The 71,406-nt window shown below is 45.2% G+C and overlaps 2 protein-coding genes across 2 annotated transcripts in view; both read left to right on the top strand.

Moving 5' to 3' along the window:
- The first annotated feature begins 20,322 nt into the window (after nucleotides 1–20,322).
- On the top strand, nucleotides 20,323–36,472 carry DDX18 (DEAD-box helicase 18). Its single transcript, XM_041739747.1, has 14 exons — nucleotides 20,323–20,484; nucleotides 22,091–22,375; nucleotides 24,625–24,765; nucleotides 26,160–26,295; nucleotides 26,648–26,748; nucleotides 26,865–27,064; nucleotides 27,156–27,270; nucleotides 28,933–29,072; nucleotides 30,115–30,276; nucleotides 30,586–30,738; nucleotides 31,419–31,532; nucleotides 32,972–33,028; nucleotides 33,392–33,569; nucleotides 34,665–36,472. Exons 1-14 carry the CDS (start codon nucleotides 20,400–20,402, stop codon nucleotides 34,805–34,807), a joined length of 2,010 nt encoding a protein of 669 aa, XP_041595681.1. The 5' UTR covers nucleotides 20,323–20,399; the 3' UTR covers nucleotides 34,808–36,472.
- Nucleotides 36,473–60,681: 24,209 nt separating this feature from the next.
- The window catches only part of LOC121482030 (5-hydroxytryptamine receptor 5B-like), a 15,756-nt gene continuing 5,031 nt past the window's right edge, over nucleotides 60,682–71,406 (top strand). Inside the window, 3 exon segments of the mRNA XM_041739778.1 lie at nucleotides 60,682–61,013; nucleotides 61,016–61,370; nucleotides 61,373–61,730. Of these exon segments, the coding sequence (XP_041595712.1) occupies nucleotides 60,933–61,013; nucleotides 61,016–61,370; nucleotides 61,373–61,730 (794 nt within the window). The 5' untranslated portion in view covers nucleotides 60,682–60,932.

Genomic DNA, 71,406 nt, shown 5'->3' with positions numbered 1-71,406 from the left:
TCCCAGTTGTGGTTGGCTGGAGATAGGCCCAAGGAGCCTGGTGGGCAGGGAGGTGGGAGGTGGCCATCATGGTCAGTTTCCCTCTCTGCCCCAGGGACCTCAGATCCCAATTCTACCACCTGTTTTTTGTAAATAAAGCTTTATTGAAACACAGGACACATAAGTTTACATATTGTCTGTGTCTGTTTTTACAGTAACAATGGTAATTGTGACAGAGACCATATGGCCCACAAAACCTAATACATTTACCATCTGGCCTCTTACACAAAAAGTTTGCCAACCCCTGTAATAAATCACTGAGCTGCACATTTCCATTGTATATATATATATATAATATATAATATTATATGCATATATAAATATGTTATATATATACAAACATACTATATTTTATCATCTTAACTATATATGTCATATATATATATAAGATTCTATGTTTAGCTCTGCCTCATTTTTGGCAAAGACCTTCAATGCACAAAATAGCAATTAAATTAAATACCTTTAAAAAATAAGCACACTTTTCTTTAATTAAATATATTAATTATAGATGATGGGTATTAAAGAGGGCACTTTAACTGATATAAGCACTGGATGTGGTATGTAAGAGATGAATCACTAAATTCTACTCCAAAAACCAATATTTCTCTGTGTGTTAACTAACAAAATTGAAAAAAATTAATTATATAGACCAAATACTTGCCTCCAGAGCTGATTTTAGTCTCAATGTCTACATTTGTAAAAGAATAGATCATCAACTTTTGCTCCAACTACTTTGATGATATATTTCTTAAAGATGTTTCAAAGATTGCATGATGATACTTGAAGGCACTTTCGACAAGTGCCTTGCCAAATGTTGTCACTTCTGTATTTGAGTTGTTCTTACAAGACTGAACCCAGGTATCTATAAACACAACAAAATTCAACAAAGGAGTCACATTTAGTAATGCTTTATTTACTCAGTGATGTGAGGGAAGGCAAGTATTCTGATGCACCGAGTTTCTCTTTGCATTCTGTAATTCATCCATTCAGCATATAGTTATTTAGAGCCTATCATGACAAAACGTTTATTTTCACCATTTTAATACTAATATTTCTGACATATTTTGTACCTTTCCCTGTCTTTTACACAAAGAATGCAAGAATAATTTAAACTTTTCTTTATGATTCAGCCTTATTATGGAACCCAACTGTACTCAAAAATGTTGGTTTTCAAATATACATTTTAGCTGATAAGCCCTTTTATAAAATGCTAACAAATAACATAGATAAAAAGAAGAGTTGAAATGAGAGATGGAGATACAGCCGAGTCCCACCCACTCAGCATCCCTGGGACACAAAAAACCCTAACAACAGAGTCATCATTAGAAAATATCAGTGCCATACAGAAACACTTTCAAAGGCTAGTAAGAGATAAAAGATAGCTCCATCTCAATAATCCTGAATTATGTTCCAAAATTACTGCTTTTTTTTTCATTTGAATGAGTTGTATGTGTCCTTCTCAACATCAGCAGTCACCTCTTGTGGCTGATCACTTTGGCCCCCAGAATCTTCTCTCTCCTCCACCCATCCACCCCCAACATCTCTGGTTTCTGTAGATTGAAAAATCAAATTCACCAGCCTTCACAGGAATGTGGCTAAATCAAGAGTCCAGAAACAAGCAGGACATGAGTAGCACTTTCTTGAATAAAGGACATAGGCTTTACGTTCTGCATCTCAAGTGCATCTATTTTGAAAACCAAACACATTTTTCTAATTTCCTGGTTGCCAAATGTATATTAGAAGCTAAGCAACCCCTAGATAGGTAAAGAAAGTCTCTCAGTCTAAAAACCATATCTACTAGTAACTTTCAAATGCAAACATTTGGATTGACTCCTATGTGTTTCAACTTAAACTTATATAAAATATGTATCCATAAGTGCTGGTGAAAAAAATATAAATCTAAGGCATATGCATAGACGAAGCACAGATAAACCATGGAGGTGCCTGGACTCATTTACACCCAAGGACCAGTTACAGAAACAAAGTCAGTTAAATAATTTAATTCTGACTTAATTCCTCCAGGGGCCTTAAGCATCCTTCAAATTAAACTTCAAGTTTATTTCACATCACAAAAACATTCTGTCTGTAAAGAAACCATGGAGTCTGGGGAAACCAAAGGTTTTACAGAACTGAATGTAGTATGTGATTTCACATATATATAAAATCTGGATTGTGGGCAGTACCCTAAAAGGTATATCTACTCACCAGGTTTATGATGCTTAAATCTCTCCTGCTAATTCCTGCCAAGTGCTCCTGTGCTTATCACTGAATACAGGGTCAGAGAACTTTCTGAGTCAGTCCTATATGTATTCAATCTTTCTAGGATATATTCATGTATTATTAAAAATTTGCATTTGGTACAACTTCAATTTTGAATTCAGTGTAGGTTTCAATAAAACTATAAAAGTCTAATACCTCGGATAATCATACTTCAGATAAATAATGTTAAACCCAGAGAAAGCAATTTAAAATGTAAGCAGAATAAGCTGATGATCTTCCACTTCTTCAAAATAACAGTCTTACTACCTGTATCTCATTTTAAGTAGTATGAATCCCTAAAAGAGATAATTTAAATAAAAACAATAACAATTTGAAATTGATTCATAATCTGTTAGTATCCATCTGAATATGAGAAATACTTCTTCAAAAATTTAAATGAATTGCCCGGATTAATTAAAATATCTTACGGCTACAAATATTCCCTTGAGCAATAGTTGCCTTGTAGGTGCCACAATTAACTATTCATTTGAAAATAATTCAGGGTTTGAAATAGAAGATCTAAAGGAAAATTCAGGACAGATCTGGTACAAAGAATGGGATGTTAAGAAAACCCACCACACGCTCAGCATGGACCTTGCAAATACCTAGTTTTTCTAGCTCAGTAAAAAGGTAGAGAAAATAAAGTTAACTTTCTTGCCTTTAATTTAAAAAGAAATGTACCTTTTTTTTTTCCTTACCACAACGAATATCAAATTTACACAAAACCTTAGCTTATCAAAAAGAAGTCAAGGCATAAAAGATTATTCAACATTACAATAAAATTTTTATAAAATTCAGACTATATCAAAGCCATTCTGCAGCTGCTGCTCCATTCTGGATGAAAATGTCCATGGGAGAAAGCCAAACTTTAAATAAGGACCAAGGCACCCCTCCAATTTGCACTGGGGGTATTTTATCAGCTGTGTTCACTGAAAGACACTTCCGTCCTTGAAATCAGAAAAAAAATGCTTTAGGGGCCCCCTGGTGGTGATTTTTAGATCTTGACCATCAGATAAAAATGACAGTGAATCAAAGGAGCAGCCAGGACTCAAGACCAGGTTCTCTAAACCGATAACTCCTCTGCATGATTCTTAGCATTTTCAGTGTGTACAGTTTGTCCATTCAATTTCTCTCTACATATTCTCCTTAAAAAAAAAAGTTTTCTTGGGACGCCTGGGTGGCTCAGCAGTTGAGCATTCTGCCTTTGACTCAGGGTGTGATCCCGGAGTCCCAGGATCAAGTCCTGTGTTGAGCTCCCTGCATGGAGCCTGCTTCTCTCTCTGCCTGGATCTCTGCCTCTTTCTCTCTCTCTCTCTCTATCTCTCATGAATAAATAAATAAAATCCTTTTTTTTTTTTTAAGTTTTCTTACCTCTCAATTCCCTGCAACTTAAAAAAAATGAACATTTAATGCCTTGACACAAAAAAATTTCCCTGTCTCCCGCTTGAGATAATTTCATTCAAAAGCATATTGTACAACACTGTGGTTAGTGCCAAACAGTACAAACTCATAAGTCTGCATGAAATCTATTTATTTACTTATTCTCAGCGCTGGCAAATGCATTACAGTTGGCTTAAATATTTTAATTGCCAATATGTTGCTAAAAGTGGTGGATTTAACAAAATAGAAAAGCATACATAACTGAGTTTTACTAGGAACTACCACCCAAAACAGGAGCTTCTTGGTGGCCTATTAAACTTGGAATATTCTGCCTAGACACATGAGATAGATCTAATAAACCATTCTTCTAAATCTACCTGAAAGGTGGACAGCCCAATTAGTAGAACCTGAATTCACCAAAGAACCTGCTCAAAGATGCTTAACTTGACTGAACATTATAATCAACTAGGGAGTGTTTTTAAATGTGGAACCCACTCTTCCAGGGATTCTGATTTACTTGGCCTGGAGTAAGACCCAGACATCAGTATTCTGTAAAAAAAAAAAACTTCCCATGAAAGGCTTAAGGATAGCCAAAGCTGAGAAACATCACACTATTTCCAGGGACTCTGGCCACTGCAGTCAGGCTGCTCCTGTGCCTGCTTGTGGCTGAGGCCAGACTCTAAAGGGTGACTTTCTACACCCACGTTTCCCTCTTCTGTTATTTCTCCCTCTTGTAATTACATGCAAGATTGTAACATAGCCAATAAACTTACCCACTACTTAATATGTTGGGTTACAGCCAATTATAAATTTTTAAATCTCATGCTCACAGAAATTATATAAGCTAAACTGCACAGAGTAACTTTGGAGTTCTAAAATTAGTGAGATCATTCATTCATTCATTCATTCATTCATCTTTTTAAAGGTTTCATTTATTTTTTTGACAGAGAAAGCACAAGCAGGAGCAGCAGCAGAGAGAGGAAGAAGTAAAGTTCCCTGCTGAGCTGGGAGCTTGCTGGGATCACGACCTGAGCCCAAGGCAGTAGTTTAACCAACTGAGCCACCCAGGCACACCTCATTCATTTATTTTAAATAACACGTTCCCAAGCAATGCTGTGACTATTGATCTGAGGACCATACTGTAAGAATTACCCTCCTATACTACATGTTGAAAGTTCCTCAAGGCTCTATCCCGGACACTTTCTCATTTTACATTACATTCCCATTGTATACAATTACAGCCAAAACTCCCCCCTAGACTGCACAAATGACCCCAACTTTCTAGCTCTGGCCAGACTTTTCCGTCAGCTTCTTCTAACCTCCAATTGGCTACTCAACATCTCCACCTCGTGGTCTCAATGGCATCACCATTTCCACATTCCAAGTCCAGGCTTGTGATCTTGACCCTACTCAAACCAGGTCCTCTTCCTCTTCCAAGGTTCCATAGCTCAGTGAATGGTGTCACCTCCCACTTGCCCAGGCCAAGGTCCTGTGATTCATCATGGACACAATCCTCTAATGTGGTGCCTTTAACAAACAAACAGTTCATTCCAAAGTTTATCCACTTTATCTCCTAAATATCTCATAGCTGCCACCTACACCCCAACCCAGAATATAGTCATCCTTCACCTGGACCATCACTCCCTCACATTCATCCTGCATCCCACCCCATCTAATTTTTTTCTCCACACCACAGTTTTTTAGGTTTTTTCTGTTTTAGTGAAAATATGATATTATTCTCTGCCCTTCAATGGCTTTTGATTGACTTTAGAATTAAAACCAAAAATCTAACTTAACTTGGTTTATAAGGCTTAGAAAGCACCAGATTCCACTCACCTTACCATCCTCACCTCATGCTACCCTGTCTCACTCTGAGCACCAGCCACATGAATTTCTTTCGAATGTTGAATTGTCCTGCCTCCATTCTCCAAGGATACCTTACCATGATGCCCGACACAATGTCTCCCCTCACCTTTTGCCTAGTTAAACTGGACTCATCATTCAGCCTTCAGGTGAGGTGTTACCTGTCCTGAAAAGTTGTCATATACTTGTACTTCTCGACCTCATGAGACCCAAAGCTTTTTTACAACAAATATTTTGTAATGTCTCCTTTAGTGTCTTAAAATTAAATTTACAAGTCATATGACTGCCATATAAGTATAATTTCTAGAACAATCAGTGTAGTATCCAAAGCATAATGTAAAGCAGAAATTAAAGGAAAGTAATTTAAAATAAAAAGTAATCTCTATTTCAATGTATAAATGATTAGTCATGGCCACATAAAAAGATCCAATAAAGTAATCACATGTTTGCCTATGATTCCATATATAGAATGAAAGAGCTCCAAATGCAGACCAACACAGATTTGTTGTGTTGATGACTCAAATACCATCTGCAGCTCTGCCACCAGCAAAGTGATTTTCCAAAATAATAAGCAACTCTTATTAAAGTTGCAAACAAAATAAAGTACAATCTTCTCTCCACTTACACCAAAGTTACATTCTTAGAAAATTCTTTGAACATTGAAGTCATGCAAAAATACTTAATATTACTATGTAAAGTGGACTTCAATTCCAAACTCAGATAATTAAATATGTAAGGATCCAGAAAGACATTTGAAGGTCATGTTAAACTAAGATAATAGTTGGTAGAGAGAAGTGTCCTGTGAGCTGTAGTATGTCCAACACTCTGTTCCTCTCTCATTAAATGCCTCCAATCATTTATAGGGGCAAACAGAAGTGCTCCTACAGATTTCCAAAGTTCCTCCTGGGTGGCAGTACTGCCCCCAGGGGAGGCAGATTATAGCTGCCTCTACCTTTAGCTCTGACACATACCATATGCCCTGGCAGAGCCCTGCTTTTCCTTTGTAATGATACATCCACGTGTAAACACTCAGTTAATGTCTGGCCCCTTCATAGACTAAGGGCACCAGGAGAACAGTGACAGAATCTGCATTTTTTTTCCATCATTGTGTCCCTAGTGCCAGCACTGCATGCTGGCACTGGGCACTCAATCAGTTCTGCTGAGTGAATGAATTAACACGATTCCTCTGGTGCTGTGTGCTAGAAAAGCAGACAGCTTCATGCATGGCTCCACGCTAGTGACAAAAGAAGCAGAACAGGAGTCTGGACGTAACACAGAACATTACCTTGATTAGAGAGGTCATATGGATCTTTCCTGCTGTCTTAGTCAGTTCCAGCCACTATAACAAAATTACCAGAGACTGGATAGCTATAAATACCAGAAATTTCTCACAGTTCTGCAAGCTGGAAGTCCAGTATCAGGTACTAGCATGGTGAAGACCCTATTCCTATTGCAGATGGCAGACTTCTGGTTGTATCCTCACATGATGGGGAGAAAGAGGACATGCAAGTTCAGATAGCTATAAGGGCACTGACTCTATTCATAGGGGCTCCACCCTATTGACCTCACCTAATCCCTCCTACCTCCCAAAGGCTACTTCCTAATACCATCACATTGTGGGGGAGAGTTTCAACATATGAATTTGCGGGGGTGGAAGGGGCACAAATATTCAGTCCATAACATCTGTTGAATTTAATACATTTCCTTTTTCTTTAAGAACTACCAAGTTTAGGGGCACCTGGGTGGCTCAGTTGGTTAAGCATCTGCCTTTGGCTCAGGTCATGATCTCAGGGTCCTAGGATCACCCAGTGTCCAGCTCCTTGCTCAGTGGGCAGTCTGCTTCTCCTTCTCCCTCTGCCCCCACCTCCAGCTTATTCTCTCTCTCTCTCTCCTCTCTCTCTCTCTCTCATAAATAAAATATTTCTTTAGAAAAAAGAACTACCAAGTTCAGCGTACACTCACATTTAGAAAGTAAGATCCAAATCACACAGTTTGTAATAAGCCCTCCAGTAATGGTGAAAGGAACAGAATACAAGTTTGTCATAAAAAATAATCGGAAAGAGGCAACAAAAGAGTCAATTTACTGCCTTCAGGTTATTCACAAAATAAGGTGAGTGGCCAGGACAATTAGACTCCTGGAAATGTTTCAGATCACTGTTGCTTTGTTTTACATGTGGTTATCAGGACCAGAAATGATGACTAGGCTGTTTCAAGTTACCAAATCCATTTTATAGCTAAAAACCCTGCTGGATTCAAGAGGAGCAAAGTGAGGGCTTGCTGTAGCACAAGTTGCACATGAGAAAAAAGATAACTACTTTTTAGTATCATATCCTAAGAGTGTTCTCATTATAAGTGATATATGTGTCTTTCCTCCCAATATATCTTACAATTTAGAAGCAAATATTCATCAAGCTGTGTAAATCTGCCCCAATTTATTGAAAACTTTGACACCAGGTAACAGGTCCAAAAAAACAAACAAACAAGATTGAAGCAGTAGAATAGAGACTTCTCGAAAACATGGCTCTGTGGGGAAAAAAAAAAAAAAAAAGACAATTCTATGGTTCAGGAAATGTTCATATTATGACATCTTTTTAAAACTTAATATAGGTGGAAAATAAATCCAGTGAAAAATAAATAAATAAATAAATAATTCAGTGAAAAACAAGACAATTAAATCACTGAGAAAGATTTTTTTAAAAGCCACATGCTTCTGTCATTATAATATTTGCATGTGTATAATGAAGTAAACATGAGTTAATAATTAAGAATGGTAATCAGTATCAAGAAGGAATAAGGGGAGACCCTCTTCAACAGAAAAGGTCTCCTATACCTTTTTTTTAAGTAGGCTCCATACTCGGTGTGGAGCCCAACCCGGCGTTTGAACTCACAGCACTGAGATCAAGACCTGAGCTGAGATCGAGTCTGATACCTAATAGACTGAGCCACCCAGGCTCCCCAAGAGGCTCCTATATTTATGTAAAGTCAAAAAAGCCTAAAATCCTAAAGTTAAGATATAGCAATCTCCCAATTACTTAGAATAATGATATCTACATGAAGAAGGAGCTTAGAAAGTTAAAAGAGGTTACCACTGGGATTAAAACTGAAATCAGAGACGTTTTTCATCATAAATGTCACAATACTTTATTATTTTTATTATATACACATGGTCCCCAACTTACAATGGCTTAACTTAATGGCTTTTTTACTTTACGACGGTGTGAAAGTGATATTCATTCAACAGAAACCATACTTTGAGTTTTGAATTTGGATGTTTTCCCAGGCTAGGTACACGCTGGGGACGATGCTCTCTTGTGATGCTGGGCAGGGAAGTCAGGCAATCGCAAAAGCAAATAACCAATACATTGACAACCACCTTGTTTCTTACTTTCAATACAGTAGGTAAGTTGCATGAGATGTTAAACCCTATTTTATTTTTTTTAAAGATTTTATTTATTTATTCATTCATGATAGTCACACAGAGAGAGAGAGAGAGGCAGAGACACAGGCAGAGGGAGAAGCAGGCTCCATGCACCGGGAGCCCGACGTGGGACTTGATCCCGGGTCTGCAGGATCGCGCCCTGAGCCAAAGGCAGGCGCTAAACCGCTGAGCCACCCAGGGATCCCTAAACCTATTTTATACAATAGGCTTTGTGTTAGATGATATTGCCCAGCTGTAGGCTACTGCCAATGTTATGAGCGTGTGTAGAGACAGATGAGGCTGAGCCACAATGTGTGGTAGGTGAGGTTGTAAATTCACATTCAACTTAGATATTTTCAACTCAAGACAAGTTTATTAGGCTCTAACTCCATCGAAAGTCAAGGAAGACCTGAATAACTATTATCTCCATAACTTTTTAGTACTTAGCTTCTGAGAAGGTCCATAACCAGGCTGTGAGCCACATGAACTTTTAAAGGATATAGGGATCCCTGGGTGGCACAGCGGTTTGGCGCCTGCCTTTGACCCAGGGCGCGATCCTGGAGACCCGGGATCGAATCCCACATCGGGCTCCCGGTGCATGGAGCCTGCTTCTCCCTCTGCCTGTGTCTCTGCCTCTCTCTCTCTCTCTCTCTGTGACTATCATAAATAAATTTAAAAAAAAATTAAAAAAAAATAAAAAATAAAGGATATATTTATCCCATTCCATGTTAAAAATAGTATTGCTTAATATATTGTTTCAGTTACAAAAATCCAAAATCTCAGGACCTCAATGCGGAACCTGAACAACCATGCTATATTTGTTCAGACATTGGTGGAGGTCCAGACTGTGAACTACAAACTTTAAACCCACAACCATAATGACTTAATAGCAAGTTGCACCTTTGCATGACTCCTTGGCCATAAGTTATTTCCTGAACTGAAGACAGTGAGCTAGGTCTATAGGCTTAACTCATTCTTTTCTTTGTGCGTGTGTATGTGTATGAATCAGTCTTTCATCGGGACTCCTTTAAACATTTTTTAGCTGAATTGTTAGCATTGAAGTGCATTCTATTGATGGGAAAGAGATCGTATTCCTTTCATTGAGAAATTTCATGTTTTTTAGAAAACAAAAAAGAATAGCTTATTATAGAAGAGCCCTGCTCCCTTGGGAAAATTATGATTTTTAAGGATTATGAACCTGTCAGTCTGTAAGTTATGAGCTAGAGGCAGCATCTGAAGTTTTGATTAATCTACTCATTATGCAGTTGACCCTACTTGCTAGCCTTGACAGCAAAGAGAAAAATCTGCAGTGCTAATATTACTTCAAGTAGAAAAACATGGAAGGAGGTTCTTAACAAGACTCTTCGAAGGTTTCAAAGTACCGGGCAAAGTCTGGAGAGGTGATCTTGGAAGAACAGGTCCTTGGTACTTGATGGCTTAAATCTGCACCTCTGAGAGTGCTCCTTCTTTCCCCCACCTTCTGGACAATTTCAAGCCAAGGGACTTACAAGTATGTACCAAAGAGGATGTGAGAGGAACTAAGGACTGAGAACAGATTCACTCATTCAGTCATTTCCTACTGAGTACTGACTATGTGCCAGGCACGTATGCCAGGAACCATGCTGCATGTTGGAAGACAAATATAATAAGATCTGTTCTTTTGGCACTGAGAACCCAGCACCCAATAAGCACATTTTTATGAGCTCTCTGGCTGCTTTCATTTTGCACAAGGCTTTCTTTTCAGACACAAAATAGCAAACTAGAGGACACCGACTGACATTAGCCGATATGCAGGGTTTTTTCTACATGACAAGACTATTCTAAGCACTTGACATGTATTTATTCATTTTATTCTCTCAACAATGCAATTTGATAGTGACTAACATCATCCTCACTTTATACATAAGGAAACAAAGCATAAAAATTTATGTGACCCTCCCCAAGTTGATATAGTCTGACTCCAAGACTTGTAGGTATTGGGGATACCAGTCGATCATTCCTCTTACACAGACACAAGGCAAACCGAATGAAAAGGCAGAGGAGATTAAACAGACATTCTTGTTTCATAGCTGTAGAAGTGAATTCCTCAAGATAAAGGGGAGAAACATTACCAATACAGCTACCTGGATATACCCTGAGCTAGCCTACCACGTTCATAGTTTAGGCCTTCCTTTGTCTACACCTGTACTCTTGCTCAAGGATGTCTTACACTTCCAAATTAATAGATAGCTATTTGCAAAACTAAACCCATGAAAATGAAGCACTTAGTATAACACTTGGTAATATTAGGTTGAGAAGAGTTTTAAAGAGGCAAAAGAAATTAACCATTGATTTTATTTGTAACTTTAGCTCCATTGCAATGCTTTCTCTGAGAAACTTGGAGGAAAATAAACCATTGCAGGTGCTAAAAGGCCCACAAACATAGATGACATAGATGCTGTAGACTTGCTGGAGATGTTGATGGAACAATAAGGCACAGGTATGACATGAAGATACACCAAGGCTGCCATCCAGAGGTCAATTAGAAGGTACTGGTTAATCAGAGGACCACCAATGCCTATGGGAACTTCTTAAAATTGAGTTCCTTTTCTGTGGAATCTGCTGGGGCTTCCACCTGTCCAGATCTTCAGATAAGGAGCTAGATGGGGAGTGGTGACTAGAAAAATAGGGAGAGTAACCTTCCACCATCCATAGGTGGCTCTCTGCCTAAGAAGAAATCTTATCCAACCAACAAAGAAAAAGAGAACCAACTCACCTTGGAAAATCAAGAAAATGAGTCACTCTCTACATTTTTTTCCTCTCCCTTACCCTCACTGCAGAACCAATGGAAGAGGACAGAAGACGGACGTGGGCAGACAAATGCCTCAAGCGTCTCCTTGAAGTCTTTGGAGAGGAATGCCTAGCTTGCTGTAGAGCAGAGGGCAGAGATTTTAATTCAATGAGAGATTGACATGTTCAATAGGCTAAATTTTTTTAATGAGTAAAGATGACAGAAAAGCTATAAAATCAAACTGAAATATTGTTTAGGGACTCCACCACACAGCTGGTAGAGAAATCTGACACCACATGATAAGAGTTAAAAAAGTCAAACTCTACAATGTTTATACCCCAAAGAACCTGAGATCCCTCAATCAAGCCAGTTACAGGCTGATTTGGTGTCTGAGGAAAAAAGAAATAATCAATTAATATAGAAATAATTTCAAGATGTATCTTAAAACTACCCCAACTCCACAATGTGAAAAACATTTTTAAAATCCTAGGCTGGATCACTCAAATTTGAAGCTTAAACTTAATGGCTAATTATGAATATCCTCATCTCATTAATGAATACTTGATATAAAACATACAATCTATTAACACCATTAATAAATTCCTGGTGTAAAATATATCTCATCTGTACTGGACAGAGAGGAGCAATTAATGCCTCTGCGACAGATGAGATCAGCAATAAAAATTATAATTTCAAAGGAAAAAGTTGTATCTATTTGGATTTGTGCCTGAATCCTGGGCCAGACTTGCCACTGAGCCATCATCGGTATTTCTGTTGGTGTATCCTAGTTCATATTTGGATCATGGATCGTGATTAAAAAATAACTTGTAAAGGTTAAAGGCGTTGTTGCTTTAAATTATCTAAAGGAAATGTACTTTGTTGTTTCTTTCTGTCTTAAAAATATTTTACCCTGAAGGCGCAGGCTCATATCAGGCTCAGGCGACACAGAACAACACATGGGATCCCACCATTGCTGGACTTCATTCTCCCTTCATAAAACTGAAGGCACTGGGCCTCTTTGTTTTAGTGGAAATATTTCCTTGTCTAAAAAAAAAAAAATATTTCCTTGTCTAAAACTAGGTAAGTGATACCTGTTTTAGTGTGTGTAGAACACACACAAACATACCAGAGTTCTCTGCAGTCATAACTCTGATACTTGTGTCAGAGGGTCCCCCCCTGCATCTTCTCCATGCCCCATCCCCACAAGAAAGACCTTTGTGATTCCCTTCCGGGCCTCTTCCCTGCGAGATTGATACCCCAAGATTCTTTCCAGCCCTAACACTCCATTGATCCTTCCAGACACAGTATCTCTGCCTTTCCTGTTCCAGATCAGGTCTCCACATCCCTTACTTGAGAATACAAATCAGACATCCTGGCAAATAGGATGAGTTAGTCCTTGCACATCTTTACATAAGCCCCAAAGAAACCCCTGGAAGTTTGCAGCAGGCTGCTGTCTGTCACAGGCTGGAAATCCAAACCAGCTGCTCATAACTTTCATATTTTCAGAATAATAGTCAATTAAGGCATATGAAGACACTCCTTTTGGCTTTGATAACCATTTCCTTTCTGTCTTCTAAAAATGGATAGACAGCATAGGGCTTCAAGAAATCTCAAGAATCACAACCCTAGACCCAAGGCTAACACATTCTCTTTCCTTTGATGCAGAAGGTTGATCCTGGCTTATATATATTCCTTCCAATTAGTTACAGGAATGTGGTTAGTATTTCAACTCAAATTTCCTGTATAAAATATAGAAATCCTGTCATGAGATGCTTCCATGATATAGGTGCAAGTTTAATTAAGCTTACTCAGAAGTGATTGCATGAATGTATGAGAGATGCATTTCTCGTGTACCTCATTTTCTTGCCTTGGTAGAAATTCTAGTGCTCAGCTCAAGGGCTTCCCCACAGTCCGAGGTTTTAATTGGCTCTCCCTATTCCTAGCTAACTGTGCGTTCATTCTGCCACAAGTGGATGAATAGTAATGACAGTTGTCACTTACTAAAAGCTAAGTATCAAGCTAAATGTGCTTAGCATATAAAAATCTCATTGACCCCTCACACAACTCCATAGGATAATTGTTATTACTACATGTCTTCTACAGATAAAGAAACTAAGGCTCTAAAAGGATAAATATTTGCCCAAATTAGGATAAGCAGTAAATGGAAGAGCTGAGATTCAAGCTTATATCTGTCTTATTCCAAAACTGAACCCTTAACCGCTAAATTTAATGTTTCCCTTGGAATCAAAACATTTAGCATTCTATGGTTTCCAAAGTAAATGTGTGTGGGGGAAGGTATATATAATTTACATATGATGTATTATTGCATATTATATTTATGTATACCAAATTACATATAGTATATGTTAAGTATATTTACATATTATATATTGTTACAGTTATATATTCGTATATATATATACATATATATATAAAACGCTGTTCCAGACCAAATCTGCCATTCCCAAACACCCCACCATCCCCACTGTACCCTCAACAAATACAGGAATTCTATGATGACAGCTCATCTTCCTTTAATTAATCAGTAAGTCTTACCAGTTTTGTTTTGTTTTGTTTTGTTTTTTAAGATTGTATTTATTTATTCATGAGAGACACAGAGAGAGGCAGAGACACAGGCAGAGGAAGAAGCAGGCTCCATGCAGGAGCCTGACATGGAGCTCGATCCTGGGTCTCCAGGATCAGGCCCTGGGCTGAAGGCAGCATTAAACCGCTAAGCCACCCGGGCTGCCCAAGGCTTACCAGTTTTATCCTCCAAATATTCCCTTGATCTTTCTGTCATGAATCTACTGAACAGAATTGAAATTAATGTACTGACTACCTACTATGTGCTGGACAGAATTCTGGAAACCAAAGACGTGTCTGTCTGTAAGTATCTCATAGTGTACGAAAAAAAGAAAGACATTTAAGAGAACACATCACCATTTAGTGAAAAAGGAGCATCAGTAGACGTTGCCCACAACACACAGGCAGCCCCGGAGGGGAAGTGAGCAGCCTTGGCCCAGGAGTTTGGAGGAGCTCCCCAGAGGGGACTGCACTGAAGCTGAGTCTTGGGGGGAGGGATGATGAGAAGGGGGCTGGCAGCTGGGCAAGACTGAGTGAAGGCAGGGAAGGGGGGAGGGTGACTCAAGCCAGAGACCACGTGGAGGCAGGAAACAAGCATGGTGAGGTCCCATCCCTTTGTCCCCAGTATACTGTGAACAAACAGCCACCAGCTGTTTACCCACGTCTGCCTGAACACCCCAGATAAATAAGTTCTCCAAAAGCATAACTTGAATCACCCGCCACCACTGCACCCTTCTCAAGAAGCTATATTGTCATAAATTATCAAATTACTCCCTAACTGCTGCCTTTTATTTTAGGGCCTTATGTTCCTTATGTTTTAGGGCCACATTTCCTTATCTTCACTACTCCTTACGCAATCTCCTCCAAAACCTCAAATGAATCTATTCCCTTGCTGACTATAGGATCAACCGTACCCTACACCTGTTATACCATCCCCACCAAATTAGATGCATGCTCAGGACCCATTTCCTATGCCACTGAGTCTTGGTCTGCCCTTACCTACTCCAGCTGCCAAAACTGCCAGGCAACTGGCATCACAGACTCAGAATGGTATATATTATCCTCCCTTTGGTCCATCTTTTCATCTGCCCACAATTACTCAGGTAGTGATCCATTCCCACGTTCTTCACTCATTCAAGGGGTACTTGTGGATCATCTATTTTATGTAATTCTTCTCAAAGGAAATATTCCGTACTAACTTCATTTTCTCTTTCACCTTGATCCTCCCCACCACCATCCTCCAAAATGGTTTTCTTCTTCTTGTATTTTATACGACACATCCCAAGCTGAAGATTTCAGAAGCATCCCCCGTTCCTTCCTCTCTCTTCACACCCACATCCAATTTGGCCACCCAGTTATGTCAGTTCTCTCAGAAAACATATCTCTTTTTTTAAAGATTTTATTTATTCATTCATGAGAGACACAGAAGGAGAGAGGCCAAGACTTAGGCAAAGGGAGAAGCAGGCTTCATGCAGGGAGCCTGATGTAGGACTCGATCCCAGAACTCCAGGATCATGCACTGAGCTGAAGGCAGTCACTCAACCACTGAGCCACCCAGACGTCCCTCAGAAAATGGACCTAAACGTATTCTGTTCTCACCCCATGATCTTCATAATGTCCCTACCGAACCATTACAATGGCCACCTGATTCATCATCTCACCACTATTCTCTCCATTTCTGTCACAGGTCTTCTCCAAACAGGTGTCAAACATTTAATGGGGACCTATCTAACTCCAAGTACTCTGCTGGGCATTGGAAGTCTAACTTGGAAATCTTCAACTTCCACTGAAAGTGTGACTATTTTAAGGGTGGGAGCTTTGGCTAATTTGATTTTATATTGCTAGCTCCCAGCCAATTACTGGCCGATCATCATTGATTAACAGATATTTGTTTAAAAGAATGAGTGAATGAATGGAAAGTTCTCTGTCTGGGTGGTCCCAGATGAAATCATTCCAGGTGAATGATGTAACGGTCCTGTTTTCAAGAAGGCAAGATTAGCTGAGAAAAGACAAAAGGTGGAATATGGGCAGATAATTTGATAAATTGTATAAAATCAGTCGGTGAAAAAAATCAGTCAGTGAAGAGTCCGATATTTTGCAGTTTTCACTGTAGTAAAATAGGTAGATAGAAGGGTGGGGGCGTGGCAGCTGCTTTCCTAAATTTACTCTCCAAAAGTAATCACTTTCCAAAAATGTTTATAGAAATAAGTTAACTTGGTGGCTGTTAACATTACTACAAAGGGACTGTTATGTGAATCCCAACACTACTCTGGGAAATGGAGCGAATTAACATGGAGAGAGGGGATATCTTAAACTGTACATGTATTATTTTATAATCAGGAAGCAGTAAAAAATGGCCTGTTGAAAACTACGATGTGGACTTTCCAGCTTCTTCATATGGATTGTTCTTCATTTGAAGAACCTTCATATGGATTGTTCAGGAAACAGTCAAAATTTTAGATTGTTCAGGAAACAGTCAAAATTTTATTTCAGAAAATTCTCTGCGTGCAATATAGTATCTTAATCAGGATCCTAGAACATAAAAAGGACATTAGTGGAGAAACTGGTATTATCTGAATAAAGTTTAGCTCATAGAAACTAGTTTAGCGTTAATAGTAATTTATCAGAGTCAACGTCTTAATTTTGACCACTGTCTCATCGCTACCTGAGCTGTTGACATTAGGACAAACTGGGTGGAGGATAGTATTTTTTGCAATGTTTTTGTAAATCTACAATAAAATAAAATAAAAATGTATTAAAAACTAATCTCAGGGCACCTGGTGGCTCAGTGGTTGAGCATCTGCCTTGGGATCCTGGGGTCCTGGGATCGAGTTCCACATCAGGCTCCCTGTGGAAAGCCTGCTTCTCCCTCTACCTATGTCTCTGCCTCTCCCTGTGTGTCTCTCATGAATAAATAAAATAAAATCTTTTTTAAAATCCCAATTCCGAAGCCTTATCTCCACAACATACGGAGAAGCCAGGGTCAGTCTATGATTCAATCGCTAGTGGTCAGACTGGAGGACCCTGCAGAGAGAGGACTCCCCACCCCCACCCCACCACACTTTTTCTGTGGTCCTGTGTTGTTACTTAATAACATGTAAATCTGTCTTTTCCAGACTTTTCTCTGACCCCAGGTCTTTGCTAAGCTGTTTCCACAAAAATACCTCTAACACTGAGCAGCTTGCTGCCCGACCCCTATCCATCTCTCTCTATTATACTACATCATCTTGTTTTAACGTCTTCCCAGCTTTTAGCCCCATGTAAGTTACCTTGTTGACTCACTTGTTTATCTGATTCATATTAATCTCCCTCTCTAGGCAGTAAGCTCCCTGAAAACAAAAAGCTTGCCCATCTTTTTCACTGCCTGACCCTGGGAGCCCAAAGTAGCACCTGGCACAGCATTAGGGGTTTTTTTTAAGTCATAAATGAATATATTTCTTGTGAGAAAGGTTTCTATAATGTACTTCTGTACCCCCTCCACCTTCTAGAAGCTCTGCACCATTAATGCCGTAGAGAATTGTGGCAGCGATCCCTGAAATCATCCCTCCGTTTCACAACCATCAGTTCATTGAAGACATTTCTTAAGCACCTGCCATTGCTTAGTAAAATCCAGAGAACCAGAGTCAAGCCACATGAGGGGAGCAGCACCCCACTTATTTATATAATATAGCACTTTTTAAGTTCCTATACACTAGAGTGGTTGGCTTGTAGCAACTAGCGTTTGAAAGGTCCCAGAAAAATCGCTTCAAGACTCTTCATGCAGTGGTTAGAGAGAGTGAGTCAGTCACTTCTTTCTCAAATTCTAAGGAGTTTGTGAAATAGACTTTTCTTTTCCCAGTGAAGTGTGTCTTTTGTTGTTGTTTTAGAGAAGGAGGAAGAGAGAGAAAGAGGGAGTGGGAGCAAAGGAAGAGGGAGAGAATCTCAAGCAGGCTCCACACCCATAGCAAAGCCTGAGCTGGGACTTGATCCCACAACCCCAAGATCATGACCTAAGCTGAAATCAAGAGTCTGGCTGAGCCGTCCAGGTTCCCTGGAATGAGGCTTTTTAAAATTATTTAAATGAAAAAAAAATCATACATGAATCTGCTGTTTATTATATAAACTCTTGTCTAGGGCTTAAAACCTGAAATTGTTACTGAACCAAAGTGGGTCCGCTCCTTGGTGAGCTATAGGCAGAAATCACCAGGTGATTGCCTCACAAGGTCACTTTATTTCTCCCATAATTTCCAAAGCATGACTCCCTGAACAAGGGAAAGGAGGCTCCTTTCTTTAGGGCTCGGGATGATGTTCGGAGGGGAATTTCACATCATACTGAAGCTGAGATTAGCCGTTGGTCACTTCAGATTAACTTCTGATTCATCTGTGCTGGCCTCATCCTCGGATGTTCCTTTTTCCGTGTCAGCAGTTCATTAGTGAGTTTCCAAAAAGTGAAGCACAAGCTTCTAGGAGGGTCTTGGGTTCAGGAGGTCAGCCCTGAAATCAGAGGGCCAAGGCGTCTCACAAGTGACAAAGCAAAACTGAAAGAACAGGATGGGTGAGGCATGATCCATATTAGATTTAAGTATTCGAGTAATATTTAAATAAAGGCAGCATCTTCAATTCCCCGCTCTGCCTGCTGCTAGCACAGTGCCTATGCACAGAGGGTATGGAATGAAAGACCGAGTCCCTATCCCCATCCCCACATGACAGCGGCCGAGCTGCCATGGGCTTCACTCATCACTGCCACAGCTCAATTTTCTCTCCTCTCCACATGCCAACTCTGCAAATTCCACGAAGGTGAACTGTGTGCATCTTACCCACCGGTCCATGCCCAGAAACGAGCACACACCTATCACATTCTCCCAGCATAAGAATTGCTAAATGAGTGAACAACTGATGAATGACTCTGCTCTGGGAAAGGAGACGTCTGGGATGGGGAATCGCAGGCAAGAGATTTCAAGGAGTTCAACATGCGCCGCGTAGGTGCTAAGACAGGCCCTAGAGTCCCAGACAAGAGGCCTGTCCGAGGCGCGTGGTCAATTTCCACCTCCCCAAACTCTCGCAGATGTTTTCTGAGATCTGACCTCATGATATCCATTTGTCTGTGAGACCTGGTCTTAGAAATCCACTGTTAAAAGTGCTGGACTCTGAGCTGCCAGGAGGGAGCACGGGTTTATAAACCCAAAGGCCACAAGGTCACGCCACTTGTTTCCAAAGCATTGCCATTACCTGGCAGAGCGAAACTGGCCAACTGGCCATCTAACAGACCCATTATCCGTGTAGCTAGCAGAGGTTACATTACATTAGCTCGATTTCAGCCCAAAGTGGAAGACTGTGCTGAAAGACTGTGTTTCAGCCCAAAGTGGAAGACTGGGCAACTGACCAGCTGCAACTAGGTCAAGAGCTGGTGGTGTTCCAGGAATTGGAACAGGACGCTGCAGAGACCCCGCTTCCCAAGGTCCTCCCAACCCTATTTCAAAGGACTCTTAGCATCACTTAGCTTCAGAATCTGCTTTCCCAACAAATAGACGAAATTTAGGGTTTTTTTTTTTTTTAAGATTTTTATTTATTTATTCACGAGAGACACAGAGAGAGAGAGAGAGGCAGAGCCACAGACAGAGGGAGAAGCAGGCCCCCTGCGGGGAGCCCGACGTGGGACTCGATCCCGGGGCTCCGGGGTCACGGCCCGGGCTGCAGGCGGCGCTCCACCGCTGCCCCGACATTTAGATTGTTTTCAAGTTTCCAGCAGTCCAGGATACAAAGGGGGCAAGCACACGAGCCCGGAGACTCCCGGAGGCCGCCTGCTCGTCCTGGTTTCCTCGGCCTCCTCGGGGGACGCTCCCAGCCCCAGGACCTGCAGGGGTGCAGCCCCCGGGACACAGCGCCAACCTCGGCCGGGCCTCCGCTCCTCCAGAGGGCGCTCTCCAGACTGCGAGCGCCAGGGGCCCCGGACGCATTTCCGCCCAGACGCATCCTTTCCTCGCGGCAACCTCCTAGGGGGTCCCCGTGACGCATTTCCGGTTGCCGACGCACGTGCGCCTCGAGCGGAAGTGGCGTCAACCCGGTAGCCGAGTGGTGGCGCCGCGCTGAGGGCGCCTTGCCGCCACCATGTCCCATCTACCCATGAAACTCCTGCGCAAGAAGATAGAGAAACGGAATCTCAAGTTGCGCCAGCGAAACCTGAAGCTCCAGGGTGAGTGCGCCGCGAGGACCCGGGGGCCTGGGGACGGGGCCGGGGGGCCGGTGGCTGCGCGGAGCCCGCCCCTGGGCCGCGTGTGCCTGGCCCGTCTCCTGGGCCCCCCCGCGCGGGGCCGCTCTCCCGAGCCTCAGTTGCTCCGCACAGAGTCGGAGCAGGAGCGGGACGCCCGGGGCTTCTAACCGGGCCTCCAGCCGGGCCCCCAGCTCCAGCAGCTTTTCCCGCGTCTGCCTCCTCCTGGCTTCCTCGCGTCGCCTCGTCTCCCCTCCCCCCCCGCCCCACCCCCTAGGCCCGTTTCCAGTCAGACACGTGGAACTTGCTCATCTGCACGCACCTTCTTTCAGATCATCTGGTTAATGTCTGCGTTGCTTCAAAGGAAGCTCCTTGGCTGTCTTGGTGGGATTGGCTTCCCCTCCCCTCGTCCATCCTCTCTCGGTCCGGTTTGCAGCTCTGCCAGTGCCTCCTGCACGTGTCCAGCGCGAGCCCTCCATTCCCTCGCACCCAACTCTAGGTCATGAATTCCTCAGCCGCCTCCAGGTGTTTGCATCCTTCATAAAGACTCACTTACCTGTCGGTCACCTTGCTTACCTGCCTCGTTTGCAGCCCTCCGTTCCTAACAGGGAGCCAGAGGTCTTGAAGTTAACCGCTTTTGGATCCCGTGTAACCTCAGCCCCCGAGGGCAGTGTTGGGAGGCATCATTCCGTACCCTCCTTGGACTTCAGCAGAGATGAGTTGCTTGAAAGGAAACCTGAAGAGGGCAGGTTGTGGGTTTTAGAAATGGGGTGTGTGTGTGTGTGTTTCTGATGCCTATGGATAGTGCAGCACTGCTAACAATTGAGATTTTAAGAAGTGTTGTTACTTTTTATCCTATATAAACGGAAACTTTTTAAAAGACATCCTCAGGCATATATATATATATATATATGGTAAATACGGGGACCAATAAGTGAATTTTCAATTCACTGCTGCAGAGGAAAATTAATGTTGAGTGTTTCGAAATTATAGAAGCAGCAGTTGTGTGAATAGGTGACAGTCTTTTCTGATCTATCCATGAGCCGTGTATATATATCAAATACCTGATATTAACGTGTATTTGTAGCTACCGTTGTCTGGCCCCATCCATTCAGATGTTTAACTTCACTGAAATTTTGCTGTCTCAGATTTTTTTTTTTTTTTAAGATTTTACAGAGAGAGAGAGAGGCAGAGACACAGGCAGAGGGAGAAGCAGGCTCCATGCAGGGAGCCCGATGTGGGACTGGATCCAGGGTCTCCAGGATTACGCCCTGGGCTGCAGGTGGCACTAAACCGCTGAGCCACCCGGGCTGCCCAGCTGTCTCAGATTGTTAACTCCATAAGGACAGAGACACGGTTTTTTGAAGTTGAATCGATGTAGCATTTCCTTTTCCAGCATTTTTCGTTAAAGGAAACTTCCCTTAATTTTGTAGAAGAATGCCATAAACTTAAGTGGTTTTAACAATGTACATGAAAGGGAATTAAAAGCTAAATCATTTCAGTCACAGACACCATGAAGTTTCTAACCTGAGATTCCAGCGTTTTAAGCAAACCTTCCCTTTGTCACGATGTGTTTTCCGTTTTTAAACAGGGGCCTCGGATGTGAGCTTACCAGAAACACAAAATGGAGATGTGTCTGAAGAAACAGTGGGAGGTGGGAAGGTTAAAAAATCTCTCAAACAGTCTGTGAACGTGGGCTCGTCAGAAGCCCAGAATGGAGAAGTAGCTAAAAAAACAGTGGTAACTGTACAAATTAGAAAGAAAAAAAAGAAATCTACCATAATAGTCAATGGAGAAGCAGCAACACAGCCTCCCAATTCAGAATCAAAAAAAAAGAAGAAGAAAAAGAGAAAAATGGTGGATGATGCTGGGCCTGGTAAGTACTTCAGTTTCTTTGAACTTCAGGCATTGAAACAGTTTTCACAGTGTCACCATCCTTTTGTTATAATTTATTCATAACAACATGCAAGAATCCTTATACTCACTGGGATACCAGAAAATAACTTAGCAGCAAAAAGAAGTAGGGTGAGAGCTGGGATGTAACATTTATATAAGACACTGAGAAATGTGTCCTTTTGTATTTCCTAATGACTGAAGGAAACCTCATGCTTCAATAAAAGCCTCCTTTGAATTCTAGAAATTTGCTCTTTTTTGACAATTGGCTAGGTTTTTAAACAGACCAAATTATGGCACAGTATTTTAGGTTTATTACCTATTTTCAAACAAATGTGGCATTACACTAAAGACATCTGGGCTGGTACATTTCTTTTTTTTTCTTTTTTTTTTTTTTTTAAATGATAGTCGCACAGAGAGAGAGAGAGAGAGGCAGAGACACAAACAGAGGGAGAAGCAGGCTCCATGCACCGGGAGCCTGACGTGGGATTTGATCCCAGGTCTCCAGGACCGCGCCCTGGGCCAAAGGCAGGCGCTAAACCACTGTGCCACCCAGGGATCCCTGGGCTGGTACATTTCTATCTTCTTGGGCCTTTATTTCAGAGGACTTTGCATTAATGATTATTTTTACTTACCCCCCCCCCTTTTCTTTTTTACTCCCAGTTTTTTTTTTCCTACCATAAATTCTCCTCTTGAAAGGAGACTTAGTAATAATTTGGATATGCAGCTGCAGCGTGTATGTAAAAAGAGCGGGTAACTTCTGTATAAATGGAATGTTAACTTCTTTTTTTTTTTTTTATATATATATTTTTTTTTTTTTTTAATTTTATTTATTTATGATAGTCATACAGAGAGAAAGAGAGAGAGGCAGAGACACAGGCAGAGGGAGAAGCAGGCTCCATGCGCCGGGAGCCTGATGTGGGATTCGATCCCGGGTCTCCAGGATCGCACCCTGGGCCAAAGGCAGGCGCCAAACCGCTGCGCCACCCAGGGATCCCGGAATGTTAACTTCTAAGTGAGTAGGATAGCCAGGATAGGAGGAAGCCAGCTTCTTTTGGAAGATAGTTAGATTTGGATAAGCTTATATGAAGGACAGGCCTTTTAATTGAGATGTGAACAAGCAGAGATTTCAAGGGGGACTATAACAGGTGTCAAACTATTCAGTCCACTGCCTACTTTTGGGAATAAAGCTTTATTAGAACACCACAGTGCCTCTTTGTTTACTTGGTCTTTATTAGGGCAAGCTATATGGCCTACAAAACCTATAATGTTTACTCTGGACTTTTATAGAAAAAGTTTGTCAATGCCTGGGTTAGAACTTCGTATTCATCTAACTTAACTGAAATTAAGATTCCGTTTAGAAAGGAGCTTTGGATTTTTCCAAACATGCCTAGCCATCCTCATGCTGCCTGTAGATTGACCATTTCCCAGAAGGAGAGTAGTCAGATGCAAGGAAGAGGCCAGTCCTGAGCCACAGAGTCCTGAGTTCTGGTCCAGGTCAGTTCTGTTCTAACTAGTATAACTAGCTACCATGAATTTATAAAAAGCCCTGCATGATAGTTAACGCATTTGATCCCGAGTGGAACATTTAAGAGTTGATGGGAGGTAAGGCTGGAGGAGTAGTTTAGGGCCCTGCTAGGAAAGCTGTGTGTAGAAGTGAAATGTCAGGAGGCCTTCCCCCTGCCTCCTCTCCCCACTTAGTTTCCGGGAGCTGCCAGTCACCCAGCTAAGGGAATTGTTGCACTTGCACTGAGGTCTCTAGTAACGTGAAGAGCCTTTGGGATTTCTGCTCATCTTTATACCACAGCTAGCTTTCATGAAAGATTTATATTTAATGGAATAGTAGGACAAATTAGTGCTTTTTAAGAGTTTGAAAAACCATTAATTATAGCCCTTTTTTCCCTTCTGTGAAATACATAGAATCTGATGTAGTTAGTATATTTAAATTGTTTCAACTTTCCAAAAATGTCTTGGTCACTTAAGATGCTACAATAGGCCTAAAAAATACAGTTTGTTGGTCAATCTCCATGTCCCCCCTGTAGATTACATGTACATTAATTACATGTAATTAAATCCTTAGTCATGAAAAAGACATTCTTCACATCTTGAAACCAGAAATGTGTTAAGCTTTTGAAAACATGCCTCTTTGCATTACAGATCTTTTTATTTTGTGATCCATTTGGTGTTATATTTTAACAAAAAAATGGGGGGGGGTGTCCTTTAAAACCAAAGATACCAAAAAATCAAAAACTGAAGACAAAGGGAACTCTGAAGAAGGGACCCAGGCTCCTGAAGAGACAGAAAACAATGGGGAGAAGCCAGATGATGAGGAAGAGGACAGTGAAGTGCCCAGCCTACCCTTGGGACTGACAGGTAACTTGAGAAAGTTTTCCACAGAAACCTTAAACATGTCATGCCTTCTGGATTCTAGGATTTGAAGTTTCAGTTGTGATTTTTAATTTACCTAGAACAACTATATGCAAAATTTTTTTATCTAGCTGCTGCTTTATCTACTTAGTGTGCCTTAGTTCTTGTTATTTTTTTTTTTTCCTTTTATGCATTCCTAGCACTAAATATTTTGATAAGCACACCAACAGCTTCTCGGGTCCTCTAGTCCTTTGGTTTATTGTCTTCTAAAGATCATTCCATTTTGTAGTAGGAAGATCGTTGGCCCTCAAGTCTAGAGATCAGAGGTTTAAGTAATGCTGGCCCAGTTACTAGTAAGGAAGGATGAAATTCACATTATTAAGGGATTTTGGCCAGGGTAACTTCCTTTGGCCTCTGTTTCTTTATAAGGTCAAAAGTTTGGGCAAAATCACTTGATCCAAACCAGAAATGTATAAGAATTCCTTGGGTTTTTCAGTTTGGGTTTTTTTGTTGTTGTTAAAATACTGAGGCCTGATAACCCTGGGCTTATTTAATCAAAATTCAAAGGTTATGGCAGCAGTTCTCCAGGGCAATTTTACTTCCAGGAGGGGTGACCATGTCATCCCAGTTTACCCAGAACTTGACTAGTTTTTGCATCTGATGTTCTGCATCCCATAAACCTCCTCTGTCCCAGATAAGCCTTGAAGGGTGACTTTCCACATGTTTGGTTCTTAGAACTGAGGGCAGGCCACTGTCATTTAGTGGGTAGAGGTCAGGGAGGCTGCAGAACACCTGATAATACATGGACAGCCTCACAACAAAGAATTATTCAGGCCAAGGTGGACAATAACCTGGCTGATCAGCAGAGCATGTGTGGGGTGGGGGCTCCCCCAGATGATTTTGGTATCTTCCCCTGCTCAAGAATCATGCACATTTGACATGTGGGTTCAGTCTAACGGTGTGTGGCTATATCTGACCTTCTTAGTTTTTTTTGGAGTGAGATTAAATCGTGGTTGACTTCATACTCAGTATCTATTATACTGGATGCTTTCCATTTGCATTTCAGATTTCCTAAATATTTAATATCTCTGAACCACCCCCATGCTTGGTATTTTCATTTCATACAAGCCCCTTGATTATACCTCCTCTCCATCCTTTACTATTTTGTTACAAGATAGGTTCTAGACTTTACACGGCCATCAGCAGTGGAGAAACTTCAAAAAAGGATCTTTATCTTAGTATTGTATAGAAATGGTTGAGGTTTAGTCCTTACTGGAAAAGGTTTTTCTAAGTTTGATTCCCACCCAGTGATGTTTGCAAACAGCAGAACTATTTTACATAACTATAGCAGCATTAACTTAGAAGATAAATTTGCTAACGATAAACCTTCTTTTATTTAGGAGCTTTTGAGGATACTTCATTTGCTTCTCTTTCTAGTCTTGTTAATGAGAACACTCTGAAGGCAATAAAAGAAATGGGTTTTACAAACATGACTGAAATTCAGCATAAAAGTATCAGACCACTTCTGGAAGGCAGGTATGATTAGATTATCATTGATGTTTGGTCATTAGTGCCTATTTTTAGCACTAGTCGTTTAGAAGAAATTGGGAACATATTCTCTTGGTTTTGCAACAACAAAAGTGTTTATGTTTCATTAAAGGCATTAAGTTACTGATGTTTGAAGAAAAGTGTTTCTGTTTCATAACAATTCTTATTTCTGAGTTAGGTATTTAACCTCTGTGATTGATTTCAGTGATAAAGAAGCTAGGGACTTTTTCTTACTCATTTTCTAGTCTTGATGTCTAAAATGTGATAGTACATAGTAGATATTGAGTAAATGCTTGTTGAGTAAGGAGGCTGTCTATTCCTTTCCATTTTTAATATTTAGGGATCTCCTAGCGGCTGCAAAAACAGGCAGTGGCAAAACGCTGGCATTTCTCATCCCTGCAGTTGAACTCATTGTCAAGTTAAAGTTCATGCCTAGGAATGGTGAGTTTCTGATCTGATTGTTTTTGCCAGTATCTCACTAGAAGTTTATTGTAGCTATTGAGGACTCCTGGTGATAACAGCGGAACTTTTACCATCTGTCATTTTTTGCCTTTTAGGAACAGGAGTTCTTATTCTCTCACCTACTAGGGAACTGGCCATGCAGACTTTTGGTGTTCTTAAAGAGCTAATGACGCACCATGTTCACACATACGGGTTAATAATGGGTGGCAGCAACAGATCTGCTGAAGCACAGAAACTTGGTAACGGGATCAACATCATTGTGGCCACCCCAGGCCGTCTCCTGGACCACATGCAGGCAAGCCAACACTAGTATGGGGTACCCTGTCTCGTTGTCTGTGTGAAACCTAAACCTGACAGCTAATCAGTTTTTGCTTTTGTCTTGTTAGAATACCCCAGGGTTTATGTATAAAAATCTACAGTGTCTGGTTATTGATGAGGCTGATCGTATCTTGGATGTTGGGTTTGAAGAGGAATTAAAACAAATTATTAAACTTCTGCCAAGTAAGTAGGTAATATCTGCATGTGGTTTGCAGAGTAGTTGTTGGAAATGGATGAGGGTTGTTCGTCTATGAAAACTGTTAATACTGTAATTTTAATAGAGCCAAGTGAAGTGGTTGTGCCAGTCACCCTGGAGAGAGTTTGCAATACGAGCATCAGACTTATCAGTAACTTCTTGCAGTGGTTTTGCTACTTTAGAGGTTATAATGCAAGTCAGACAGTCCTAACATAGGTCGACTCCCATCTGCCCCCACTACCCCTTTTCCCTTTTCTCACCCAATCTGACATCTCCTGGGTAGCCACAAAGGTGTTGCCTTCTGTATTGTATTTGAGTTGTCCATACCTTCATTACTGTACTTGCAACATTATGAACTGTTTATGTCTATAATAAGGTCATGATTCCATTTATTATATGGTTTTTAATGCTTTATTGAAGTATAATTGATATTGCAAATGTCTGTACATGTTTTAAATATACGATTTAAGTTTTGACATGTTTACACCTGTGAAACCGGTCACCCCTATCAGTAGAGAAAACATTCTTTCACCATTAAGTATTATCATGTTAGCTATAGATTTTTTTTTTGTAGCTACCCTTTACCAGATGGAGAATGAGAATGATCCCTTCTGTTCCTGATGTTCTGAGATTTTTTTGTTTTTATCTGCATATATTACATTGCTTTTATTAATCCTGAGTGGCATGCTACAGATACCGTACAATGTGTACATTTATTCATTACAAAATGGCTTCCAAACCATTAGAAATGAAATTGCAGTAACAGCATAAAACAGGACAGTAACATCACAATCAGATGTTAAATCTATCAAATGCTTTTACCCTACTAAATTAGATGTTTTTTCCTTTAAATTTTAAATCTGTTAATATAGTAACTTCTATCGGTTAACTTTTAGATATTAAACACTTGAAGTAAACCCCACTTGATCGTGATTCATTATTCTATGTGCTATATTCAACTTTGGTAAATTTTTGTTTAAAAGTTTTCTTTAAAAGATTGTGTCATAAATCATTATTGGGTTTGGTATCAGGGTAATGGCTGGCATCAAAGAATGAGTTGGGAAGTAACTCTTCAAATCCTGGAGAGATTGTGCAGAATTGGTAATATTGGTAATATTTTCTACTTAAATGTTTGATGGAATTCACCAATTGAAGTCTTTGGAGCTGGATTTTTCTTTACGTAACATTTTTTTTTTTTTAAGATTTTATTTATTTATTCAGGAGAGACATAGAGAGGCAGAGACACAGGCAGAGGGAGAAGCAGGCTCCATGCAGGAAGCCTGATGCGGGACTCGATCCTGGGACTCTGGGATCATGCCCTGAGCCAAAGGCAGATGCTCAACCACTGAGCCACCCAGGCATCCCTTTACGTAACATTTTTAACTACGAGTTCTATAATAGATACAAAGCTATTCAGGATTTCTATTTAATCTCAAGTGAGCTTTAGCCATTTGTCTTTCAAGGAAATTTTCCATTTTATCTAAGTTGTTACATTTATAGTCATAAAAGTTGTTCGTGATACTCCCTTCTTAATATGTAGTGATATCACCTGTCCAATTCCTGATAGTTCTACTCAGTATTTCTAGTTGTGAAGTGATGCTAAAGATTCCCTGAAATAGTTGGGTTATTTTTATATGTATCTGTTTCAGCACGCAGGCAAACTATGCTCTTTTCTGCCACACAAACTCGAAAAGTTGAAGACTTGGCAAGGATTTCTTTGAAAAAGGAGCCATTGTATGTTGGTGTTGATGACGATAAAGCCAATGCAACAGTGGATGGTCTTGAGCAGGTACTTTTCGTCAAGATCTTACATTTAAGGATCATTTTTGGTGTATATTTGTAGTTGTTTTGATCATCCAAAAAGCGGATGGATTAATGAACTTTAATTCAGATACAGTGAATTGGGTTATTGTCTCACTGGCATCATGAATCTTGAACTTTGAATAGTTTGGTCAGCTCTCTTTATTCTGTCTCTTAATACTGTTTGCCGCAAGAAGACTTTAATCCCTACAGATTGTAAATGCAGTTAAGAAAAGAAGCGTATTGGGATGCCTGGATAGCTCAGTGGTTCAGCATCTGCCTTTGGCTCAGGTTGTGATCCCAGGGTACTGGAATCAAATACCACATCAGGCACCCCAGGAGGAGCCTGCTTCTTTCTCTGCCTATGTCTCTGCATTTCTGTGTCTCTCATGAATAAATAAAATCTTTTTGTAAAAATAAGTGTGTTAGTGATCTACTCTAAGATACAAGGTGAGTTAGCAGATGGAGAGGCTGGTTTCAGGCACACTACTGTGAAAAGATGGAAATGAGGTGACATTGAGATCCAAATTAGGTAGACTCAAAACAGAACTTTGAGTCTTCTGATGAAAAACTATTTCAAATAACGATCTCATTTAAAAACTTTTTGTTGGTTGTATATTTTAAAAGATGTATTCACTCAGCTTTGTTATCTTCTTTAGGACAGTGTACTTTTGCTGTAGTTATTTGAGATCTTGCTATTAAGGACCTTTATAAAAATGAAGCATTGCTTATGCTTTGATGGTTCCAACGAGTAGGTGTTACTTTATTATGGCTGCACAAACTGGTAACCAGAAGTCTATAATCTCAGAAATACGGAAAGTATTGGTATCCAGTGTTTGCACCCAATAAAAAGAACCAGAAGAGCTAAAATTAGTGTCAGTTTATGCTTTGTTTTAATAAAGACAGTAATTTTGGTACAGGTAAGGCACGATGGTGTATATGGAATGTTTATTTGTGCTCTCCAAATTATATTGGTTTATGAACCTGAAAATGTCTGATTATTTTTATCTATTTACTTGAACCACTTCTAGGGATATGTTGTTTGTCCCTCAGAAAAGAGGTTCCTTCTGCTCTTTACATTCCTTAAGAAGAACCGGAAGAAGAAACTGATGGTCTTCTTTTCCTCCTGTAAGTCCGTGAAATACCACTATGAGTTGCTGAACTACATCGATTTGCCTGTCTTGGCCATTCATGTAAGTGATCATCATGAGTTTAGTAAAACACAGTTAACACTTACCCAGTCGTATAGATTGTGGGTTTGTGGTATCGCTCTCTAAATGTGGAATGATCCCATGTGGAGGGAGCTTTGCTGGGTATGAAAGGGTAGGGACCACAAAGGGGTAAGACATACCACCGACTTAAGGAAATAAGATATAGGCCAGAGAGTGAAATTGAAATGAAGCAGGTTAACAACTCCGTAGCTGGGGGGTTCTTGTACAATTAGACCTCCTAGAAATGACCTCAAGTTTCCAGCTCTAATAGATGCTTTGATTTGATTCTAGGGAAGGCAGAAGCAAAATAAGCGTACAACCACATTCTTCCAGTTCTGCAATGCTGATTCGGGGATATTGTTGTGTACAGACGTGGCAGCTAGAGGGCTGGATATTCCTGAAGTTGACTGGATTGTTCAGTATGACCCTCCAGATGACCCCAAGGTAACTGGCATCCACGGTGGCTCTACATTAAGGAATGAGCTTTCCGGTTTCCCTGAGACCTACAGTATTTCATACTCAAAGGTGTATCCCATAGTCATTCAGGTCATGTTTTACTCTGCACTGACCGTGGTATTTCTCTGGTGCTGATGATATTTAGGGCTTTTGCAGGCCCCAAAAGGAACATGTAAGATTTGAGAGGCCTCAGTGAGGTTGGAGTTAGGAATGTCATGTGCTTGGAATGGTCTATTAAGAGCAGTAGATGTTAGAAGAAAATAAAATCTGCTTCCAGAAATAGGTAGGATTCTGTGCCTACGTAGTAAAATAAATTTTAAATATTTTCAACAAGCAATAGATTACATAAATTGTCAGCTAGCAGGAAAACACGTTGAAAACGTTATTTTGAAGATGAAGCACACTTAGCAGTCATTAGATCACAAAGTTAATGTGAAGATCAGGTCCAGTGAGTATTGGGCCTCGGTCATTGCGCTGTTACCTCTTTGGTCATGGCACATGCAGAAGCCGGGGACATGGCCATGGTGTGTGTGGCACCGCCCTGTGGGAGGAGCACCATCTAATCCAGATGTGCTGACACGCTTCTGTTCGCCACCATGCAGGTCCTAGAAAGGCAGGTTCCCATGGAACTTGATGTATTAATTCAGGTTTTCTTTCTCCCATCAAAGGAATATATTCATCGTGTGGGAAGAACAGCCAGAGGCCTAAATGGAAGAGGTCACGCCTTGCTCATCTTACGCCCTGAAGAGTTGGGTTTCCTTCGTTACTTGAAGCAATCCAAGGTAAAGATCTTGGTTTGGAAAATTTTAAGTGGAACCAGTGCCTCTTGATAGGAATTGTGTGCCAATGCCAATGGCTTTAAGCACCATTTCTGGATGGGTCTGAGGTATCGGGAGTCACTGCGGTGCTATGGGAACAAAGCAGTTAGGTTGGGCAAGGGAGATTCAGTGTGGGTCTGGCCTCACATGAACAGCCCTTGACCTCTTGTCAGGCAGTGTGTCCCAGCGTCCCCAGGCGCTGTCCCTTTCCCTGGCTCTGTTTGAAAACATCTCTGCCTCTCCTAAGCATCTTCACACCTGGTCACCTCCACCTGCCCTCCCTTGCTACAGCCTTGTTTTCATGATGACTCCATTCACTCCTGCTTCTTCCTCCTCCTCCTTCTGTACCCTTCTCATTGACTCTGTTTTACCTCTGTCTCTCCCATTACCATCTCAAGTCTCCCAGTAAAAAAAAAAACTTCAACCCTAAAACACACTTTCCTTCTCCCTTTGTCATTGCTGCTGATGATTGCCTTTCTTCCTTCTGTTTTGGAAAGGTTTTGGGTTTTTTTCCTCTATTTACTCTCCACTCACCCTGATCCCCAGCCCACCCTCATCTGGCTCTGGCCTCCAATCTTGTGTACACCCATCAAGCCTTCTCTTGACACTCTCCCCTGCTTTGGCCTCCCTTGCCACTGTATTACCAGGTGGATTTTCTTCCACCTTGTAGGTATGTTCAATTCCCTGAAATGGCCTTTGCACCTTTTCCCTAGAATGCCTTTTTCTCGATCTTTAGGATGCTTCTGTTTTAGTGAGCTGTGCTGTCTTGTGGGATGCCATCACTGATCTCCTGTGGTTTGTGTTCCCACACCGCAAGTGCTCATCCAACTGTCGTCTTACCCCCTACCTGTCTTCTCTGCAAGACAGGCCCTGAGGGTGGCGTCCAGAACTTGGTGGCTATTTTTCCAGCACCTCTCCAAGGTCTGGCATTTTTACAGTTATCTAATATGTGATGACTGGTGAGAGATCCTTCTTGTAGGAGTATGTGGTCTTCATGAGCTCTGGTATCACAGACCCCAGTCACGGGGCAACATGGTCCTAAAACAGCCTTCGACACGGAGGGCCTAGTGGTCCTTCTGACTGGAAGCATCGGGCTGCCTCATGTTAGATCCATAGAGGTCCTTCTGTAGAGAAAAGGGCTTTGTTTATTCACTTTCCCTGTCCAGTTCCTCACCTTTCCTTTCAGGAAGGTTCCTCAGCACAATGCATGTGAAGGTAGCAGAAGTAGGAAAGCTTTCCTTTGGCTTCAGGAGACCAGAGGAGCAGCTGTCTGTCCTGAAGGAGTTGTACATGCTTGGCTGTCCTGGTTCTTCATGGCACGGGATGCTTGTTACTGCTCGATCATCTACATGTCTGATATTGATCCATCCTGGTTTACTAATCTCCATGCTTTTGTTTTCTAGGTTCCATTAAGTGAATTTGAATTTTCCTGGTCCAAGATTTCTGACATTCAGTCTCAGGTATGTTTGGTATTTATGTTTGTGTGTTTTTGTTTAAAAAAAAAAAAAAAAGTTTGTGAGGAAGAAGTAGCCTCAGTTGGTAATCATTGTCCTCTGACTTTACCCTTTCATAAACCAGGTTTGTACTGTGTGATCTTTTAGGGTTCTTGCTATGCTGTTTACCGGGTTCCTGTGTTCCCTACCTTATTTCTGTTTATACCTTACAAGAACTTTGTCATTATTCTTACTGTGCCCTGATTTTGTAAGTATTAGAAAACTTGGATCAAGTGCATTGGGACAAATTTTTTTTACAGGATGGTTTTATTCTAATATATATGAAGTTTGCTTTGTATTTTATTGAAACCAGTGTCTTCTTCATTTCAGCTTGAAAAATTGATTGAAAAGAACTACTTTCTTCATAAGTCAGCGCAGGAGGCATATAAGTCCTACATTCGAGCATATGATTCCCATTCTCTGAAACAAATCTTCAATGTTAATAACTTAAATTTGCCTCAAGTTGCTCTGTCTTTTGGTTTCAAGGTGCCTCCTTTTGTTGATCTGAGTATCCTTTTTTTGTTGTTAGGAACTCACCGAGAAACTGAGAGTCAGTTGACAGAGGGGCATTTGGGATTAGCGTTTGGTTTGGTGTCCATTCTGGCTGAGGTCTGGAAGCCCTGAAATTCATTCTGGTCATTATGTGCTTGTCAGTGCTAGCACATGGCGAGTGGGGATGAACTGTCACAATGGAGATTACAGAAACAAGACAGCCTGTGGTTAAAGCCTTTGAAAACAAAGGCAGATGGTGAGAGCCAGAGAGTTGTGCTTTCCAGAGAGAAGCACAGAGAGGTATAGTTGCATGCAGGGTTCAAGTGGTCGTGCGGCTTCCCTGTATGAAGTCGTGGAGAGAAGCACGCCCTGGAGCTGAAAAGAAATGGTGGGACCTTAGTTTTTATCCTCTCAGAGCCATTGAAGGATTTCATACAAGGAAGTTGCAAGACTAGCAAAAGAAAATAACACTTACGTGCTACTCAGGGTAAAAGGCAAAGGAAACAGTTCCAGTTGCTGCTGTTGCAATTGCTAATCTATACTTTATCTTCACGTTTTCCACCAAGAAAACAAACAGTGAAAGTTTGGCCTTAAGTTAGCACCATGACATTGACTCCCAAAGGGACGAGACTAGGGGGTCACCATCCTCATCATAGGCAGTGGGTAAATGCCTGTTGTGATGAATACTTTTTGAATCATGAGGAAGGAAGAGCAACTCCTCCAGTAGCTAAGCATTCCTGAATCCGTTCAGAACAGAGCTGAAAGTCACTTGTTTTGACACTGAGGGTGGTTTTAAATGTGTTTCTATAGACTTGGTGGTTTAGGTCTCAACTTCTTATAAATAAGTGTCTTCAGTTTCTTTGTGCAGAGAAAACAGTATGACTGTTCCAGTGGGCTTAAAAGTCATACCTGCTCGTTTTTGTCCATGGTCACATGGCCACTGTAGACTTCCTGGAGATGTGTCACGTAGGTTTATGGTTACGTTTTCGTGGTGCGGGGAGGGGTTGTGGTAGTGGAACAGCAGTGAATGTGCTGGTTTGTTCTGTGTGGATATTAGAAGATGGGAGTTCATGGTCTTCATGTTGCTTGATTTCCTTAACCTTCCCTTCAGACGTGAAAAGCAACGACGGCAAACTTAAAAAGAGAGGAGGTGGTGGCGGCTTTGGATACCAGAAAGCCAAGAAAGTTGAGAAGTCCAAAATCTTCAAACACATTAGCAAGAAGTCCTCTGACAGCCGGCAGTTCTCCCACTAAAGACACACCTTCCTTGCATCTTGAATAGCTTTGTCCCGAAATGGATTTTTTTCCCTTTTTCTAACTAAGGAATTGTTGTGGCTTCAGGATTGGGACTGGTGAAACAGCAGTATGAATTAATCTTGCAGCACTGGACATGGATACTTCCAGGAAATACGTCTCTTATTTGAGGGGTGTAAAACAGAGTTCAGTTTCTCTAGGTTGCTTAAGGGCAAAGCAAGAGGCATTTTGGCTTTTGTTGTGATGAGAGAGTATTTTAAATCTTTCACCTCCAAATTAGTCATAATTGTTTGGTTTGTTTGGTTTTTTTAGGGGGTTTTATTTTTTTATTTTTATTTTGTATTCAAAATCAGTTAACATATAGCCTATTATTCGGAGGTAGAGTTCAGTGATTCGTCAGTCTTGTGTAACACAGTGCTTGTTGCATCATGTGCCCTCCTTAACGTCCATCGCCCAGTTCAACCTTAGAAGGCAGTAACCTGGTGCACTGAACAGATGCTAGGGGTGGTGACACAGAAGATTGACTCAGGTTTTTTTGGATATGGTTGATTCTTGGACCTTAACCATAGTTCTTGACCTCCCCTGATAATGTTCCTGCGGCTAGGAAGCACCTTATATTAAAGTTGGCATTCGTTTTTATATATGCCAGATTTTAAAGCAATGGGCCTATCTCCCCTTTTTTAAGAGCAAGAAATGTGGGTTGTCATTGTTACTTGAATAAAAGCACCTTTGGCATTCTAACATTTATTGGGAACAGTGGTAATCATATTTTCGAGCCTCATTTATACCAATATAGGTGTAATACTCTGCTCTTCTCCATTTAATAACTTAGCAAACCTTTTTGATAAAGGCACAGAGTGATAACACAGTTCAGTCAACTTTGTTTCAAGTGGTTTGAATTTTGGTGAACCCTTCCAATTCTGCAGAGTACTCAGGCAAAGCATCGTTTTGAGAAAAAGGGCCCCTTTTATGTCTATGAAACAAAAATAGGTTTATGATGAAAATTGGAAAGGAACAGAGTTCAGAAAGAGCAGCAAAGTTGGGGGTTTCATCATGTGGAGTTTTTCTTGTAGGGACTCTTGATTTCCGGAGTGTTTGATGTGTCTTGTTTTATTTCCAGTGCATTTTATAATTATAAAATGGTTATTACATTTTGATCAATTTGAAACCAAAGTTGCTAGCATCATTTTGTTGTGCCAATTAATATTCATAGTTTCCTGTTAAATGTTAGTACACTGAGAACACTGAATATGGAGGACGGAAACAGTCTGACAAAAATAGCATCCCAGTATTAAAAAAAAAAGTGATACTCTGTGTCTGGGCTTGACCACTGTTCCCCTGGCTGGATCTGTCCTGGGGTTCAGGATTTGACTGCTGGACTCCTGGCATTTAACAACTCTTCATCTAAGATATCCAGGAACTTGTTTTCTTTTTTTTTGTTTCAGAAGAAATTATTTCTCAAAAAATACACAAAAACAAAGGGAAATCTTGCTTTTAATCAAAGAGCAGGAGTAAAAACTGAATATTTTCGTGCATAGCCATCTGGTGTTTTGTATATATACTTTTAAATTTTCTATCAGAAGCAAAGTCATCCTCCAGCCCCTACTTGTAAACCGCTTATTTCATAATGTGTCAATTTTCCTGTCATTAAATTAATTACATCGATTTTATATTTCATTTATTACGATGTCTTGTTAACCCTTACTTGGTCTGCCTAGACCAAAGTTCTAGGTACCTGCTCATCACAGAGGGAGTTTCCTGTCTTAGCATGTTTCATGCTCCTGTTTGTCCTGCCATGGGTGACATCCAGTGTAAGGCAGTCTACGAAGATTTTATGAGATAAGTACATTAAAAAAAGGTTGAAAGATTGTTTTTTCTATAATAATGGTTTTTATTTCAGGTACTTACTGAGTCAGGAGGTTCTGCTGGCAGGATGGTCCAGATAAGGGACCTCCATAAAGCCAGTCTTGACCAGTCTTGGCCAGGATTTACATGTGAGGAAGCCACTGACTAGAATCAGATACAGTCAGGGCAGCACCATGTGCAATGCAATGCTCATTTGCCCAAAAGGAAGGAATCCATAGGCTTCTGTTCTGAGAGCACAGCTGCCAGTGGCATATGTTGGAGCTGTTAACTTGACAAGTGGGATTAAGTGGCTTCAGTCAGGAAGGTTAGGCATCATGGGCAGGGAGCCAAGCAGATGACTTGGTGCAAATAGAACCCTCTGAGTCCTCTGGGCTGCCAGGGACAATATGTCATTGCTTATCTAAGTTTGTTTTAGTCTTAACTGACCATGTTGGTGTAAGTAAAGCCAAATTCAAGATACCTCAAAAGGATCTTGTTTATTGAAAAATACTTAGTGGTTAGAAACCCACCAGAGGGTCTGGGTTCAGATTCCAGCCATGCCTCTTTTCTAGGCCTGTTAAGTGAATAAAATAAAATGATAAAACCTACAGCATAAGGTGGTGAGAACTGAATGAACGGAACCACGTAGGAGAGTGCCTGGTGTAAATCTGTACCCGTCAGCTGTCAAGCGCATCCCACAGGAGAGGTTTGCTGTTAAGTAGCATCAGGTACGGGGACTCATTGAAAATCTGGAGCCAGCTTGGACTTTGAAGTATAGACAGGATTTCTGGTAGTCCAGTCTCTTAGAATTGTGATCTGACCCGGGTTTTGGAAAGTGGTCCAGTTCTGCAGCAGCACCTCCTAAGGCAACTGTCAAGTAGATGAATGCAGGTCTCACGGCCATTCTGGGTTGTACCCGGTATTAGGTGGAGGCAGTGATGATGCCTTTGGATGATCATAGGTTGTCATGAATTGAAAGCCTGCTAGGTACCAGAAGACAGGGCTGAGTACGGCCAGACTCTGGCTATGGTCTAGAGAAGGAAAAGAGGTATCCTAAACAATTGCATTCTCGTTTTCCAAGTCATTCAATGGATGGTGATAGAGATGCTAGCCATTTCTAAGCCTGGGAAATCTGCATTCTTGGATTCTGGTAGACATTAGCTGTTGGAAAGGTAATGGAACCTTCCCTGAAGGTAAGCTTTCTGTTCTGGAACAACAGTTCCAAATGGTAGTTGTGCCAGACTGGCTACTTAAGAAATATTATGGTGGTGTAAGATTTTCTTGCCCCATGGCCAGGAGATTGTGATTTAGGCCTTTGGTGGGACGGAAGAACCTCTGGATAGTTCTTGGGCATGGGTAGGTGTGGGAACATCCGTACACATAAAACCCATTAATAAACCTTTTATGTTCTCCTCTTGCAGGGTGAAAACGCCCAGTACAGGAGGTGGTGTTAGGAAGTTTAGTCATCTACAAACCGGGTGGTCCAGAGTAGGCACATAGACCCAGGCTTTCCAGAGGGAACAGCTTTGAGTTTGCTTAAATGGCTTACATGGGAAAAGGCACACTAGGTCAGCATAACAACTATGGCTTTCCTACCGCCTCCTCCAGCCAAAGCCTCCAGATCCCCTGACAGCGTGCCATTCAGTTGGAATGCAGTTGATTGGTCTTGGCACAGGAGATGAAACAGATATGCCTTGACCACTTGTCTAGGACTCAGCATCCTCATCTGTATCTAAGGAGAAATGCGGCAACTTTAACTTGAAGGCACTAGTGGACATTTTTTTGTTGGAGGCGCTGCCCAGCATCTATCTAACCTTCCTGTGTTTAGAGACCATGCCGTTTAAGCCCTGCTGGGTCTTCAAAGCAGTTCCCATCACAAAAGCCTCCTCTGCAGCTCGGACTAGTTTTGATAGGTGAGATAATGCCTGCCCCCGCCTCTGAATGAGGTACTAGTAAAACAGGTGGCAGCTGCCTTATCCCACTCTGAAGGCCACTGTGTCAGGAGCAGAGGTGGTGCTTGCTGGGCCACCCAGGCAACAGTGCTTGATGTCAGCTGGACTGTGGGGGCTACGGCTATCTACAATTGCCATTGTTTCAATTCATCCCTTTTCAGTTTAATTAATTCAGAGTAGCTCTTTGTTGCTTATAACTGAGAATCCCCTCTAATATCTAATGATCCTCAGACTTGGTTTCTGTCTCTCCCTTTGTGGGTAAAATGTCTAGGTTGCTTCCCATCCTTCAGGCTGTCCTTATCCAGAGCTGCCCTGCTCCAGAGTATAGGGGAAATGGTGGATTCAGAGCAAGGCAGGGATTTGGAACATGAAAGGCAAGGATCTGTCAAAGGAAGAGCAAGTGGCAAGCTTGCCACCTCTCGGGACAGATCCTGGAAAAGCTGGTGTAGAACTAGAGGTTTTGGAGGCAGGAGAAGGTGGTACTTTGGCATCAGTCACCCTGCTGGGAAGTGCTGACCCTGGGAAGGGGCAGGCCAACAGTCCTTGGGTGGTCTTGGGCAGCAGTTTCTGGAGGGAGGCAGAACTTGGAATCTCAATTGTACTTGGAGGTCTGCCAAGTTCCCTTGGCTGTAGAGGGAGGCAGAGGAGTCCACCGGATGAAATGCAGTCCTGCACAAGAAGCATTTAGCAGAGTGGAGCAGTCAGGTCTTAGAAATGACAGCTACTGGTACCACTTCCAACCAAGATCATCCGGAAAGGGGGCAGATGGTCAAACAAGAAAAAATAATGTTCTTCAGGACTTAACCTGCTCTCCCCACCATCGCAGTGTCATGGGTTCGGCTGCTTTAGGACAATAAAATGATGGTTCTGTCTTCCTGATTCCAGAGCTCCCCAGCAGAGGGCCTTTGGGGCTGAAAGGGGCAAGGCCCTCATAAGCATGCTGCTCTCCCACTATACCTGTCATAGGATCCTGGAGGTAGGGGTTGATGGGCCTCCGTTTGTGGTAGAGTCGGGGAGCTGCTGCAGATTGGCTCCTCTCCAGCTAGAGAAAAGTGAGTGGTGTAGGGAAGAACAGGAACAAACACTCATCAGGCTCTAACATCTTCAAAGCATGTTCAGGATGCTGAGCTATGGGCCTGACCCCTGGGGAGGCCAGGCTCTGACCTGAGAGCTCCATAGACTTAAACTCCTTTATTCCTGCCTCCAGATGGTCCTGAGAAGGACAGATATCCCCACATTACAAAGAGAAAAAGGAAGCTCAGAAGAGAGTTACTAATAGCTCCTAAGTCAATGGCCTAGCAACTTAGCATTCACAGCACTAGCTCTGTTGTGCTGGAGAGTGCTGTCCCGCTCAGGCCTGCAGCCAGGCCACCATCCCACTCAGCTCCTAGGCCAGCTGTGCAGGGCTTTCTTCTGCAGGAGAGGGAATGCTGGTGTCCTCAGATGCAGACGGGAGAGCCTCGTCAGCACCTGAGATCCTGAATCCTGACAGCTGGCGGTGCTGGGCAAGGACACAAGGTTCAGCTTGCAGCCCGGACGCTCCAGTCCTTAGCTGCCAGGGCGACCAACTTTGAGGAAAATAAATGGGGTTAGAAACCACGTGGGCAGCAGCCTCAACGTTGTTCCCTGTACCGTCTTCCTTCTGCCATTGCCGGTTGAAGGACTTATTTGTATATGTGCACATTTCTCAGGATTCTCAGCAACCATTTGAAAGCGAGAAGCTGCAAAAACCTGGCTTCTGATTTCAGCCTTGGGGCCGTGTTTCACAGCCATAAAAAACGGGTTTAAATGTTAATGGAACTCTGCAGGAACGGAGGGAACTTTTAAGACCAGCTATGTGTCAACCCCAAATTAGACATTCCGTGGCCTCATTGCAGACAATTCTGCAAACCTGATGTGACCAGAAATTAAATTCACCACCATTCCCTGCCTTAGAGAATTGTCCTCTGACAAATCCAGTTGGCTTGGCCCTTTCTCATCTACGATGGAAAGTACAGCAGCTTCCCTTTATGTGTGTGTCTCCTTTCACTCTTCGAAGGGCCTGAGGGTCATACATGGGGACTGAATGGCTGGAAGACTCTGCTTTTGTCCATCTTTCTCCTCCCCTCTTAAGGACCTGCTTCACATGCCTAAATAGGTTTCCACAGCAATATTTTCTGAGCAATAGGTGAACTGAATTGCACTGTGAAAGAAGCCCAGGAGAAAACATTAATAACCTGAGAAAGTCCAAATTCTACAAGTCTTGAGGCTGTTAAAGTGGGAGGGGATGGATGCATTGTCTGGAGGATTGGAAAGTGCTGCCTCCTGCTCACACAACACACATCATGGAAAGCTACAGATCACCTCAATTTCTCCACCTCCTCACTTCCAAACCACCCAACCCAAAAGCTCAAATGACAAAGTAGGGAGGAAGATATTTGTAATTCATATCAAAAAAGAAGTGTTTTGCAAAGGTCTCCTACAGGATTTCTGGATTCCTGTAGAAAGATGGTGGCAGCAGTGCCAGGATAATTTTTGGACTTTTCTGAACCTGCATATAAAAATTGAGCACCTAGAGAGCAATTCTAAAAGGCCAAAGAGAGTTACAACAAAAGTAGGTGACAAGTGTCCCCAAAACGAGTGGGGCAAAGCACCAAACAGCCACAAGACCTACTTGTTACGGGCAAAATACAGGAGGAAGTATACAGCGGCTGATGGACCTGGGAACAGGAGAATGTGGGGCCAGTCGGAGGATAGCAGCTGAGACTGAAGGGTTTTCCCAGTCTATGGTGAGTGAGAGCACAGGCCCACCATAGGGTCTGAGGGGCTGGAGGAGTCGTTTCCCTTTGAGATTTATGTTCTAGTGTTGCTCATGTACCATACAGTTCCCACACTTAGGGTTTTCACACACAAGGTATACAACTACCATCACCTTCAATGTGACAATCTTTCCACTGCCTCAGAGAACCCCAGTACCTGTTGATAGTCACTTCCCATGTCCCCCTGCCCCAGGCCCTGGCAGCCACCATCCACATTTTGTTCTTTTTTTTTTTTTTAATTTATTCATAAGAGACCCAGAGGGAGAAGCAGGCTCCACATAGGGAGCCTGATGAGGGACTCAATCCCAGGACTCCCAAGATCATGCCCTGAGCCAAAGGCAGTCGTTTAACTGCTGAGCCACCCAGGCACCTCCACATTTTGTTCTTAGAGATTGGCTTGTTCTGGACCTTTCATAAAAGTGAAATCATATGATAGGAGGCCCTATGTGTCTGGCTTCTTTCACCTGGCATGTTTTCAAGATTCCTCTGTGTTGCCCAACAACTCTGTACTTCCATTCCTCTTTATGGCCAAATAACAGTCCATGGTATGAATATAACCACATTTTATTTATCCAGTTCTTCACTTATGGACATTGGGGTGGTTCCTATTTTGATTATTATAAACAATGCTGCTATGGACATTTGAGTAAGTTTTTGTGTGGACATTGGTTTTCATTTCTCTTAGGAATGCACCTTGTGGTAGAATTGTTGGACTATGACAGATCTAGAGGGAGATTATAGAAATCAGCCTACCCTGAGTATGGAAGCTGAGAAGTCCCCAATACGCCATCTGCAAACTGGAAGCCAGTGGTATGGTTCAGTCCAGTTCCTGAGGTCTGAGAACCCGGAGAGGATCGAGTGGTGTATGTCCCAGTCCACATCTGAAGGCCCAAGAACCAGGAACACGAATGTCCAAAGGCAGGACATTCTGTCTCCACTCAGAGGGCAGTCCACTCTACCACTACTTTTGTGTACTACTTGGGCCCTCAATGGATTTAATATATGTTTAAAAATTATGTTTTGGATGTACTTGAAAGGGAAAGCCTTCAGAATATTGGAGAGTGTTTTAAACAACGTAGTTGTATGTTGTTTAAATGTATTTGGCTAAGAATGTGGGGTCAGTCCGCTCAGGCCAACATGACCTGCGGGAGAGAGAGGCATTTTTCTGCTCTGTGAGTCAGTAGAGGTGGTGCCCCAGAATCAGGGCACCACTGAATGAGCCCCATGGGTGGGGGTGGGGGGATCCAAGCAAAGGCCATCCTGTGCGCACAGCACTCTCCGTGCCCCGTGGTAACACAGCCCCTCATCAGATGGGTGCTTGTGCAGTAAGAGGAAGCAGGCAAGTGCAAATACCAGGAGCGGAGTCCCATCTGCTTGTTTTCACACCTCAAGGAGGACCTGGGAGAAGAGTTTGGATTACTGATTGCAGAAATCTCACTTCCTCCTCAGAGCCTCCAGGTGCTGCACATGCCCCCTGCTCTGGGAAAAGCCCAACCCTGGAAACCTAGTGTTTGTGCATCCATATGGCCACCACCGTTCTGCGCAGCCACACTACAGCCTTAAAGAGACTTTGGGCTGGAAGCTTCTCCTCCAGGTGGATGCAGGCCAGGCAGCCGCTCCAGGCAAGGGTAGCTTCCTGCTGCTTCAGCTGCCTTCCTTGCACCTTGATGTGCCCGGCAGGGCTGAGCCCACCCCGATGTGGTGGGGAGAGTTGAGCCTGTCTCTGGTGTTTAGTTAAATGTCAAATGTTGAATGTCCAATAGTTTGGATTTATTTACTTATTAGGGAGTTACAATACATTTTCCTTATCTTTTTTAGGCATTTGTATTACTTTGAATTGTCTCCTGAGGACTGCTGACCACTTTTTTCTAACACTTCATTTTGAAAAAATTCAAACATGGCAAAGTTGAAAATAAAAAATTTTAGTAATACCCATGAATTTATCACCACCATTGTACCACTAATGTTTATACCTTCTGTCTGCTTTTGTTTGGAATTTTCTTTTTTTTTCTTGTTGCATCTCTTTCTATATTAACATTATTTATTTATTACCACATGTTCTAGTTCCTTGATGGAAGGATTTCTCTAGTTTATTAACTTCCTCTATTCCATACTTCCACATATGTTGCTCTCTTCATCTTCTATGTTGGTTCGCTTTCCAGGCCTGTCAAAATTCAGGGCCACCCTGTCTGTCTGCAACTGTAACTGCTTCTATATCCTTAGAACATTTGTGCTTTAAGTGAAACAATATACAAATCATGCAGTAATAATTTAATCTATTTATGAAGCAAGGCACTGATCCAGACATCAGGAGTCCCGGCCTACTGTGATTTCAGATTTCACCATTTGGGGCCTCACTTAACTCATCTACAAAATAAGAAAACAGGATTAGATAGCCTTCCTAGATCTGCCATTCTGTGGTACTAATATGGAAAAAGCTAGAATAATAGATTACCTTTTAAATATAAATTAGATTCCAAATTCAGACCATAATGTGGCATATTTATGTAGTTAAACTTTCCCTAGAAAATCCATTAAATCACCCCAAAAAAATACAGCATGAACGTCTCAAGTGACAATTGATGGCCATCAGTGCTAGATTCATTCTGGCCATATTTGCATGCTTGGTGAGAGATTTGACATAAAAATCCGTAAATCCAGACAAAACTGATCTTCCAGAAACAGAAGGCCATTTCCAAGGGGGGGAAATGCTTGTCTCACAGTCAAGTGAGATCCTCACTGTGTGATAGAAACATGAAATATGACAACCAGCTTTGGAGGTGGCAGGTGGACAGCTCCCATGTCACTCTCTTCCTCCGGGGAGCACGCTCAGGAGAGCGAAACTGTGTCTGCTAGGGGGCTTTCATCTGGGATAGGACACTCAAGCCCCAAAAAGGCCTAAAATATAACAGGCTTTTCTCTGTCATCTAATGAGAAGTCTAGGGCTTGGGGATTCAGGGTTGGTCATTCAGGGCTATGTGTGATCTTCTCTGTGGTTTCCTTTGTTCTCTCCTGCTGGTCGCAAAAAGGTTACAGCAGCTCCATGTGAGCTTCACATGGCAATATTTAAAGGCAAGAAGGAAGGCAGGTTTTTAAGTCTCTTTTTTTTTCCCCACTGAGAGGTAAGTATCTTCCTAGATTACCCTAGCAGTTTGTCATTCAACGTGTGGTCCAGGAACCAACAACACTTGAAAGCTTTTTGAAATGAGAAATTCGGACTCCATCCAGACGTGTTGAACCATGATCATTTTCCACAGCAGCTGGACCATTTCATATTCTAGTGGAAAAGTGTAAGAGTTCCAGTTTCTCCACATCCTTGACAATACTTGTTATTTTTTTATTTTTTAAATTATAGCCATCCTATTGGGTATAAAATAGTATCCTGTGAGTTTGGCTTGCATTTCCCTGGTGACTAATATCCTTAAGCCTCTTTTCATTTGCTTGTTACCACTTGTATATCTTCTTTGGGAAAATGACCATTCAGGTCATATGCCCTTTTGAAAAAAAGTGTGTGGTTTTTGTGGTGGATGGTTGTTGTTGAGTTGAAAGAGTTCTTTATTTTAGAATCTAGGCCCTTATGGGACACCTGGGTGACTCAGTGGTTAAGCACCTGCCTTCAGCTCAGGGCATGATCCTGGGGTCCTGGGATCGAGTCCCACATCAGGCTCCCTTCATGGAGTCTGCTTCTCCCTCTGCCTGTGTCTCTGCCTGTCTCTCTCTCTCTCTCTCTTTCTGGAATAAATAAAACCTTTAAAAAAAAAAAAAAAGAATCTAGGTCCTTATCAAAAACGTGATTTGCAACTTGTCTCCCATTTTATAGGTTGTCTTTTACTAACGTTCTTTGATGCACAAAAGTTTTTACTTTTTTATCAAGTTTAATTTACCGATTTTTTTTCTTTTTTTGCTTGTACCTTTGGTGGTATGTTCAAGAAAATACTACCAATGCTAAGATCATGAAGATTTTCCTTTATGTTGTCTTTTAAGAGTTTTATAGCTTTAGCTCTTAGATTTTGGTCTTTGATCCATTTAGTTAATTTTTGTATAGGTGTGAGGTAAAAATGTAACATCATTCTTTTCTGTGTGGAGACTCAGTTGTCCCAGCTCCACTTGTTGAAGAGGATCCTCTTTTGCCCATAATGGTCTTGGCATTGTTGTCAAAATCAATTGGCCATAGGTGTATGGGTCTGTTTCAGGGCTCTATTCTGTTGGTCTCTTGTCTTATGCCAATACCATTTCGATTACTGTGACCTTGTAATTTTAAACTTGAGAATTATGAGTCCTTCAAATGTGCTCTTTTTCAAAATTGTTATGGCTACTCAGTATGAATTTTAAGATTAGGTTTTCCATTTCTGCGAAGAAGCTATTGTGATTTTCACAGGGATTGCATTGAAAAGAGAATTTTTTTAAGGATTTTATTTTTTATTTATTTGAGAGAGAGTAACAGAGATAGCAAGAAAGAGCATGAGCAGGGAGGAGAGGGAGAAGCAGGGTCCCAGCTAAGCAGGGAGCCTGATGCGGGGCTCCATCCCAGAACCCTGGGATCATGACCTGAGCCAAAGGCAGATGCTTAACCGACTGAGCCATGCAGGCCATGCAGTCGCCGCAGGGAGAATTTGTCTTAGCAATATTGTCTTCTAATACGTGAACATAAAAGTCTTTCCACTTATTTAGGTCTCTTAAAATAACTTTCAGGAATGTTTTTGTAGTTTTCATTTACAAGTCTCACACCTCTTGGGTTAACTTTATTCCTAACTGTTTTATTCCTTTTGATGCTATTATAAATGGACTTTTTCCTTAATTTCCTTTTTGAATCACTCATTTCATATATAGAAATTAACTCATTTTTGTATGTGGATATTGTAACCTGCAGCTTTGATGAATTCACTTATTAGCTCTTAACAGTTTTTTTGTGGATTCTTTAGAGTCTTTTACATGTATGATCATGTCACCTGTCATCTCCCTTTCTAATACAGATGCTTTTCATTTCTTTATCTCATTTAGTTGCCCTGGCTATAACTATGGTGAGCATATGTGGTGACAGCGAGCATCTTTGTCTTTGTTAATCTTCTAGGGAAAGCTTCAGACTCTCACCATTGAACATGATGCTAGCTGTGGGTTTTTCATCGCTGTCCTTGATTATGTTGAGGAAGTTCCCTTCTAATTCTAGTTGATTGTTTTATCTTGAAAGGATGTTAGATTTGTCAATGCTTTCTTTTTCTATTACATGCTGGTATAATTTTTTAGAGATTTGGAAACAACACCCAAAGGTCATCTTTACTCCATTTCATATTCAAAATATGCAAGAAAGAAAAAAGAAAGCATGTTTTATTTCCATCATGTACGACTGCCATTAGCCCTCTCTGGAGTCCTAAATGGAAATAATGGCTAGTATTTGGAGAAGTTTTTAAAGAAAGATAATTTGAGAATTTCCAGAATTTGTCATGGAGTCAATCTTGGCAGCGTAAAGGGTCTGGTTGTAGTGGCTTCCATAGCCCTGCATCATTTCATCCTCAGACAACACTATGATCCCACGAGTTTATCTGGCCAACAGAATATAAATGTTACCCCCAAAATACAAGGAGGACTAACAGTTTGCTTGACTAGATGAGTTCAATTGTCTGATTGCTCAGGAAACAGAAAAATCTCCACCGGACCATAGAAGCATAACACAAGACACTCAAAAAAAAAAAAAAAAAAAAAAAAAAAACCAGAAACCAAGAAAATCTTCCATGACAAGATCATCTGGAAAGTGAAAAGCAATTTGTTGTTATTTAAAGATTTGATTTATTTATTTGAGAGAGAGCATGTGCCAGCGGGCAGGGCAGGGGTGGGGAGATGTATATCAGGAGAGGTTAAGTATTGACTCCCTGCCAAGCAGGGAGCCCAGGATCACGACCTTAACCAAAGACAGACACTTTAATTGACTGAGCCACAGGTACCCCAAGTGTAAAGCAACTTGCACAGAATTTCATAACAAACACCTAGCTCACAATGTGAGCTCTTGAAAGCACTTAAGCGTTTTTTTTTTTACTTTGATCCTTTGTACGTGATTTAAATTTTACCTATTTTCAAAAAGACATGCACTAAAAAACCAACAAGACCTTGAGTAAAAGATACAGAGCTAGTTTATTAAATTACACAGAATTACCGTATGACCCAGCAGGTGTATATTCCACCCCCAGGTGTATGCCCAAAGGAACTGAAGACAAGGACTCAAACTCTTACTCGCCTGCCTATGTTCACTGCAGCGTTATTCACAATAGCCAACAGGTGGAAGCAACCCAGCATCCACCAACAGATGAACAAACAAAATGTGGCTTACACATTCCAACTGCACGTTAATTCAGCCACAAAAAGGAATGAGATCTTGATCCATGCTTCACTTGCTCCAACGTCTGTCCCAGCTCCCTTCACTCCCCGCTTACATCAGCGAAATTCTCAACCGGCTTCATTTCCTTGTCCCAACACCAACCCATTGTATAAACTGCTGGCAAAATAGTCCTAAACACGCACGCCCAGGAGGGTCAAGCCTGGTGGCTCGAGCCCTGGCCCTCTCGCAGACCCATCACAACGTGCGCCTGCAGTGGAACAGCCAGAAGTTCAGCTACACATGTAGTGAAATTTGGGTCATTGTTCTTTACAACGGCTTAAAAATTAAGTCAAAAGGAGAGTGATTTTCAACTACTGGTATCAAGAATTCTGAAATCTCTGCCGACCCAGCACCACCGAGTCCCCTACACTGAAGTACGCTTCGTGTGTTCCAGTTCTGCTCCAGCGTGCTGGCTTGTTCCCCACCACTCGTGAGTAAGGGGAGCCTCTGTCCGGTGGCCAGAAGTCTTCCAGATGCGACGTCGAACCCCGATCAAGCTTGCCGAAGCCGCATACCCAGCTCTCTCCACCCCACAACTAAGTATCCGCTTTGCTCGCCTACAACTCCTCTTTCCCAAACCGGGGGTGTTCCTTCTCAAATCACTTGAGCAACTTCCTCTACCTAAAGCCGCCTGTGCCTTTCTCGGTCGGTCCGTTTCAAATCCAACCCCTAGGCAAGTCCTAGCTCTTAAACACCTCCTCCAGGAAGCCTCCCCCTCATGCCTTGCAGCCCATCCGTGTTTTCCTGTGAATGCGTTGTTTGGTAGCTCGTGATTCTTTATTAGTCATCATCTTGTGTTGCCACCGGTCTATTTCATGTGTATTTTTTTGGTCTCTCAACTCGTGTCTTCTGCATCCTACCTCCTCACGGCTGTTGCAGGTGGGGTTCCCTAGAACAGAGGTGCTGAGGTGGAGATGAGCGTGCAGGAGGTTTATCAGGTGTCACACACGGCAAACATCTCCTTTGGGGATGAATGAAGGTTTGGGCTGAGTGAGCAGCTGAACCTCCACCCCCCTACAGTCTAAGCCCATTGTGAGGTTGACCAGGGTGTCAACTCTGATAGCTTAAAGAAGAAGTGATGGCAGAAATGGTCCACCACCGTAACTTGTCAAGTGTCATCTGCAGCAGGCGGTGACAAGGTAGTCACTGTTTTTAGGGGTGGAGAGCTGACCAAAGGGCACTCTGCTGGCCAGCGCTGAGCTGACACCAGCACCCACCCACATCCTCAGTCTCCAGAGATCCCACTTTGTTCTTTATTCGGTTGGCACACTGAGCCTCAGGTCATGTCCTTGTTCAAGAAGTATGTGGAGAGGCTGGAGGAAAAGTGGGTGCAAAACAACCTTTAAAGCCCTCTGCTTTCTCTGTAACCCTGAGAGACTGAAAGAAAGATTTCATAGAAGGAAAATGATCCATGGCTTGAACCAAGTTTTTAAAGGTAAGAGTTAAGTTTGCTTCAAGTTTAAGAGTACCCAGAGATCAGACTTTCTGGAAGGGCCAAAAAAAGAAGTTTAGACTTCATGAGATAAGAGTGTGTGCCTGAAATGTGTTGGAATCAGAAATGATAAACATCAAAGAAGGTCCATGGAGGAGGTGTGGTAATGACTCTCCTACCACTTATAAGAAATCAAATTCCAGCAGAGAGAAAGATGAAAAGGAGAGAAAGGCAGTGGGAGGAAACAAGGAGGCGGAGATGAGCCCGTCAGGGTGATCCAGTGACTTGAAAGCATTATGCCCAGCTTCCCACTTCTGAAGTTCATTGATTGAGGCAACTCCCCCTCTCCCTTCCTTTCCCCTTCCCTTCCACTGCCCTCCCTACTCCCCCCACCTCATCACAGGAGGAACAGAGGAACCACAGGGCCACGGGGGTATGCTCTACTGCAGCAAGAATCTGAAGTCCTCTCAGAACCAGCCACTGCCCTCCCCCAGAATGAAAGTCTGGGGCTTTCAGAAATCATAATACCTCTGCCCTCAAGGATGGTGGGCAGAATTGGGGATTTCATCCAGGAATTACGAGGCAGAACAGTGAGTGAGGGATTTTTCTTAGAATCTACTTTTTCCAAATAATTCATACTTTTCCAAACTTTAAGCTGAAATTCACCAACAAGGGGTACCTGGGTGGCTCAGTCGGTTGAGCGTCCAACTCTTGGTTTCAGCTCAGGTCATGGTCTCAGGTCATGGGATTGAGCCCCAAGTCTGGCTCTGCACTAAGTGCAGAGTCTGCTGGAAATTCTCTCTCCCTCTCTCTCTCTCTTTCAAATAAATGAGTGTGGGAATCCCTGGGTGGCTCAGTGGTTTAGCACCTGCCTTTGGCCCAGGGCCTAATCCTGGCGTCCTGGGATTGAGTCCCACATCGGGCTCCCTGCATGGAGCCTGCTTCTCCCTCTGCCTGTGTCTCTGCCTCTCTCTCTCTCTCTCTCTCTCTCTCACTCTCTCTCTGTGTCTCTCATGAATAAATGAATAAAATCTTTAAAAAATATATTAATTGTTATAAAATAAATGAATAAAATTTATAAATAAATAAATAAAATTCAACAAGCAACAAATTGGTAGGATATTTCTTTATGGCTCTCTCTATTCACCCTATAAATCTATAAATTAAACTTACCACGTGTCATCTTGTCTTGGTCTATTTTTCTCATTTGTACTTCAGGCAATTTCTTAACTCACCTTTCCAAATTAAGAGCCTTAGAGTTCTGGAATTTGCTTTGTTTTAAACACTTCTCTCTTTTATTCCCGGGTTGTTCAAAATTGCAACTATGGTCATCCTAGAGCTGATGCTTCAGTTATAGGATCTGGGGCTAAATCACCTTCTTGAGACTCAATGCACAGTGTGGTGTGTAATGGAATGTAGGTAATTCCAAACCTCGCTATAACCCTCCTTCTCAATTTTGCCTTCCTGTGAACGCTTACCACTCTCTTGCATGCACCCCCCTGCTTCCACACCGTATTCTGCTTCTATCCCTTCTTCTGATGAGGCCTCAACAAGTGGCAAGATGAGCCAGAGGGAATAAGAATCCGGTGGGAATGGACCAACGAACCTGGAGACTGTTGAACCGGGTAGAGTCTTCAGCTGCCTACCGTGGATCCGTGCTGAGATGGGACCCGTGCGTGTAGGGCCCTGCAGGTACGGGGTGGTCCTCATTATCATCACTGACTCTGGAGAGCTTCCAGCTCTAGACCAAGAGTCTTTACCAGAGGCCTTTGCTTTAGCGGGAGCGGTGGGATTTTTAAGGGTTGAAGTTTGAATGCATGGAAATGAAAAAACAAAAAACAAAACCACCTACCTTTGGTCCTGTAAAAGAAAGCAGCTGGGGGGCAAAAGGGAGCCCATCTGCTAATTAAAACTCCAAGAGTAGTGGGAGGTACAATTACTCTAAGGCTCTATCTCTCCCCACATTCCTGCAAACAAATTAGCCCCGACACCCACACAATGGAAAAACAAACGCCAATTATGCCTGAATGTTTCCTGGAACATGTTTTCTCTTCCCCATCACCATCTGATTATTAACATTACTTTGATAGTGGGTTGGAGATAAGCCCGTTGCTTCTCTGGAGAAATTATTTTCACCCACTTTGATTCAAAAGCAAAGCCACAGTAGTGGGGAGGCCAGAGCCAACAGAGAGGCCAGGGCAGTTTCTTCCTGGGTGTGAGATGGGAGAGACTGGCATCTCCAGCCCCGTAGAGAATGCAGGTCTGCAGGGCTGAGGACCAGCCACAGTAGATTACAGCAGAAAAGAGGAATGTGCTTTTTAAAAAGGATTCAATTTCACCGTAAGACATAAATGAAGAAATGTGGTTGAAAATAGTTTTCTAAAGGCAGATGACAATATGGCATATGTTAATGTATAGAGGATATAGGATAGATTTCTGGACTTATTTCCAACTCTAGATATAATGGGGTACCTGGCTGAGACTAGCTTACGTGCTTTTTAAAACCTTAAGACAAGCAGTGGGTGTGAGGGGGAGAGACGGCTATTTTAAAGTCACAGGCAGCTCTTTGGTTTTCCTGGAGGTGGAGGCCTGAATTTCACCTTTGCTGGCAGGCAGCTCTTTTGAGCATTTTGGTCATGCCAAGGCAAAGGGGCAATCCTTTCTGGAACAGAGAGGTTCAGGGAGCACAAGATCTGCAAGTCCCCATAAAAGACTATTTTCCCTCTGTGTGGAAGTCTTCTCTGCTGATCATGTTCCCTTTAGGTGTGAAAAAATTCCTCCAGATGTGGGTTTAGACTCCAATGTCCTTTAAAATATTTTGCTTTGTTCCTGAGGAGTGTGTGTGTATGCCGAAGCACGCTTGTTCAAGAACCTAACCATCTGGGATAGGAGCAGAGTGGCGCCAGGACCGTAGCCGGAAGGATGCAGTGTGTCTCTTCACTTCATACTTTCTTCTTAAAGCTTCTCATCAGGCTTGGTTGCAGACTGGATGACTAATTTCAGGGAACGCACCTCTTCTGGGGTGTCAGCTGGAGCTAGGTATTTGTCCAGGCAAGGGAGGGACTAAGGCAAGGCCCAGGGAGGAACATTTATTTCGGATGGGAGTAAACATTCTGGGGGTTGGTCACCTTAGAAATGGGCTATGGTGTGTGAGGACTGAGGGGTTGTTGAAGCTGCAGTTCTAGAGAGAAGAGGGATCCTCACGTGGAGGGAGGTGGCTAACCCTCGCAATATGGTCATTCCTGACAGCTATATCCAGCACCCAGTGGTTTTCCCTCTGATTCCTTGTAAAGAATATGGGTTATCCTGTGGGAGGCCATGCCATTGTGAAGGGGCTTTCTCTGGGAAAGCACAGGCGGGGGACCTAGAAGTTCTAGACTCAGAATTCCTGTGGTCACGCAGGGCATTCCACAGGGGAGATGCCAGTTAGAGAGAAACATCCAATTGGCTTAAGTCAGCAGTTCTCAGCTGTAGCAACTTGGACCCCCAGGGCACACTTGACAATGTCTGGAGCCATTTTTGATTGTCACAGTTGGGGACTTGCTACTGGCATCTAGTAGAGATCAAAGATGCTGCTAAACAACTTCTAGCTGTTGTAATCCTAGAACAACAGCTTCCCCACCACCTCACCACCGCACATACACTCATAAAAGAATTATCTAGCCCAAAATGTCAAGAATGCTTAGGTTGAGAAATTCTGGCCGAGGTGGAGGTAGTAAATGCATTTAGATGTTTTTATATGCAAATATAATAAAAGCTGAATCTCCAAAATAGGAATCATGTTGCTTTTAAAAGAAAACATTGTTTGGCAGAAGACAACAAGATGAATTTTTGAGGGTCAAGCATGTGTCAGGCTTTGTTCCGGGTCCCAGCAGCCAACAGAACAAATTTCTTGTCCTCAAGGAATTTATGTTCTAGTTGGAAAAGTAGACCCTTAAGCATCGTGTACATTTCAGATGATAATTATAATGATAATTCTTGTGAATTAACTTATTTAATCCAACAGTCCTCTAAGATGCCTGCTACTCTGATCCCCGCTTATTAAGACACTGAGGCACAGAAGTAGCTCGTCCATGGTCCCACCCTTGACAGCCTGACTTCTTTATAGCATTTAACATTGTTTACAGTCACACAGACTTTAGCAACAGGATTTTGGTACCAAAACTTACTTTGTCTTGCTGATTCCTTCATGAGTGGAATGGAGGTAATAAAAGTATCTCATAAGATTACTGTCAAAATTCAATGTGTTAACGTATAGAAAGTCCTTGGCATTCAATGAGGGTTAGTGAGTTAGTGAGAGCAAATGCAGGATGGATGGGGAATGGCTGAAGACCCACTTTAGACCAGTGGTTCTCACAGTGTGGTCCCTGGATCAGCAGCAGCAGCAGCAGCTGGTTATAAATGCGACCTCTTGGCCCCTAGCCCAGACCTAACCCTGGGGTGGTGGGGTCTGGCGTCCCAATCTGTACTTTAATAAGCTCTCCCCACGCACGCTGGAGTTTGTGAATGAAGGAATCAGACCATTCTAAGGTGGTGGTGTTTGAGCTGTGATGCAAGAATTCTCCTAGACCCTGCCCTGACCTCCTCCCTGGCTACAGACTTGGGTGCTTTGCTTCTTTCAGTCTTTTGGAAATTCTATTTCCTCCCCCCCCCTTTTTTTTTTTTTTTTGCTGTTTCTTCACTTCTACTTAGCTTTGTGCTTAGCAGACCCCATCTCACTTTCTATAATAAGATATTTTCCCTGATACCCTTAAACACCCTCAACTGTTCCCCCATCTTCAGTGAACTGGCCCTCCCTCCCTCCATCCTTCCTTTCTTCCCTCCCTCCCTCCCTCCTTTCTTCCTTCCTTCTTTCCTCTCTCCCTCCCTCCCTTCTTCCTTCTTTCCTCTCTCCCTCTCTCCCTCCTTCCTTCCTTCCTTCCTTCCTTCCTTCCTTCCTTCCTTCTTTCCTTCTTTCCTCCTTCCCTCTCTCCCTCCCTTCCTCCATGCAGGTTGAGGAGCCACTCCAGGCACCAAGTAATGGAGGAAGAGCAAGGAAAGGCCCCACCAAATCCTCAGGGCCCCTGTCATGTAGTAGAGACAGAAATGTGTCTCGGTCGCAGGACTGGCCTCCAGGGCCAGCCAGAGCCAGGCACCAGTGGAGTCTGGGGGTGCAGCACAAGTGGGGATCAGAAGAGCTTCTCAAGGGAGGTAATGCTTGTCGGAGACTTAATGAACAAATGGGAAAAAAGCCTGACACAGTGATATTTAAAAAATCATCTGGAAGAACAAGGGCAATACTAGCAAAGAATGAATGCTTTTTAATAACCGCACCACAACCCAGAGACAGAATCATGGAAGCGGCATGACAGTAGTAAAGAGAAAGAGAAGGATCAGCTGACGGAAGATGATAGAAATGTTCTCTCTACGTTTTCATTAAAAACAAAAATGGACAAGCTGATTAAACCAAATAAATCCTCGTTTGGTCAATGGTGGGTGCTTCTGGATCCTTCTCTGCTGGTGTGTTCAGTATGTGGCTGCTCTTCCCCTGCCGGCAAGCCTTTGCTCACCCCTCTCTTCCTGCGCCGTGTTCTCTCCTCCTCTCCCCTCACCCCTGTCAATAAAAATCCTCCAGGCTCTTAATGTCCAGGTCAGAATCTGCCTCCTTCAAGAGACCTTCTCAGCGCCTCCTCACTGGAGGGGATTTCTGCCCCCTGCAAGACCAGAAACCTTTGTCTATACCTCCAATCGGCTGTTGGCACATCTTGCTGCATTCTGGGTTATCAGATTTGCTTCTCTGGTGGCTGAAAGGGATCCAGGGTCAGGACAGCTTCTTATCTCCCTTTGTACCAACACCATGTCTTGCTCTCAACAACCAGGACAGGGCTCCCCTGGACAGGATTCCACGCAGCACGGGGATAGGAAGGCCGGGACCCCACCGCCTGCTGTGGTCCACACAGCTCTAGTGGAATCAGAGTAACGTTGCTGCAGCTATTCATAAACTCTCATAGCAGAAATAGAGGGCAGGAAAGCGACTTACGATTCTGGAGTAAGATAAGGACATTGATGGAGACAGGATCGATGTGTCCTACTATATAAAAGAAAACCTTATTCAACACAATGTAATAAATGCAAAAGAGAGGAATGACAGAGAAAAAGGTATGTGACGACACTGATGGAAACCTGTTCCCAATGTCCACAATAGCCAAACTGTGGAAGGAGCCTCGGTGTCCATCGAAAGATGAATGGATCCAGAAGATGTGGTTTATGTATACGATGGAATATTCCTCAGCCATTAGAAATGGCAAATACCCACCATTTGCTTCGACGTGGGTGGAACTGGAGGGTATTATGCTGAGTGAAGTAAGTCAATCGGAGAAGGACAAACATTATATGGTCTCATTCATTTGGGGATTATAAAAAATAGTGAATGGTAATAAAGGGGAAAGGAGAGAAAATGAGTGGGAAATATCAGTGAGGGAGACGGAACATGAGAGACTCCTAACTCTGGGAAACGAACAAGGGGTGGTGGAAGGGGAGGTGGGTGGGGGGTGGGGGTGACTGGGTGATGGGCACTGAGGGGGGCCCTTGGCAGGATGAGCACTGGGTGTTATGCTGTATGTTGGCAAATTGAACTCCAATAAAATTTTTTTAATTAAAAAAAAAAAAGAAAGAAAACCTGCTCCCTAGGGACACCTGGGTGGCTCAGTGGTTGAGTGTCTGCCTTCTGCTCAGGTCATGGTCCCGGGGTCCTGGGATCTAGTCCTGCATCAGGCTCCCCGCAGGGAGCCTGCTTCTCCCTCTGCCTGTGTCTCTGCCTCTCTCTATGTCTCTCATGAATAAGGAAATAAAATCTTAAAAAAGAAAAAAAAAACCCTGCTCCCTAATTACATTGCAATTGATCAATATTCTCAATATTCTTAAGTTCAGTACCCAGGTTCCTGTATAAAGTAGTTAAAATGAGATGAACAGCTCTACACAAAGATATATAGATGATAAATTACCATGTGGAAAAATGCAGGATTTTTAGCCATTGATGAAATGCAAATTAAAACAAAACATATAAAAAAACATATCATAAGACACCAATTAAACATTTTTCTTCTAATGAAAAAACATTGATTTTGGCAAAGTTGTCAATCTCCCTCTCTCTCGTTTCTCCAAAGCCGGAGCCAAGAGAACAATAAATCTATTAAATCTCTCTGAGGTACAATATGGAAATATGTAAAAAGAACATTCATACTGTTCCTTTGTTTCAGCTCGGTTATTAAATTTGGGAGAAAATGCACCGAAAGGGGGCACCCCAAAGGGGCAAAAGAATTCTAATTGTAATTTAAAAATGAGCCATCAAAATGCCTGGTAGGCACAGTGCGGGGCAGGCCGGGGATTTGGTAGTTCTCACCAGCAACAAGCTCCTTGGTACGTTCAAAGCTGCTGTCAGAAGAAACGAGACAGCGGGTCAGAGACTAAGGACTTTATTCCTCTGGGCAGAAGCTGTAGCCTGAGCTCATTCGTGCCGGCTCCCCACATTTCCCAGGTCCCACAGGGGTTACCAAAGGGCCGGTGATGGACACCTGGACAGGTGTTAGGGGAGCTTGGGGGGTCCCCCACTCCTATGGGAGCAGAAGCAAGCTTGCCCTTTGCCCAGCGGGGAGAGCTCACCTCACCCCAAAAGCCGCTTGCTGCAAACACAACTCTGACAAGTGGCCTGGGTAGCGAGCAGTCAAGACCCTGGATCCTTGGCGTGCCCTGCGGGAACGTGCAGGCGCTCCGGGCCCATGGATCACCTCTCCCAGCAATGCCCCTTTCATTCGCTCAACACAGCCATTCAGATTTATTCGATCACCTTCTGCGTGGACAGAACTCGATGGTGAGGTACAGCAGTGAGAAGATTCTGTGTCTAGGAGGAGCTTAGACTTTAGTGGCTAAGGCAGGTAACAAAAAGGAAGGAAATAACGTGATGTCACTTTGTGAAGTGCTGTGAAGCTAAAGCAGAATAGTGGGATGGAGAACACCTTATCGATTAATTAATTTAGCTTTCTGATCAGATTTATTCATTACCAAAAAAAGCTTCTGCTATTGATGATGCAAAATTTGAAGACGTTTAGTTCATTTTTTATATCTTTATTCAAAAGGTAAAGTTAGGACTTTTAGAATCTTTTTGTCTCATTAGAACTGATATTTTGATAATAGATTCTGTGTTACTCATTTCTTTTCTCCTTTTGTGTATTTTCTTAATCAGAAAGTGTGTTCCTATGTGTAGTTCAAGCTTTATATTCCTCCAACACATTTCAGAGTTACTTTCTCACTTTGGTTTTAAGCAAGGAGGGTGCCTTTAGAGAGAGGGATAGGCTGTAGATGGATGCTCAGGGGAGCCTGGGGACGGTGACCCTGGAGCAGAGCCCGCAGTGGAGTGAATGAATGAGACTTGCGGAGGGAAGAGCATCCCACGGGGAGGGAACAGCACACCCACCAGAGCCCTGAGAATGGAATGTGCTTGTCCTGCTCAAGAAACCAGAGGCCAGGGTGTCTGCAGCCACGAGCAGGACGAGAGTGATCTAAGATGAGGGTGGAGAAGCCCATGCAGACTTGTAATTGAGACAATATGGGTTTCTTTCTTTTTTTTTTTAGAGAGAGAGAGAGAGTACCAGAATGTGCACACAGGGGTGCCAGGGTAGGGGGAGGAGCATAGGAGAGGGAGGGAGAGAATCTTAAACAGACTCCACACCCAGCATAGGGCCTGGTGTGGGACTCATCTCAGGACCCTGACAACAAGGGTCCTGAGCTGACTTGAGCCAAAAAAGTCAAGCCTAACTTGACTCTGAGCCAAAATCAAGAGTCAGACCCTAAACCAACTGAGCCACACGGTGTCCCAGAGACAATATAGTTCTCTAACATGACAAACAGACTTTTTATATAAAGTAATTTGTATAAAAGAGTTAAAGGGAAACAATCGGACAGGAGCCCACTCCAGCGTACAGACGGCTGCTTGGCTTCATGGACACACGGGGTGGGGGTCGGGGGCGGTCAGAAGAGCTGAGTCCCAGCTCTGAGGCACAAGGCAAGGCCGCAGACCTTTCTGTTCTCTGTCTGCAAATGGGAATGAGGCCTAAAAGGGGTGTGGGTAAGATCAAGGGGAAATAAAATGTGTGGAAGAATTTTCTTTGTTGCAGTGTTTGAGGGTCACAACGGTAAGAGCAGGATCTACCTCAAAAAAAAAAATCACAAGAGAACTGAATCGAAGGTTTAAACTCAAAGTTGAATAGTAGCAACTCGTCGCCATGTACTGGACACTTCCTCAGCCGCGTGCCCTGGCTTCCTCTAACTATAATGTTCTACAATAATCTCTTGACAGGTGTTGTGAGCCTTTTTTTTTTTGAAATGAGCAAATAGAGCCTAAGTTGCTCAAAGTCTCTCCAGTAATCAATGGTACAAGATAAAAAGTGCAAGTATGAAGAGAATATATAGCAACGTGGAACGTGTTAAGCCAAGTCTGCAAAATAAAAAAAAAAATTAATTTCAGGTTTAAAAAATGTATGTGGCTAAAAGCAAAAGAACAGCGAGTCGGGCGTCTGGGGCAATACGAGTGCTTTTACGTTTCTGATACACTTTGTTCTTCTTACAATTTTGTCCAGTAAAATGGGGAGGAAATTATTTGTGCAACTATTTCGAAGGCCGGTCCCCATTTTCTGTTTTTTTTACAATGTTTTTTTTTAATTTTTTAATGATAGTCAGAGAGAGAGAGAGAGAGAGAGAGAGAGAGGCAGAGACACAGGCAGAGGGAGAAGCAGGCTCCATGCACCGGGAGCCCGACGTGGGATTCGATCCCGGGTCTCCAGGATCGTGCCCTGGGCCAAAGGCAGGCGCCAAACCGCTGCGCCACCCAGGGATCCCCCCATTTTCTGTTAAAGGACGGTCCTCATCGTGAGAGTTTTCTCCAAAGTGTCCAACATCCAGCTTCTTCCAAGACCAAATGCGAAAACCCTGCTCCTTGGCACTTACACCTGCCTGTTTGTCTCGCTGCCCCCCCTCCCGCCCCGTGCAACCCTCCGTTCCTCTTGCCCACTGTCCACACTCCCTCCCTGCACTTCAGGAAGCGGGGAGCCTTCTCTGACCACTGCATCCCCATCTCTGTGATCCCGGAACAGCCCACTTCTGAGATTTTATCAGCCACCTGACACTTCTGCCTGTATTTTTTACTTTCTCGAATGTTGCTCTCTCTGCCCTGCGAGTGTGCTCCCGGGCCGGCCCTACACAGTAGGCAGGAAGCAGAAAGTACCTACTTACCAAAGGGGTGAAGAAGGGCGAGCACGAGAGGAGCATTCTTGGGGTGTCCTCCCTGCTTGGTCCAGATCCCCAAAGGCCGCCCCGGGGGCCGGGGGTGGGACCGCTCAGGGGAGGAAAACCCTTCCACCTGCCGGAGCCTCCGCGGCCTTTCCAGGAAGCCTCCCTGTGGGTGCCCACCCTGCTCCAGGGGTGTCAGTGGGAAGCCGGTGGGCGACCTGGGGTCCGCTGGGGTCGCCCCGAGAGGGCAGCTGTGGCTCTGCGTTCACGTGTCTATCCTGCCCAGGAACAGCGGTAACGCCGTGTTGGGCTGAATTTAATTGGTTTCTGCCCCTGCCCGAGGGGCGGCAGAAAACCAGTCCCGCTGTCCCTTGGCTGTGAAGAGCCGGCAGGGAAGCTGCTGGCGTTCCGGGTGGGTCCGCGACCGCCGGGGGGGGGGGGGGGCAGGGCTACGCGCTCGCTCGTCCCGCGCCCCCGCCGAGCTGCCTAGAAGCAGCGGCCGCCCCGAGCCTGAGTCACTTCTGCGGGCACCGCGAAGCCCCTGCCAGGCCGAGCGTCTCCGGGGAAGCAGCAGGATGCGCTCGGACGGGGCGCGCGCCTCCGGGCGGGTCCGAGGGGTCGGCGGAGGGGGGGCCGCGGCGCGACTGGGAGCCTTCCCCGCCCCTGGGGCTGCGCGGCCGGCGGGAGGCGGGAGGGCGGGCGGGGCCGCCTGAAGGCCTGGCCCCTCCGCCCCGGTGCAGCCCGCCATGGGTGGGGGCGACTCCGCAGCCCGGCCTCCCCGGTGCAGCCGGTCCCCCCGGTGCAGCCCGGCCCCTCCCCCGGTGCAGCCTGCCCCCGTGCAGCCCGTCCCCCCCGTGCAGCCTCCTGACCCCATCCCTGGTGCCGCCCGCCTCCCCAGTGCCGCCCGCCCCCTCCCCCGGTGCAGCCCGCCCCGGTGCAGCCCGTCCCCCCGGTGCAGCCTCCTGACCCCATCCCCGGTGCCGCCCCCCTCCCCAGTGCCGCCCGCCCCCTCTCCCGGTGCAGCCCGCCCCGGTGCAGCCCGCCCCCTCCCCCGGTGCAGCCCGCCCCAGTGCAGCCCGTCCCCCCCGTGCAGCCTCCTGACCCCATCCCCGGTGCCGCCCGCCTCCCCAGTGCAGCCCGCCCCCTCCCCAGTGCAGCCCGCGCCCCCCGCCCCGGAGCAGCCCGCCGTGGGTGGGGGCCACTCCGCAGCCCGCCCCGCGCGCGGACGCTCGGGGATCGGCGGCGGGTGACAGCCGGTTGCCCGGGGACGGCGCGGAGAGGTGGGAGGGGCTGGCGCGCCGAGCCCGGCGGACTCCCGAGGGTCCCACTGTCTTTTCTCCCTCCACGGGCGCTCCCGGCAGAGGAGCCAAAGGGGGCCTGCGGCCCGGACCGCTGTCTGCCCTCCAGGGCCCGCCGGGGCGCAGGAGCCTGTGTGTCCCCTGCGGGGAGCCGCGTCCCGCGCGCCATGGAAGCCGCTAACGTCTCGGTGGCCGCCGCCGGCGTCGCGCTCGCCCCGGGACCCGAGGCCTGCAGCAGCGGCCGAGCCCCGGCCCCGGCCCCGGCCCCGGCCCCGGCCCCGGCCCCGGCGGGGTCGCCCTGCCGGGCCGCGAGCCGCCTTTGTCCGTGCTCGCGGTGCTGGTGGTGACGCTGCTGGTGCTGCTGATCGCGGCCACCCTCCTGTGGGACCTGCGGGTTCTGCTCACCATCCTGCGCGTCCGCGCCTTCCACCGCGTGCCGCATACCTCGGTGGCCTCGACGGCCGTGTCGGACGCGCTCGTGGCGGCGCCGGTGATGCCGCGGAGCCTGGTGAGCGAGCTGTCGGCCGGGCGGCGCTGGCGGCTGGGCCGGAGCCTGTGCCGGGCGTGGACCCCCTGCGACGTGCTGTGCTGCACCGCCAGCATCTGGAGCTGGCGGCCACCGCCCCGGACCGCTACTGGACCGGCACGCGCCACCTGCGGTACACGCCGCGCGCCCGCCGCCGCGCCTCGGCGCTCCTGATCGCGCTCACCTGGGCGCTCTCGGCGCTCATCGCCCTGGCGCCGCTGCTCCTCGGCGGGGGCGAGGCGTACGACGCGCGGCGCCAGCGCTGCCAGGTGAGCCAGGAGCCCTCCCACGCCGTCTTCTCCACCTGCGGCGCCTTCTACCTGCCGCTCGGCGTGGTGCTCTTCGTCTACTGGAAGATCTACAAGGCGGCCAAGTTCCGCTTCGGCCGCCGCCGCAGGGCCGTGCTGCCGCTGCCCGCCGCCGTGCAGGTGAGGGGCGGGCGGCCCAACGGGGGAAGGGGACTGGGGGGGCTGCCGGGGGAGGGGGGGTGCCGGGGGAGGAGGGGGTGCCGGGGGAGGGGGGGTGCCGGGGGAGGGGGGGTGCCGGGGGAGGAGGGGGTGCCGGAGGGGGGGGGGGTGCCGGGGGAGGAGGGGCTGCCGGGGGAGGGGGGGTGCCGGGGGAGGAGGGGGTGCCGGAGGGGGGGGGGTGCCGGGGGAGGGGGGGGTGCCGGGGGAGGAGGGGGTGCCGGGGGAGGAGGGGGTGCCGGAGGGGGGGAGCTGCCGGCGGGGGGGGCTGCCAGGGGAGGAGGGGGTGCCGGGGGAGGAGGGGGTGCCGGGGGAGGGGGGGTGCCGGGGGAGGGGGGGTGCCGGGGGAGGAGGGGGTGCCGGGGGAGGGGGAGCTGCCGGGGGAGGGGGAGCTGCCGGCGGGGGGGGCTGCCAGGGGAGGAGGGGGTGCCGGGGGAGGAGGGGGTGCCGGGGGGGGTGCCGGGGGAGGTGGGGCTGCCGGGGGAGGAGGGGGTGCCGGGGGAGGGGGGGTGCCGGGGGAGGGGGGGTGCCGGGGAGGAGGGGGTGCCGAGGGAGGGGGGGTGCCGGGGGAGGAGGGGGTGCCGGGGGGGGTGCCGGGGGAGGTGGGGCTGCCGGGGGAGGAGGGGGTGCCGGGGGAGGGGGGGTGCCGGGGGAGGGGGGGTGCCGGGGAGGAGGGGGTGCCGAGGGAGGGGGGGTGCCGGGGGAGGAGGGGGTGCCGGAGGGGGGCTGCCGGGGGAGGAGGGGGTGCCGGTGGGGGTGCCGGGGGAGGGGGGGGCTGCCGGGGGAGGAGGGGATGCCGAGGGAGGGGGGGTGCCGGGGGAGGGGGGGTGCCGGGGGAGGCTGCCGGGGGAGGGGGGCTGCCGGGGGAGGAGGGGGTGCCGGGGTAGGCTGCCGGGGGAGGGGGGCTGCCGGGGGAGGGGGGGGGCGCCGGGGGAGGGGGGCTGCCGGGGGAGGAGGGGGTGCCGGAGGGGGGGCTGCCGGGGGAGGGGGGGTGCCGGGGGAGGGGGGAGTGCCGGGGGGGGGCTGCCAGGGGAAGAGGGGGTGCCGGGGGGCTGCCGGGGGGCTGCCGGGGGAGGAGGCAGCCGGGCCGCGCGGAGAGTTGGCGGCGGAAGCCTGCGCGCATGGGGCGCGCCCGGGAGCGCACGGGGAATTGTCCTCCGCTCTGCTGGAGCGCGCACCCCGGGGGCGCGTCACTGCCTCGGGCGCTCAAAGTGGGGCCGGGCCCCGCCGCTCTGCTGGAGCGCGCACCGAGGGGCGCATCACTGCCCGCGCACCGGCGCGCGGAGAGGAGGTTCTCCAGGCGCCGCGTGGGGCTGGCGGGGGCGCTGGCTCCCGTCCGGCGGCTGCAGGGGGCTGCGGGGGGCTGCGGGGGGCTGCGGGCAGCGCGTCTGCGCAGCGTGAGGGCTGAGGAGCAGCGGCCCTGTCGCTCCCCGCGGGAGTGCTCGTATCCCTGCGAGGCCTGCAGCTGTGCCGACGGCAGAGGGCCTGGGGCGCGCAGAGGAGCACGGGGCTGTCCCTCCCGCGTCCGCCGCACCTGCCCCATCCTCTGCAGTCCAGAAGCTGGGTCGGCCAGCCGCCTGCCAAAGAGGGAAGCGAGAAGTAGAACTCAGGAGTCTCTTTGCTCGCCCTACCTCAACTTCAGTGCTTTCCTCTAGCGACTTTGGAACCAGGTAGAGCTGTGGGTTCAAATCCCAGCTCGGGACTTTGGGGGCAGCTGCTTCATCTCTTTTCCACATCTTTAAGCCAGTTCATTCCTGGCTCATAGGGCCCTTGGGGAGGAAGGATCACAGGAGATGAAGAGTGTGAGGCACCAGCGCAGTGCCTGGCACCCCGGGGTGGCTGGAGTAGAGATCAACAGGGTGTCCCCGGGGCAATCCGCCGCAACAGAATCCTGGAAATGGATGAAAGGGAGGAAGGCACATTTGGCAGAACTTCTCTGACTGTATTTAGAACTGGAGCTTTCTGCCTTTTGGCCAGGCCCTAACACCTGTCCGCTCCCTCCCACCCTGGAAGCCCCAAACTTTCCCCTTTGGGGAAGGGGGTGGTCAGGGCGCAGGTCCTGGAGAGTAATAACAGGACTTATTGCCACTTCCCAAATACAATAGAGTGGTTGCACTTTGTCTATAGGGCTACTTCCAAGACTCCCAGGGGATGCCTGAAACTGCGGACGGCGCGCAGCCGTCTATATTGTTTTACCTATACAAACGTACCTAAGGTAGACTTAAATTTAAAAATCAGGCACAGAGATTAACAATGTACCTAATAACAAAATGGAACAATTCTAACAATATACTCCAATAAGAATTATGTGAATGTGGGCTCTATCTCAACATAATTTACTGTACTCACCCCTCCTCCGGTGATGCAGTGAGATGATAAGAGGCCCACGTGGGGACATGAAGTGAGGCGACGACACAGGCACCCTGGTGTAGCGTGAGGCTACTGCTGATCTGGATGATCAGGGCCATCTGCTTCCGGACTGTAGTTGGTCAGGGATAAGGGAAACTTCGGGAAGTGAAACCAAGGATGAGGGGGAGAGGGGACCAGTGTGCCCCGTCCAAGGAGGAAGGACAGCCGGAGGGAGGGGGCGGGGAGAAGGAGACAGTAACTTTTCTGTTGTTAGTTTTAATTTTGGAAAGTTAACTCAGATATGTAGGCTTCCCAAACATATGCCTTTTAAAAAAGCAGGCTTTTTCCCTCTTCATTAAATGGCAGAGGGATTTTGTAGCATAAAACAGGAATGTCAAGACTATAGTTGGAAAGTGTTGGTAGGGGAGAGCTTTATTCAGAATTAATGATGTTCTTTGAAAGGTCCCTCGGAAATGCCTGGGGTGGTTATAGCTTTTCTGAATGCGGAGGTCGGGTTGGCTTTTACTAGCTCCATCCATCCAGTGTGCACCGAGAGAATCCTGGAGGGTGGATGTCGGACAGGCTTGGCAAACTTCAGCCTGGTGTCACGTTGGCGGGACCCCATTCAGGCCGCTGATACCGAGAAGAAATGAGGGAACAGGAGCCTGGCCAATCCGGGTGGCCATGGGTGAGGAGACAACTCTGGGAGGCAGGGCCAGTGTTGGGACCTTCCACTTGGGGACAGTGGGACCTCGAGGCGAGCCCTCTCCCCGCTTCGGGGCTGCAAATTCTCTTCCCTACTACACAGTGTCAGTCCAAGCCCTGGCTGGGACTCTTGGGCCACATGATTCTGAGACTAGGTGTGACGGTGTTGGGGAGCATCCTGCTTCTTCAGCCTTCAGCCGGCTCCCACCCAAATGCTGCTGAGTCCGCATCTCCGAGCTTTCTGGCCACAAGACACCCAAACAGAACTTTAAAATAATATGCCCGGACTCTACCTTCCCACCTCCTCTCCTCCCTCCTCCCCCGCCCACACCTTCCCCCTCCTCACCTCACCTCCTTCCCATCTGCTGTTTCCTGCACTCTAGGGAAAATGAGTTAAATCTGGGTCCTGCAACATATCTGTACTGCTTTCTCTGGGCAATAGGAGCATTTATGAAGTCTGAAGACTCCGGTAATGGGGCTGTGTACATCCTTCACCCGTTTTGCACTTCGTGGCTAGGTCCCAACACTGAGATGTTATCAGAAGGAGAGCAGCAATAGTTCCTGCGGAGTGATTTAATTCTCTGGGGCAAAAATGCAATTTTTGAAAGTAGAGCCAGAAACCAGCGTCTGCCAAGTGACCCCCTCCCTCCAGACACTGATGCTTTACATTCATTCTTCTCATTTCATCTCTACGACCCCGCCAGGTTGGCCCTATTATCTCTACCAGTCAGGATAAGCTAAGCTGTGCTCAGCCACAAATGACCGCCAAAGGGGCCACTTGTCTCCCTCTCAAAGCTCACTGGGGGTCCCATAGCCCTCCTGCAGAGCCAAGCAGCAACTCAAGGATGCGGACCACTTGCCCCCTTCCAGCTTCGTGGACCACTTGCCCCCTTCCAGCTACGTGGTCTTGAACGACTGGCTTCCGAGGTTGCGGAGTGAGGGGAAGAGACGGATGGCAATACAGCAGCCTTTAGCTGCCTTGCCCTGGGCCCATGGGCCAGCCGCTGGCTCTCAAATCCAGGGAAGCACATGGATTATTTGATGAGCACTGTCTTTGCCACCAGCCCTCATTTTCCAGGGGATAGAACTCAGTGGCCGCAAAGTGAGTTCAGTTAAGACCACAGAGTTATCAAGTGGAGAAGCTGAGGTCCCCGTTCTTTACTTGGTCACTCCTCCACGCCGTCCCCAGGGACGTAACTGCTGAGCACTGATCCACTGCCCACAGGCACCTCACCTTCACAGGAGTGAGGCAGCTGTGCTCCAGGCAAGGTGAGGCATGGGCGCAGGGTCCTGATTCTCTGCACGTGAACTCTGACCTTCCCAGGAGAGCTGACCACAGCTGAGCACGGAGGCACCCCCACGTTCTCTCGGGAGGTGGGGTTCATTCCTTCCTCTCAGCTCTCTAGACCGACTGCCACATGCAGAGTATGTTCTGGCCCCCACCAAGCAACCCCCATGGGGTGTGATTGTTGCCTACTGCCCCATGCCCTTTGCTATTTAGAAGATGAAAAAAGCAAAATCAATGGAGATGATGTATTTGGGTTTTTAGAATGTGACGTCAAAAAGTTTATTCCTTCCAGTTGTTTGACTGCTGTGCCCAAGTTGAGAGCAAGGTCTAATTATTCATTGGTCACAGTAAGCACACTACTTTTAGGGGCCCGTGGAAATTGTTCAGTTTTAATTTCTTTTTTTTTTCTAAGATTTTATTTATTTATTCATGAGAGACACAGAGAGAGGCAGAGACACAGGCAGAGGGAGAAGCAGGCTCCATGCAGGGATCCCGACCTGGGACTCGATCCCTGGTCTCCAGGATCAGGCCCTGGGCTGAAGGTGGCGCTAAACCGCTGAGCCACCGGGTCTGCCCCAGCTTTAATTTCTTTTAGAATTAGGGTAAGAATGAATATGATAGCAATGAATATATAATCATGTAGCCAGCCTCGACTATATTAGTCTTCATAATAATATGGTCCTAAAATATAATTTTTAATATTTTTTTAATGGAGGAAGGGGCCCACAGAGAAAAAAATGCCTAGGGCTCATGACGCAGTGCTGGTTGGCACCCTTCATTCTCTCACTTACTCAATCAATAAACATGTGGTGGGAGACAGGGGGCACGTTGGTTAAGAGCATGGGATTGGGAAGCAAGGAGACCTGGATTTCAATTCTTTTTGTGCCGCTCATTAGCAATCTAACTGAGTGACTTAACCTAAGTCTGAGTTTCCCTGTAGGTAAAAGGGAAGTACTGCGCCTGCCTCATAATATTCTTGTGACGAGTGAACCAGATCATGGTGTATATGGAGTCTCTAAAATAGTAAACCCCCCCAAAAAATAAATACATAAATAAAATAAAATAAAATAAAATAATAAAATAGTAAACTATAAGTGAAAGCTGCTGTGCCTCCTTATTATTTTTAAAAATTCCTCTTGTAAGTCATAAATAATGAATTATGATTTTTCCCCCTTACTGCTGTTACTCATCATCCCAGGTAGGAGAGTTTACCTTTTGCTTGCACAACAGATTAGCCCAAAGATCAGTGCTGTGAAACAATAAACATGTATTAAGCCAGAGTTTCTGTGGGTCTGGCTTGGGGATGTCTTTGACCATGTGGGCTCAAGGTCTCATCAGAGACCTTGGATGTTGGGTGGGGCAGCAGTCATCCAAAGGCTTGGCTGGGCCGGGGACTCTGCTTCCAAGATGGCTCAAGCACGTGGCCCTTAGCAGGAGGTCTCCTCAGGGCCACTTGAGTGTTGTCACAACCTGGCGTCTGGCTCCTCCGGGAGAGCAGAGCAAGGAGGAAACTTCAGGGCCTTTTATGACCTGGTCTCAGAAGTTACATGAGCTCACTTCCCCTCTATTCTATTCACTAGAAGTGAGTTGCCAGCTCCAGCCCAGCCTCAAGGGAAGGGGGGTTAGGATCCACCTTTGGGAAAGTATCAGTGAACTTGTGAACAGATTTTAAAACCACCACTGTAAAAAAAAAATAAAAAATAAAAAACAAAAAGTAAATGAAACCACCACTGTGAGGTACACAGATGGTGTTCAAAATTACATGACTGTTACTGACCTGTATGTTAGACGATGTGGTAGCCTCTGAAGTTTAAAAAAATGAGCAAGCCATGAGAATCTCTGTTCTCAAGGGATTGATTTTAGTAGACCACAAAACTGTGGAATTAAAAATTCAGTAAAATCTTATAGGTGCTCTGCTAGAAGTCTGTCCAGAAGACACTGAATGGTCCTGAGAGACTGAATAGTATATGGGAAAGCACTTTGCACATGGTAAAGGGCCTAATAAAAGTGTAATGTGGAGCTGTAGGGCTGGCGACAACTTGGATCTGAGTGTTAGATAATGTTATGTTATGAAATATTTGCCTCTCTGAGCTCTCTGTATTAGCATAAATAAGTTTTGTGTCATAAGCATACAGTACATATATGATTCAGTGACCTGACATCTGTACAGAGCCCTTTATGTCTTGTGTCACTTGTCCACTGTTTAGGTGTCAACTGGACCACCCCAAAGACTAAGCTGCTGGTGGGCTTGCAGGTTTGTCAGAGCTCGGGGTTGGGAAGAGGGTGGTGGAAAATCACCACCCTCGTTCTGATTCCATCTATTAAAAGAACTGTGGGCTCAAACACATTCCCATGCCAGACTGCAAGGTTATTTTAACTTTGGGAAAGTACATTTTATGAATCAAATTGTATCAGTGGTAATAAAAAAAAAAATCTGATTTATTTATTTATTTATTTGAGACACAGAGAGAGAGAGGCAGAGACACAGGCAGAGGGAGAAGCAGGCTCCCTGTGGGGAGCCCAGTGTGGCACTGGATCCCAGGACCCCAGGATCGTGACCTGAGTCAAACCACTGAGCCCTTATGGCTTGATTCTTTTAAGATTGGCACCTGAGAGTCTGAGAGTTTCCAGAAGTACTTGGATGTGGTAAGGAGCATTTTCTCTACACCTTCAGAAATGCCCCTGGCTTCCCCCAACTCCACAAACGTCTTCATTTTCCTTACATTGTGACGTTCATTCTGTCTCTTCACATCTACTTCCATTTCTCTCTTCTCTCTGATTGGATTGTCAGGGAAGAGTGGAGGGGAGAAAGGGAAAGGGAGGGGGTGGCGGTAAATATGGTACAGGGACCATGTCTCTTCACGGTGACCTTGCAAGGAGCTACTCCTCAAATTTGTGTAGGTCTTGGAGAAGATTGAGCTTCTCAGTGGAACACTGAGATCCGAACTCCATGGCTCTTAACCTCTTGGTGGGTTGCAGATGCCTTGAAAATTAAAGAAAGCTTTGGACTTGCGGCCCAGAAAGTTACGTGGATGTGTGGTCACCCGATTTGCATAGGGCACTCCCTGAAGCCCATCTCTGGAGAGTGCTGCTGAGCCTTCCTCCCCCCTGGCTCTCCTGGGAGATGGAACCCACAGTGCAGGAGTAACTGTGACTCTCTGAGGCAGGGCTGTAGTCATCGGGGCATAGCCCCCAAGGGGGCAAATCAGAATACTGAGTCTGGACAATACACGTGCAAAAGGCAAAGTCTCCCTTCTTGCCACTACTCCCTCCCTTCCACCCTCTGTGCCACGAATCTCTGGCCGGGGGTTCCAGGGATTTCAGGGTATGAACTCCTGCCGCGACAGAGGCCCTTCCACTAGCATCCACTCATAAGGAGGAGATGACTCCAGGTCAGATGATATTATAGCTGAAAATACAGATGGATTCCCCTTCTCAGCATTAATTCCAGTGGACCTTTAGCCAATCCATGGTGACTAAACTCCCCATAAAAATTCATGTTCTCCAAAGACAAGAATGGTAGCAATTGTACCTTATGTTATGACCGCACCTAAGAGCTTAGCAAAACTATTCTCTGTTCTGAATAAAATTACGATGAAGGGAAAGTTTTTTTTTTTTTTTTTTTTTTGAGCATAGCCCTGCTTTTTTTGTTGTTGTTGTTGTTTCACAAGAAAGCTTTCTGGACTTTTCTTTTCACTTCTTTTCTCTTTCCTTTCCTCTTTTCTCTCTTCTCTTCTCTTCCTTTCCTTCCCTTCTCTTCTCTTTCCTCCCTTCCCTCCCCTTTCCCCTCCTCTCTCCCCTCCCTTCCTCTTCCTCTTCTCTTCTTTCCACATGAGAAGCAGTGGAGGAAATTTCCTCATCTAGTTTGTCAGACAAGCTAAACAGTTTCTGTTCACTTTGAGGGATTATTTTGGTTAGTTATCTCCTTAAAGTGCCTTTGGGAAGTGCAACATGGAGCTTGGGTATCTCAGTGAGGCCTGGGCAGAGAGACTGGAGCCCCAGCTCTTCAGGTCCTGACCTGCCGAGCTCTGGTTAGATACGGGGAATTCGAGTAATAATCCGGATTGCCTTCAGCCCCAATCAGAAATCTCTCTCCGTGTCCTCTCTCCTCTCTCAGATGTTGTAGGGCTTGGTTGGTCACTATGATTAGTGTGGTCACCCCACCAGCCTTGTAAACAGTCTCGCTGCCATACTGGATGTCTGACCCCTGGAGTCACAGCGCAGACTGGTATGTTTGTTCCACGAGTGATTAGGACCATCCCTCTTCTTTCTGTGTCCTCTCCTATTTCTTATTAAGATGTTTAATTGAGGGTAGCCCTGGTGGCTCAGCGGTTTAACACAGCCTTCAGCCTGGGGTGTGATCCTGGAGACCCGGGATCGAGTCCCACGTCGGGCTCCCTGCATGGAGCCTGCTTCTCCCTCTGCCTGTCTGTCTCTCTCTGTCTCTCTGTCATGAATAAATAAATAAAATCTTTTTAAAGAAGATGTTTAATTGACAACATTAGAGGATTACGAATGTTTGTGAGTTCTCCCTGTGGCAGCTGGAATTTTTACTGGAGGAGAACGAAGGGACAGGGGGATGCGAAATTGATGCTTTGGACGTCCTCCCATGTGGTGTGTCTCATTGTGCTCCTCACAGTAAGCCCACAGCACAAGGTTCCTCACGGTTACAGACCTAGGCTTGAGGGCTCAGACTGGAATCCCATCTAACCACTACCCTGCTCTGAGCCTCGGCTTCCTTCCTTCCTGGTTGCTGTTCTTACTAAGATAGTGGGTGGAGCCACTTTGTCATGCACCAGACAACTGTCAAGAATTGGGAAGGTCGGAGATTTTACCCTGCTTGCAAGCTAACAAGTCAGCCTGCCACAGCGTTCTGGGTGGCAGGAGACAGGAGACTCCGAATCAGAGTCCGAGGGTTTTATTACTCATGGCACACAGGGCACGTGAGCTTCATGTTTACACATGAGAAGCAGTGGAGGAAATTTCCTCATCTAGTTTGTCAGACAAGCTAAACAGTTTCTGTTCACTTTGAGGGATTATTTTGGTTAGTCATCTCCTTAAAGTGCCTTTGGGAAGTGCAACTTCCCTTCCCTCAAGCTCCCATGGGAGTGACCTGGAGCACCCAGATGGATTTGCCTCGCAGCAGAGAAACTCCTAGATGAGAGAACTCAAATCTGTGTTGCCCAGGGTTGAACAATAGGTAAGCCTGCCTTCTGCTCTTAGGAAGCCTGACTCCGGGCAGTGGTTTAGCACTGCCTTCGGCCCAGGGTGTGATCCTGGAGACCTGGGATCGAGTCCCACATCGGGCT

The sequence above is a fragment of the Vulpes lagopus genome, chromosome 24, assembly GCF_018345385.1.
Source record: "Vulpes lagopus strain Blue_001 chromosome 24, ASM1834538v1, whole genome shotgun sequence".
NCBI classification, from domain to species: Eukaryota; Metazoa; Chordata; class Mammalia; order Carnivora; family Canidae; genus Vulpes; species Vulpes lagopus.
Note: the sequence above shows the minus strand (reverse complement) of the source record. Positions and strands in the feature narration are given on the sequence as shown.

What these genes read in the sequence shown, in the direction of transcription:
- DDX18 (XM_041739747.1), top strand. Translation starts at nt 20,400, where the DNA reads ATGTCCCATCTACCCATGAAACTCCTGCGCAAGAAGATAGAGAAACGG. An exon ending in AAAGTTCATGCCTAGGAATG is followed by an intron (nt 26,749 to 26,864) that starts GTGAGTTTCTGA and finishes TTTGCCTTTTAG; the next exon opens with GAACAGGAGTTCTTATTCTC. An exon ending in ACCCTCCAGATGACCCCAAG is followed by an intron (nt 30,739 to 31,418) that starts GTAACTGGCATC and finishes CTCCCATCAAAG; the next exon opens with GAATATATTCATCGTGTGGG.